At 36.3% G+C, this 70,818-nt stretch overlaps 3 protein-coding genes and 3 pseudogenes across 3 annotated transcripts; 3 read left to right on the top strand and 3 right to left on the bottom strand.

Annotated features, from left to right (window-relative positions):
- Positions 1-16,356: 16,356 nt before the first annotated feature.
- On the top strand, positions 16,357-19,177 carry LOC143564776 (ATP-dependent Clp protease proteolytic subunit 4, chloroplastic-like). The gene is made up of 2 exons (XM_077051954.1): positions 16,357-16,754; positions 18,555-19,177. The coding sequence occupies exons 1-2, from the start codon at positions 16,387-16,389 to the stop codon at positions 19,036-19,038; spliced, it is 852 nt and encodes a 283-aa protein (XP_076908069.1). The 5' UTR covers positions 16,357-16,386; the 3' UTR covers positions 19,039-19,177.
- A 584-nt stretch (positions 19,178-19,761) lies between these two features.
- On the bottom strand, positions 19,762-21,861 carry LOC143564783 (pentatricopeptide repeat-containing protein At2g33760 pseudogene; annotated as a pseudogene).
- Positions 21,862-23,829: 1,968 nt separating this feature from the next.
- Positions 23,830-26,053, bottom strand: LOC143564775 (uncharacterized). Its single transcript, XM_077051952.1, has 4 exons — positions 25,752-26,053; positions 24,681-24,777; positions 24,510-24,569; positions 23,830-24,156 (listed from the first exon to the last, which is right to left on the bottom strand). Exons 1-4 carry the CDS (start codon positions 26,009-26,011, stop codon positions 24,076-24,078), a joined length of 498 nt encoding a protein of 165 aa, XP_076908067.1. The 5' UTR covers positions 26,012-26,053; the 3' UTR covers positions 23,830-24,075.
- A 2,574-nt stretch (positions 26,054-28,627) lies between these two features.
- On the top strand, positions 28,628-30,316 carry LOC143564781 (cytochrome b561 and DOMON domain-containing protein At5g35735-like). The gene is made up of 3 exons (XM_077051957.1): positions 28,628-28,967; positions 29,498-29,718; positions 30,260-30,316. Exons 1-3 carry the CDS (start codon positions 28,628-28,630, stop codon positions 30,314-30,316), a joined length of 618 nt encoding a protein of 205 aa, XP_076908072.1.
- A 10,315-nt stretch (positions 30,317-40,631) lies between these two features.
- Positions 40,632-42,316, top strand: LOC143564774 (berberine bridge enzyme-like 8 pseudogene; annotated as a pseudogene).
- Positions 42,317-50,305: 7,989 nt separating this feature from the next.
- Positions 50,306-56,645, bottom strand: LOC143564780 (berberine bridge enzyme-like 8 pseudogene; annotated as a pseudogene).
- Between the last annotated feature and the right edge of the window lie 14,173 nt (positions 56,646-70,818).

The raw sequence follows: 70,818 nt of genomic DNA, 5'->3' as shown, positions 1-70,818 counted from the left end.
GGTCTAAAATATACATATTATTATTTAAATATTTCTACAATTTTAAATACTTTTGAGCTAGGTTTTATTGGATATTATTCTTATCGGTTCATTTGTGGGTTATTTTAAAGTTCTAAAAGATAATGAGCTAAACTGAATATTTTTACTAAACTTAATACCAATGAGTAAATAATCGACCACTTTTATTATTATTTTGGTTTTTACTCGAGGTAACTCTAATAATCAGGTAGGTCTGGCCGTGAATAAAGAAAAAAAAAGAAACATAAGTGTTAAAAGTCAACTTTAATACTAAAATTTCATGTCTTAGAAATATGATATAGGGAATGTGAAATTCAAAAGTAATTTACTTTCATAATAAACTAAATTATTTGCATGTGGAAATTTGACAGGAAGTAAACGAGGCTTTGAATTATTACACCATGGAATTAGCAATTGGGCCAAGTAAATACAATGGGCTGGCGTTTAGAGTAAGGCGGAAGAAATTAAAAAGAAAGTGCAAGTTTAATATAAAAAGATAAGATAGAAACCCTACGGGGGATTGGAACACGAGAGTAGAGGGGTGCGCCCCTAGCCTGTTGGTGTGGTTGGTTTTCGGAAACAGAAAAGAAAAAATATACACAAGCAAGCTGCCAAGCTCGTCAACAAAGTCTCACAGCCAAGAATTGAAAAAGGGGATTAATAGCAAGCAGGGAAGGCTGCTAAGCTCACAGGCTAGCAACTCAACTATATTTATTTCTTTTTCGATGAACTGCAATAATTATTATATCTTTGTTTCGTCGAAAATTATTATGATTGGCTAAACTGTTATACTGCATGGGTTTGAATGAATACTTGTTAGACTCGTTTTACTTTTGGTTTTGGATTATTATTGATTGGTTCATGTTTTGGTAAAGTCTTTATTTTATTTGGTTGTGATACATATGCGTATTTAGTATTAATTTATTATCAGTTTTTGTTCCATATGCGTCTTTGTGAATGTCTTTCATGTATGGATGCATATTAGGTTGTTTACTGTGTGTTTACAACTAGTTTATGGTATATAGTTAACGTATTCCAAAGGAACGGTAATTGAGAGTTTAGAGACACCTTTTATTCTGCCACTTGAGAGACCGGAGGTAATTAAGTGTCGTCTGTTTTGGTCTTTTGCGGGTTTTGGTAGTGATTGCACGGGAGTGAGTTACCCTAGATTCCTTTAGATTTTTACAGATTCGAATTAAAACCGAATTTAATAAAAATTCCCCTTTACGCCTTAGGGTGTTTTGTGATTAGAGAGACCGGGAGGTGATTTAATCTTTGGGTACCTTAGCATAGTTAGGTAAGGTGAGACCGGGAGGTGATCCGAACCATTTAACCGTTGAGCTTTACATGATATTTAAGGTTCTTAGGTATTGTTGGTGAGACCGAGAGGAGATCTAGCGTACTTTAGTTATTCCTTAAATTTCATATTTTTAGAATACGGTACTATTCATTAATCCATTACCGAGAGTTTACGATTTGACTAGTAGGATTCATTACCTAGGTAGTTGTTTCCCCTATTTGAGTTTTACCCTTATTTATTCGTGTCTAGTTTTCGGTGTCAGTTTTAGTTTAAGTATTATTTAATTTATAGTTGATAAAAAAAACATAAAAATCAATTAAATCTATTTTTATAAGTTATTAGTCAGAGTCTAGTTTAGGTATCGCTAGTGTCCTGTGGGTTCGATATCCGGACTTCGTTAGGCTTTACTACAGTCGATAGGTACACTTGCCTGTCTAGTGGTCTAGCATTAGGAGAGTCTAGATTTATAAATTTAAAAACTAGAGTGTCTAAGTTAGGTTAGGTTTTAATAGACCACGTTTTGCACATCAGCACGCATACGTTGCAAACCCGCATCTCTATCCACAACAAAATGCATATCTCTTTCCAGCTGCATCCGCACCAACGGGATATCCGAACCCGCCAAACTCTGTGATGGACGAGCTGAGGAATGATGTTATGGACAAAAAGAAAACGGGAAGGAAAATAGTTAAGAAATGTGACAAGATGAAGAATCTTGTTAAGAAATGGATTAAGGATTAGATCTTGTATTATGTGTCGTTGTTTGTTATAATGTTCTCCTCATGTAAAATAAATAATGTAATATAAGGTATGTCTTTCCCTAAATTATGTTTTATTCATGTAACAGCATGTCTAAAGCAAACAGTAATCTAAAAATACAAGAAAACAATAAAGGAAAGACAACTGAGGAAATTTTGCAAGAAAAAGTTACTGTGGAAAATATACAAGCTATACCTCAAAATTATGTGCTTGGTATCCGCGACTTAATTAAAGAAGCAGTGAACCCGATTTATGAAATACTGAAAAATGATCCTAGCCGTTCCGCTTCTCAATCTAATAAAAGAGTAAGTAGAAGTGAAGCCGCTACTTCAAAAAGAGAATTCAAGAAAGAATCTAAGGAAGAGTCGGAAAAGAAGGAGAGTAAGAAAAAGGAAACTGAAAGAAAGAAAGAAACGAGTGACGCAAGTTCAACGACTGAAAACAACCTACATGAGAAAACAAAGAAACTTAAAATACATGAAGGTTGTGATTTCAAGGTGTTTAAAGTGTATAACCCCAAGGAATTTCACGGGGATAAAGGAGCAATACATACCCTCCGATGGTTAGAGGAAATGGAATCCATTGTATTGATTAACAAGTGTACGGAGAGTGAGAAGGTGCAATATACTTCCCAAATGTTCAAAGGGGAAGCATTAGAATGGTGGAATACCCTGATTGGAATCAAGGGTAGAGAAAATTTATACAACTTGGATTGGACAACATTCAAAGCCATGATACTAAAGAAGTCCTGCCCGATAAACGAAATGGATCAAATACAAACCAAGTTGTGGAATCACAAAGTTGTGGGAACAATCTCAAGGAATATAACACCAAATTTTTTGAGTATTGTAGAATCGTGCCTCACTTGGTGACTCCTGAAATTAACAAAGTGACGCGATATATTTACGGGTTACCAATTGAAATCCGTGATTTAGTCCGTTCACATATGCCGTCTTCGACGGAATCTGCCATGGAGTTGGCTGGGCATGTGATGGATGGGATGCTAAGGAATCGGGACGAGAAAAAGAAAGATGATGGCAAGTCGCCAGTTGGAGGAAAAGTTAAGAAAAATGAGAAGAAAAGGGAAGGGGCGTTTGTGTATAGTCGCCCTATTTGTAAGTCATGTGGAAGGAGACACTTTGGAAGATGTCTTCGACCAAACAACTCGGTTACTTGTAATTTTGCAAGAGACCAGGTCATGTGGAAGCAAATTGCACAAGGAAAGCAGTGGAATGTTTCGTGTGTGGTGAGAAGGGATATTATAGTAATGAATGTTCGAAGAAGAAGCCGACGGCGGTGACGATTGGTGCAAGTGGCAGCGGTGTGAAAACCGATGCCAAGAAAGGAAACGCTCGTGTCTTTATATTAGACACTCAAAAGGCAGCAGATATACCGGACGTGATCACCGGTACGTTTCCTATAAATAATGTTTATGCTAGAATATTATTTGACTCGGGTGCAAACCAAAGCTTTATAGATTATATATTTTGTAATCTATTAAATGAGCCCTTAGTTAAACTAGATAAAAATTATGAAGTAGAAACTGCTGATGGCAATATAAGTAGAATAACCGAGGCTTTAGATAATGCCACAATTTCTTTAGCCAATCAAGTCATACATGTACGATTGTTACCCATGACATTAGCGGGTTTTTGATGTAGTATTATGTATGGACTGGTTATCGTATAATCAAGCCCGTATCCTATGTAACGATAGAGCCATTGATATCCGAACACCAAATAACAAAACCATTCGAATAACCGGAGATAAGGAAAGAGGAAAAGTAGGAATTATTTCCAGATTAAAGCAAGTCATTGCATAGGAAAGGGATGTCTCGCATTCCTAGCCTATGTAACCAAGGAACCTGAACCAAAAAAGATGGAGGAAGTGTCAATCGTGTCCGAATTTCAAGATGTCTTTCCTAACGAGTTACCAGGAGCCCCGCTTGATAGAGAAGTAGATTTCAAGATCGACCTCATACCAGGAACGTCACCAATTGCCAAATCACCTTATCGCCTAGCACCTACGGAAATAAAGGAATTGAAGAAGCAGTTAGATGAATTATTAGAAAAAGGATTCATACGTCCAAGTTCGTCACCGTGGGGAGCTCCAATTCTGTTTGTAAAGAAGAAGGACGAGTCAATGAGGATGTGTATAGATTACAGAGAGTTAAACAAGGTCACGATCAATAACAGGTATCCACTACCAAGGATCGACGATTTGTTTGATCAACTCCAAGGAGCAAGTTGCTTTTCCAAGATTGACCTAAGATCAGGTTATCACCAATTGAAGGTACAAGAGGAAGATATCCCTAAAACCGCGTTTAGAACCCGATACGGACATTATGAGTTCACTGTTATGCCTTTCGGACTCACTAATGCTCCAGCAGCTTTTATGGACATGATAAAATCGGATTTGCAAGCCATACTTGGACAAGTTTTTTATTCTCTTCATTGATGACATTCTTGTTTACTCAAAATCCAAAGATGATCATCAAGTTCATCTTAAGGTTATACTTGAAACCCTAAGGAACGAGAAATTATACGCCAAGTTCTCCAAGTGTGAATTTTGGTTGTCCGAAGTACAATTTCTTGGTCATGGTCATGTTATAATTGAGAAGGGTATTCAAGTAGATCCAACAAAGATCGAAGCTATAACCAAGTGGAAGAAACCCAATACACCGACTCAAGTCTGAAGTTTTCTAGGCTTAGCTGGTTACTATCGCAAATTCATTCAAGACTTCTCCCGAATAGCTGTCCCATTAACGCCACTCACAAGAAAGTCAATTAAGTTTGAATGGGGACAGAAGCAAGAGGAAGCATTCGAAACACTAAAACAAAAGTTAACCAATGCACCTATCTTGGCTTTGCCAGATGGACTAGAAAACTTTACCATTCACTGTGATGCTTCGCACACGGAATGTGATGTGTTTTGATGCAAGAAAAGAAAGTGATTGCTTATGCTTTGAGACAATTAAAAGTTCATGAAAAGAATTACACCACGCACGACCTTGAATTAGGCGCTATAATCTTCGCTTTGAAATTATGGCGACATTACTTGTATGGTGTAAGGTTCACAGTATACACTGACCACAAAAGCTTGAAGCATATATTCGATCAAAAGGAGTTGAATATGAGGCAAAGGCGTTAGATGGAAACACTTAATGACTACGACTGTGAGATCGTATACCATGAAGGAAAAGCCAACATTGTGGCTGACGCTTTAAGTAGGAAAGAACATGAAAAACCAAAGAGAGTTCGAGCTCTTAGATTGGAACTTAAAGTCGATTTAGCCTGCCAAATTAGAGAAGCTCAGAAGTTGGCACTAGAAGAAGGGAACATTAAGGCCGAAAAAGAGAACGACACAATTGATCAATTGATTAAAGGAAGTGATGAAATACTTAGACTCGGTACAAGGATTTGGGTGCCGATGGTCTGAAATTTAAGGGATAAGATTCTCGAAGAAGCACACAAGTCAAAATACATGATGCATCCGGGAAGTGACAAGATGTATCACGACCTAAAAGACGATTACTGGTGGATCGGGATGAAGAAAGACATTGCTTTATATGTAGCTAAGTGCCTGACGTGTTCAAAAGTGAAAGCTGAACATCAAAAGCCGTTAGGATTACTACAACAACTGGAAATCCCGATATGGAAATGGGATATGATAACCATGGATTTCATCATGAAGTTACCAAAAACTTCACGCCAAAATGATGCAATCTGGGTAATTGTAGATAGACTTACGAAGTCTGCTCATTTCATTCCAATTCAAGAAGCATTTAGTATGGATAAGTTAGCACACTTATATGTCGAAAACATTGTATCCTTACATGGTGTGCCGCTATCCATCATATCCGACAGAGATAGTCGTTTTACTTCAAATTTTTGATCAAGCTTTCAAAAAGCCATGGGGACTCGACTAAATCTAAGTACTGCTTACCATCCCCAAACTGATGGCCAAAGTGAACGTACGATTCAAACATTAGAAGATATGCTTCGTGCCTGCGTCATTGATCTAGGAGGAAGTTGGGACACTCATCTCGCGCTGATGGAATTCTCGTACAACAATAGTTATCATACGAGTATCCAAGAAGCACCATTTGAATCATTGTATGGATTTAAGTGTAGAACACCCGTGTGTTGGTCAGAAACAGGTGATGGTCAGTTGTCAGGACCTGAAATCGTTCAAAGAACCACTGATCAAGTTATACAAATCCGTGAATGATTGAAAACGGCAAGAGATAGACAAAAGAGTTATGCGGACATTCGCCGCAAGCCATTAGAATTCAAAGAAGGCAACAAAGTGTTATTGAAAGTATCGTCTTGGAAAGGTGTAGTAAGATTTGGGAAGAAAGGAAAATTAAGTCCAAGATTCGTTGGACCATTCAAAATACTCGAAAGAGTTGGGCCAGATGCTTATCGGCTAGAATTACCCGAGGAGATGAAGAGTATTCACGATGTGTTTCACGTATCCAATCTGCGCAAGTGTTTAGCCGACGAAACCCTTGCTATGCCATTAAAAGATGTCAAGATCAACGAGAAGCTTAAGTTTGTGGAACAACCTATCCAAATAGAAGATAGCATGATCATTTCTCAAGCACAAACGACTCAAACTCGTAAAAGTCAAATGGGATTCAAGACGAGGACCCGAGTATACGTGGGAACTCGAGTCAGAAATGAAGAAAAAGTATCCCAATCTATTCCAATAAATCTCGAGTACGAGATTATTCAAAAGGTGGAGAGGATGTAACACCGCGTCCTTTACCCTCTTTAATTTAGGCTCAATACACTAACTTAAAAAGTATAGGGACTGAAATTGTAAATTTTGAAAATTTACTCCCATCGCGATACGCGATGGGGTAGCAATCAACCCATCACGTAGCACGATGGGCTTGCTGAGTCAGTAGACACGTGTCCAACAACGTGTCAACACGTGGCACGTTGTGACAGGCCACGTGTCACCACCGCATAAGGCGGCGTAAAAGTGCGGCGTCGCGATACGCGATGGCTCACCAAGACCCTATCGCGTACCGCGATAGGCTTCAAAAACGGCTATAAAAGGGGAGGACGGGTATGAACCTCATTCATCCCAAACTCACCTTCATTTTCACATAGTTAACCTAGGGAGGCGTGCCCAATAGCCGTGACGAGCCGACGTGCCATTTTCTCGTGATTCGTGCAAGGAACGAAGTCATAATCGAGTAGTCAGCATATAATCAAGTAGATCAAGATCCTGCATTTTCTTATTATCAATCTAAGTATCTACGTTAAGGTAGGGGTTACGTTTAAGTTATTTGAATTATAGATTAGATTATCAGTCGAGGCTATGGCCTTTAACCTTGATCGTATTTTACAAATCATTCACAATCATGTTTTCATAAACGTTACTTCATGATGAAGTAATGTTAAACGAAAGATATATTTTACGGGCATGCAGTAACTGTAAGGGGATATCACTAGTAGTAAGTTTCTTGCCTAAGGAAAAGTAATTCGTATAAATCCCAATCAACCGAGGGAACCGTTTACGTTTACTTACCTGGAGAAACTTACCAACGTGATAGAACCTATTAGGCCAAAACATGCTATATCAAACTTCACATAAAACAAGTATTTTCATTCACAATCAATGATAAACGATTTCAAGGTTAATCTTACAATCATAGCTTAACATCATTCAAAACATTCATACGAACCTATTTATGTATAGGTTAATATCATTCACAATCACTCAATCAATCAGTCAAGGTTTTCAACACCGACAGTACAGGTGAATACGTTAACCTCTTTTTATCAGTCAAAAATATTTATACTCAATGAGACGAATGGGTGTTTGTCTTAACAAGTCAATCAATGTTTACATGAGGTCGTATGATCTCTAAAACATTATAATACAAAGTAGAGAATAAAAACAACTCAGACCGAATACGCATGTGTCTGGATCCAAACATAACCGTTCAGCCTAATCATTCAAAGGCTACGTGGCCGCGGGCTAATTGTCATAACTAGTCTCCCAGTAAGGGCTATGTGGCTCGGGAACAATTGTGTGTAGGGCAGTGGTACATAGACCAGAAGTAGAAATGCTTCTGCTGAGCTTGTAGAGAAAACTATATTTGTATTGTAATGTTATTCAAATGTTTATTGAGTTATACGTGTTCATCAGCCTATAGCTGACGTATTTTTTCAACCCATTACAGGTAATTAAGCATTAGTAGCATTAGCAAGGATTGGAGTCTTATAAAGATAGAAGCGCGTACAAGATGGCTCTGTTTTTGATAAGCAAATCCTTGTATTATGAAACATATATTTTGTAAACTATACTTAGGTGTTTAATTCCCAAGAAATTTTCAATGTAAATTAATATTATATTCAACCTAAAGTCTTCCGCTAAAATTAACCTATAAACTCTGATATATTTACAAAACAGGTACCAACTTGTGGTCACACGCCTAGGCCCTAAGTCGGGGTGTGACAGCTAATAAGTGTGAAAAGTTTGGGTTTGGTTGGGTTAGATATGTGTAAAAGATAGAAATTAGTTTTATAATAAAAATTGGATTAAGTTGGTTTGTGAACTGGGATACTCTAAAGCCGCTTAATTGTTGTGCTTAAGTTTAATAGTTATGTTTAAGACCACCCGTACTCGTGGCGCTATGGCCGCATTTTGGACGAAACACCAGGGGAACCCCCTCCCCCCGACGTTTTTGAACAACGTTGAAGTGGCACACATTTTGAAATGCTTCTTGTTTTTTTCTTTTTCTTAAGCCCAAAATTAAGTAAAAATTAGATGAAAATGGGTTCAAACTGAACCAAATCGATAAGCATAACGATTTTTTACCTCCGTTGGAACCATAATCGGACCATAACAGAACAATAATATGGGCTAGATTTCTTCATGGCCATGGTGTGTCTATGCCCTGTTTGAAATCAAGAGAAGACAAAGATGAAGAAAAGGTACAGAAGGGTAGGGGTGGTGGGGTTGATTAATTTGTGTTTGAGAATTTTTCTATTTAACCCCTTTTCTAATCTTAATAATTTAAATTTGGTTCCTAAACATAAAAGAAAGGAATTGGATAACATTTAGTATTACCGAGTATCTTTTAACTTAAGCAACAATTCAACCATGTTATTTTAATATATTACAAAATGTTAATAAAATTAAAAAAATAGTTATATTACAAACTTTTTATTTATTGCCGCCAGTTTCTAAAAATATAAAGTGACATTAAAAAGTCTAAATTTTGTGTGATACAAATGTAGAATGCTAGTATAAATTTGTATTATGGCATACGACGTAAGGTGCAGTTAAATACCTAAATTTTAACACACGAATACTAAATGCCACTCAAAGTGTGTGCCAAACAAATATGGCATACACAAAGTGTCATTAAAACGTGAATTTTAGTGACACAAATACTAAATGCTACTAAAAGTGCGTGCTAGCAAATGTGGCATATGAAAGTGCCACTAAAACCTAATATAGCAGCATAAATACTAAATGTCACTAAAAATATGGCCACTAAATGACAATTTTTTGTAGTGTATGGCACGATTAGTTGCTTATGTTTCTCACAAGAATATGGTCTCAATTATGGCGAGACGTTTAGTCCCGTTACCAAACTAACCACGGTTCGAGTTTTGGTAGCACTCGCGACGAGTCTCGGATAGAGTCTAGAACAAATGGACGTAAATAATGTGTTCTTATTTGGAAATTGAAGTCATACAATTTATATGAAACAACCGATCGAGTTTGAAGAATAGGTTCAGTAAAGTTATGTGTGTAAATATAAAAAGGCACTATACAAACTCAAGCAATCTTCTTGACGCGCAGTACGGTAAAATTGGCGAGTTCCTTGAGCATTGTGGGTATAGAAGTCTGGTTGCGGATGCTAGTTTGTTTTTCAAGCAAAATGTGCCAAATATTGCAGTAGTTTTGGTCTATGTAGATGACTTGATTATATCCGATAATTGGAAATAAGAAACTATAGGTGTAGGGTACGTCAAACCCGGTACAACATTTTATTTATTACATTATGTATTATGTTTATTACATTATTATTGTCTACTAACTAGGCCCATTGGGCTGGGGGTTTGTGAAGGTAACCCCTAACAGGGCCGAGTCCAATAAAGGTTAGGGTTTCATGATGGTAGCCATGAAGTTCCTATATAAGGAGCCTTCATCATTCATTTGAAGGACCTTCTTTTGTACCCTTGGCCTCCAACATATTTTGTGTATGTATACAAGAGGAAACTCTTAGCAATCACCTCTACACCCCCACTTTTATATGGCATATCTCGAGCAACCGGAGAATAAGATCAAGGCGTTGGTTCGTTCATCTCGAAGCCCAGGGAACTTGGACATGGATCCGACCCGCATCCATTCCATGTTTCTTCAGAAACTGACCAGCTGCGAGGTAACCTCATTACTCGTTTTCTTGGGCTAGAAGTTGAATACTCCAAAAGTGGTATGGTGTTGCACCAAAGAAGGTACTTTTCTGAGTCATTTCATAGGTTTGGAATAATGCCAAATTCAAAATTAGCAACAACACTCATGGATGAAAATTTTCGGTTGTATAAAGAGGAAGGAAAGTAGTTAAAAAACCTGACCGAATATTGACAAATTGTAGGTAGTTTAATTTACATAACTTTAACGAGACCAGACGTCACATTTGTGGTAGGCAACTTAAGACGGTTCGTGCAACAACCTCGTCGTTCACACCTGTATGCGGCTCATCGAGTTTTAAGATATGTGAAAAATTCGATCGAGCACGAAGTGAAGTTTAAGAGCGAATCACTTTAATGGTTTCAACAGGTATTTTAGGATAACTGGCCGGTTCAAAGTTCAGTAAACCGATAAAAAAATACCGGACTCAAAACACGGGGCCTTTGTATGAAATCCGGTTCGAACCGGTTTTTATTACACCGAGTTATTACGTGTTTATTAATGATATGAAACCGTTTTGACGCTCAAACTCAAACATCTGTAATGATTTCAATCTCTCATATCAAACCCCAACTCTAAATTTTATTTCACTCGAATCAAACCCTAACTGAACTCACTCAATGTCGAACTCCAATTCCGATTCCACGAGTTCCGACCGCGTGTATGTGATTGCCGTCGTAAATCCAAACTTCGAAGAACCGAATCCAAATTCCGGCGATTCTTCCGACGTGAATGCAAGTTCCGATGAAGCCTCTAGTCCAAACTCAGATTACACCAGCGAACCTTCAACTAACTCAAGTTCGGTCGGATAAAAACTGAATGCACATTCCGGCGAATCGATAGATCTTCTATGTTATAAAAGGATAAACGAATGGTTTACGAACGCCTAACCGAACGGAATTATTCTTGTTCATGTTCAATCATTAAGGGGGAAATGAACTTGTTCGTGAATGGTTCACGTACACAGGTAATGTTTTATTTTATTTGGTTAACCGATAATGATCTAACATAACGGTTCGGCCCGGCTGTCAAGTTTGTGTTGATGTAATTTTTTTAACATTCATATACATATGTTAATTTGCATATAAATTAATCACGTAAGTCTTGCATATACAAAAATTTTTTATAGTGAATAATTTAGCTTAATTCTATATATATATATATATATGATAAGATTAGAAAATTAATTAAAAATATATAAAACTTTAAAGAACAAACATTAACGAGCATAAACGAACACCTTATCTAACATTCACGAACACGAACACCTTATCTAACATTCACGAACATGTTCATTCATTTAGTTAATCAAACAAATTCCTTGTTCATGCTTGTTCATTTATTGAAAGAATGAACGAACAATTCGCCAAGCATTTGGTCATATTACAGCCTTAGTAAGTTGTATTTATCTTCAAATTGTTCAAGGATATAATATGCATAAGTGATTAAAATAAAATAAGTATAAGATATGATATTTACCAACTTTAACTATCAAAGAATATATTAAGATCTTTTTATGAAAGTTTATAAATGTGTTGTATAGTGTGTGAACTATCTTGATTTTCAATTATTAATTAATGAAATAAATTGTTAAGTAAAATCATCAGTAAAGTGAATTATCAATGATTTGGTGATTTTTCAATGATAACAGGCAACATTCCTATTGATGAAAATAGGCTCAAGTATGGTGACTTTATATCCCCTTCAGTGTGACCCGAATTTCGTGCTTTGGAACAATATATCACCGTCCCTCAAGCTCCTGTCCTTTCCACTCCCACCAATGGAGAAAATAATATAGACTATGATACATATGTTTCTAGGTCATTAAATATTCTAAATGACTCATACCGCCAACGGGTTTTGAGTGACAAGGAATTTGCAGAGTATAGATATACATGTGTTCAACCGACATATCAGGTAAATTGATGTAAATAACAATCTCAAAACGTAGACTTTCACTAAAGTTTTGACTATTGTTTACTTGGCTTCTATTAAACAGGTTTACTCTCAACATTCACATGAGTTTAAAATAGAAACTTTGGCTTATGTTGTCACCTATTATGACATGTTTCTTTCTGCAAGTTTTATGCTTGCACTCAAGGTTGTGGAGGGACGAGGACTCTCTTTAGATGATTGGGCATTTTATTAGAAGGTTGAAAAAGAGAAGTTGAATGAATGTGAAGAGAAGTTGGCTGAAACCACAAATTGGGTTTTCTGCAGCCCAACAATCACTGACTACTTTTTTTATCTCAAAAAAAATTGAATCTAAGCTTTGCTAGTGAAGAAGTTGGTGCTGAGGAAGATGCAAATTTTATGGCTGCAGATAGAGAAGTTGGTGCTAAGGAAAATGTAGATTTTAAGGTTGCAACTGAAGAAATTGGTTGCTGAGAAAAGTAGTGCAAACAGGAAAGAGTTAACTGAGGTGGCTGCACTTAAAGCTATGGAACACATAATTCATGGTAAGCAGGTTTTATTTATACATGTTAGTTTAGGACACCAAGGGTGCATTGGACGCATAACCGATCCCGAGTTTGAGTCTTGAGACTAAGGTGACAACAAGTCAAGTTTGAGAAGCATTCCAACACATTTTGTTTGTCTTGGATGCTGAATTAACACAGCTTTCATATATTTTTTAGAGCTTTACATATCTGTCAACAACTTATATAAACATACATAAAAAAAATATTTGCTAAAAGAACGCATCAAGAGTTTAAAGACCGCAAAAATTCTCAATAAGAAAGGTTAGATGGCAAACTACTGCCAAGTACCAACACCCATGGAATGATGGTTGTGTGATCACCGTGTAACTATTTTGATGGGTTTGGGACGTGAACGGTATTATATTATATATGTTTTTTTTAAATGCACTTACTCGCAATGAAACCTAGTATATTATATATATTTCAAATATATAATAACAGTATGTTTAAGTTATAAATTTCAATCAATCAATCAATCAATCATACCCAGTAAAGTCCCACCGACAGCAAAGCTATAAGTAGGGTCTGGGGAGGGTGGGATGTAGGCACACAGTACCTCTATCCAAAGGAATAAAGAGGTGGCTTCCAGAGAGACCCTCGGCTCTAAGTACATGTGTATGAAGCAAAATAAAGGAAATCAAAGTTTAACAGTTATATAAAAACTACTACTAATATTAATAATAAGATCACAGTTTAACAGCTATATAAAAACTAATAATAATTATAAAAATAATAATATATGTAAGAGAAATACCATTATGGTATGTGACCTAAATAAGTTAAGTTTAAGTTATAAATTTGAAATTATAAAACTATAAACTTTTAGAAGCATAATTGAATATGTAAGTTGGTTTAAAAGTGATTTTTTTATTATCTAAGACCACAAACAAACACCCTGGTACCAATTATACCTTCACGTTCCATTAGTAGTAGCCTAATAGGTACCCGACATGTATGAGACCTCATACAAAACACGAGTTTACAACCAAATTTGAGACACATGGACTGCTAAAATGTGTTCATCTTTTAGCTAAGGTAAGAAATAAGTGAGTTAAGAAAACAAATCTTTGTATTATTATACTACTATTTGCGTGCTCGCGCGATGCGGCGGAGTATGCACGCAAACATGACATCAGATGCGTAACCGGTGTTACCGTTTCTGTATGTGTGTGAGTTCTAAATAGTATGCGTGTAACTCGAATATAGTATGCTCGTATTGCGGCATTGGAATCTTAACATGTGTTATTAAGCACGCTACACAACGAATGTACGTGTGCAATCAGGTGTCGGTGCGCACGCAACTCTACATTGAACTCGTCTTGACCTGCAACCTATTCCGCTTGACATTGTTCTAACCCGAAATTTGTTATGACTTGACCCATTTCAACACAAACTCGTCCCGACCCAAACCAAAGTAACCTTTTTTTGTATCTACCCATTCCAACCTTAATCTTTTAGACCCATGACCCGAATGGCCGAACCTGCCCGATTTGTTTGCCGGTCTTTAATGGTAATCACGTAACACGTTAAGTTTTTAAAATGAAAAACTATAACAATACCATATTCAAATTAAAGAGAATAAAATACTCGTTTTTATGGTATAATGTTTTTAAAAAAAATTAGCATGTGAAAAAGTTTTAAGTGTTTAAACATAGTCGGGGTAGTTGGTTTATAAAAAGGGGTATACATGTAACTATTATATAAATTAACAAAATGTGATTAAAGGTAAATAACCAAACTTGTAATTATTTTTGAATAATATAAAAATCAAGAGTAACATGATTTTGCTAAAAGACAAAGTTGTCAAAAGACAATTTTGCCCTCAAAATGTCTTAATTTTATGCATTGTAGTTTGTACTAAAAGCAACAAGTTTGGTACCTTTTAAAAATTAAGAGACCCCTCACTCATGCTTTATATATGGTATGGATATATAAAAGAAAACATAATGTTACAATAGAAAATATAGAGGTCTAAGTGTCTAACATTGGCTTTCATGTGACAGTCACTAAATTTTTTTTAATATTTTGAAATCTATTTTTGTATCTATTGATTTGAAATTAATAATAGTAACAAAAATGTGAGTTGTGATGGTAGTGTTGTGTTGTAGTTTGTAGGACCCCGGTTCAAATCTTCATTTGGTTGGTTTTTAGTGTTTTTTTGGTATTATTTTTAATAAAATTAGATTTTTGTATTTATTGATTTCATACTAAATCAAACAAGCATCTGTTTATGTTTTATGTGTGTTTAGGGGTGAGCAAGATAAGGGTCGAACCCTTGAAACCCGGTTACCCGACTCTTAAAACCTTTAATTAGACCCGAATAAATAATATGGGTTGGGTAAAGGGTATCTAAATTTCACCTTAAAGGGTAAAAGGGTTTCAAGGGTCCGACCCTTTTCAAACCCTTGACCCTTTTACTAGATAGATATACATCAGATTCACGATTAATATAAAATTTATGAGAGGTTTGTATTTCATATATGATTCATCAGAAATTTCCAACTACTATGAAAAATAAAAATAAAGGGTCATACTACTACTGAATGGAAACATATATATGAAAATAACTGAATTGTTCTCTACAAGTAATTTGTGAATGTGAATATTGCTTGCATCAGTTCAAGTGATTGATAAACTTTCGAAGTTAAATTTTACTATGTTATTAAAAGAAAGTATAATTGTTCTATGATTCATATATTAAAGTCATTTATGAGATATGTAACTTGTAAATGCAGAAAAAGGAGATTTGATTATTGTCTTAAAGGGTAAAGGGTTGGACCCTTGAAACCCTTATTTATACCCGACCCTTTTTTTGGTTAGAGGGTAGGGTCTCGGGTCCAAGTTTCTTCCTAAAAGGGTAAAGGGTCCGGATAAGATATTTGGTAAAAGGATCGGGTCTTACCCTTTGAACAGTCCTATGTGTATTTAACCTTTCGACCGACGCAACATTCCACAAGCAACCTGTTCTCAACCTATGGTTACAAACAACTATTAAACTTTCTCACTTTATATCATTTTTTTAATAAAATAAAAGATATTTTAATAATCAAAAAAATATAAATCGGATATGACCGGTAAACACTAACTTTACTAGTGAGAGTTAGGGAGTTCAAATCTCATTATCACCAATTTATATAAGAGATATGAGGGGGTTCGAATACTGATCTCACCCGGTTCTACCGGCTTCTTGCTGTCGTGCGTTTGGCGGGCGTGGAGGTCAATTCCTTAATAGGTGGACCGTCAGGGGCTCCGTCCATCCGGACTCGAGGCGTCTAGCCCGGGCTATATTTAACCAATGGAAGCCGTGTACTGTACGTTACTTAGTTGTTACTTGGTCGTTCAAACACAATACTCTTTCAATAACAGAAGCAACCACCTCTATCAACAATGGAGTTGCTTTCCTTCTCAACCCCTTCATCCATTTATCTCCGGCGGCTTATTCCGGCAAAACCCCTTCAATCTTTCTACATCCGCCGTTCCGTCAAATGCTCATTCCACTCGTCTCCTCAAACCCTACACTTCAAACAACCAAGTTTCAACCTTTCTGCTTCTTCACCGCAGACGCCGGCGACGGCGATGAGAGGCGCGGAGTCGGACGCGATGGGTTTGTTGTTGCGAGAACGGATTGTGTTCTTAGGGACCCAGATTGATGACTTCGTTGCGGATGCGATTATTAGTCAGCTGCTTTTGTTGGATGCTCAGGATCCTACTAAAGATATCAGGCTTTTTATTAATTCCACTGGTGGCTCTTTCAGGTACTCTTTAAGTTTTTACCAGTTTGTTATAGTGTTTGGGTATAGTATAGTTATAACTATTTTTAGGCTTGTAACAAAACTGATATTTATAAGGCTATGTGTAGTACAAAATGGGGCGTTTTGTGCCATGTGGTGCCCAGTCAGCAAGCAAACTGTGGTTTTTTGTTTTAGGGGTGCAGTGGTGTTGTAGCCCTTGTATATGTATATCACTCATTTGAATATAATTCTCCCCCCCCCCCCCACCCCTCCAAAAAAAAACGCCCCTTTGTAGCTTGGGGGCGGTGGTCACCAAAGAATTCGCCCCTTCTCACCCCTCAAATTCGCCCACTACACAAACAGTATATAAGAATTAGGCTTGTAAGCGAACCGAATGAACACGAACGAGGCATGTTCATGTTTGTGCGTTTAGTTATAACCGGACAAAAGATCGAACACAAATTATTGAGCGAGCGTAGTTTTCTTGTTCGTGTTCATTTGCTAAGAAAATGAAGATGTTTGTGTTCGTTTATGTTTGTTTTTGACAGTATAAACGAACGGGTCACGACCGTAAATGAACTTGATTGAGCAAACACCGTTTAAAAGTAAAAGTGGGCATCGATCTATTGGGCCTACGTAACTAATATACTAGGCTACATTGTAATGAGGGATATGTTAAGTTCATAAAGCTAGCTAATTTGTTATTACTTGAGAATTTTCAGTGAATATATAAGCAAACGAACATAAATGAGCATAAACGAAAATAAATGAACGAACTTAACCGAATTAAAAAAAACAATGTTCATGAACAATAATGAATGAACTGGGCATGTGCTGATGTTCGTTTGTTTTAACTAAATGAACAAAAATTGTGTTCGTGTCTCTTCATTTATTTAATAAACGAGCATAAATGAACTTTCCGCTGAATGGTTCACAAAGTGTTAACTGAACGTTCGGTTCGTTTACAAGTCTAATTAGAATGTTTTTTTGGTCATTTTACCTATTAATTCTGTCAATAATAAATGGTATGCAAAATTGGGTCTAGATTTGTCCTATAAGGGGTGTTTGGTAATTGGCATCGATTAATGAGTTTTTAATGGGGTAGATAATATCAGTTTATAGTGTTAGGTTATAGTTAAACTGATTTTGATTATTTGTTTGGATGTCAAATGACCAGTTTAGGAGTAGCTCTGTAGCTGCAACGAAACAGATATCTAGGCCTGTAAACAAATCAGAATGTTCGTGTTCATTAATTAAACTTTAACCGAACAAGCGATCAAACACAAACTAAACGGACTCTGTTTCTTTGTTCATGTTTTTTCATTAAAAAATTAACGTGTTTGTGTTCGTTTCGTTCGTTAACAGTATAAACGAACGGTTCATGAATGGTAAACGAACGAACATAACTGAACATAGATGTAACAAGTCAACAGCATAATTGAGCTAAAACCAAATATATGTACAAGTAAACAACAATGTGTTGGGAGGCCTAAATTTAAAGAATATATTAGCGAAGCGAACGTAAACGAACCAACTTAAAAAACATAAAGTAATGAACATAAATGAATGCAAAGAACGAGCATAAACAAGTTTTTAATGAATGACATTCACGAACATAAATGAACGAAGAACACATGTGCTGATGTTCGTTCGTTCAAGTAAATGAACAAAAATGTTTGTTCATGTTCGTTTGTTTATTAAATAAACAAACATTAACAAACTTCCCGCCGAATGATTCTGTTCATAAAAGGCCTACTGATTTTTAAGGAACCTATTTTATGCCCATTTATTATGAACTAAACATGTTATTAAATGTTCAAACAGCTCTTCGATGGCTATTTATGATGTTCTAAAGCTAGTGAGAGCTGATGTGTCAACAATTGCACTCGGTATATCAGCATCAACCACTTCCATAATTTTAGGCGGTGGAACGAAAGGTAAACGTCTTGCAATGCCTAATGCAAGAATCATGATCCACCAACCACTCGGTGGTGCAAGCGGACAGGCACTAGATGTTGAAATACAAGCACGGGAAATGATGCATAATAAGGAAAACGTGACGAGAATCATAGCAGAGTCAACTGGGAGAACTTATGAACAAGTTCAAAAGGATATTGATAGAGATAGATATATGTCTCCTATTGAAGCGGTTGAATATGGGATAATTGATGGGGTTATAGATCAAGATTCTATTATCCCACTTGAGCCTGTACCAGAACGCGTTAAACCTACGCTTAGTTATGATGCGATTAGCAAAGATCCGGAGAAGTTTTTGAATCCTGATATACCTGATGATGAAATTTACTAGGTGGGAGGTGACTAGTGGGTGAAGACAGTTTTATAGTATATCTTTCTTTGATGACTATAATTTGTTACTTTTGAGATTAGATTTCTTTGTTAAAACTATTGTATTCTTAAGCTAAATAATGACATTTAGACTATTTTCATACCGTGCAAATTTGTTATTCGGATAAAGCCAAAATCCTTTTTGGAAAACTAACCGAACCGAACCATAACAATACATTGCTAACCAGGATATGATAAAACGCAGCCAACGCTGGGCATGTGTCCTTTAGGGTTGTAAATGAGCCGAGCCCAAGCATGACTAGGCTTGAGCTCAGCCCATTTAACTTGCGAGAACTTGAACTCGTCTGGTTTCAAGCGATATTTCTAACTTCGAGATCGACTTGTGCATAGGTTGTTAAGCTTGAACTTGGGTCAGACTCGGCTCTTTCATTGTTTATTAATTAGTTTGTACGCATTTATAATTTAAAGAAATTATTTTTTATTGTTTTAATTATAATTTGTATACATCACATAATATATATTTTATGTTATTTTACAAAAAATTATATTTAATATAATTAATAAAAATTATATAATTAATAGACTCGTGAGCAGCTCGATAAGTGAAGCTCGGGATGGTACGCATTTATTAAATACACTTATTTGCTCGTTTAAGCTAGTTTCGAGCTTTTAGCAGCCCGATTTTGAGTAGCTCAGTAGCGATTTGGCTCATTTGCATTGTGTCCTTCAAGAGAGTTAAAGGTAGAAAATCAATGGAAATTGGATTCGAACCTGGGATATTTGTTAGAGGTGTTCAAGCACTTTCAACCTTGAAAAGGCAAAATCTTGAATAATTGTTACAAAGGCAAAATCTTGAATAATTGTTACAACAATAGCCAATGTTTCTTTCTTTTATAACTCAAAAGAATCAAAGATGATCTACATAAACATATGCCGAACGGGCGTTTGCCATTCTTCGGTCACAAACCCTTTACGTTTGAGTTATGACCTTTTGAAGTTGACCCCTTTTCTAACCCGTATGCCCTAACATTTACATAAACGCGTTCCAATCCGATCCACGTCAAACCCATCACCAGTAATCCAAACACGAGCAAGATCCATCTTCAAAATGATGAAAACGAAGCTTATCACGAACAATAATCTTTCGTCTAGTCACAACAGAAATAAACTTAATTGCCAAGTGACAATCTTCACACACCCGAAGGTTCTTCACGATCCTTATAACTGTCCCCTCTCCTGTTTTCAAAAGCCCAAACGCTAACGCAAGCTTCTCACTATGATATCTAAGTGCATGCACTCTTTCTTCATCTTCCACCTCATGCATAACCGACTCAAATGCTGGTGTATAACCTACTTCCCGACATCTCTCCATTAACTCGTCTAAATACCTGTAAATTGTGTCGGTTTCAGGGTGTGACACATCAGCCATACTAAACATATACGTCTTGTTATCAACTTCAATGGTGGAATATCCAACTTGTTTCTTTAAACCCTTTTCAATCATCACATTCCTAACCATCTCAACTCGGTCCATCTGGCCCGCCATCGCATATACATTGGATATCAACACAAAATGGCCCGGATGATGAGGCTCAATAGCTAAAAGATTCTCAGCTGCTTTAACACCAAGAGTTACATTTTTATGCATCTTACAGGCTCCAAGCAATGCAGTCCAAACAGCTGCATTAGGTTTGATATCATTCATACTTTGAATATGTTGATACGCTTCGTTTAACAGCCCTGCGCATCCTAGCATATCAACCATGGAAACATGGTGCTCGATTCTAGGGGCAATTTGGTAATTTTGTATCATGCTAGCATAAGCAAGCTGACCTTCTGATACTAGTCCAGCATGAGCACAAGCTGATAAAACAGCAATAAATGTAACGGAATTCGGAGGTGGGCTGTGTTGTTTCATAAGATGGAAGATCTTCATTGCTTCGTTACCGTAACCATGCATACCATAAGCTGATATCATGGCTGTCCAAGTAATAACATTTTGTTGATTTAACGAATCAAACACTTCTCCTGCTTTTATCACATCTCCACATCTACCATACATGTTAATCAATGAAGTCCCAATCGTAGTATTCACACGTAAACCGTTAACCTTAATATACTCATGAACCCACCGACCCAACCCGAGATCACCCAACTGAGAACACGCAGACAACACACTCACCATCGTCACCGAATCAAACTTAACACCCACGTCACGCATACAATTAAACAACCCAATAGCCTCCTCAGCAAGCCCATTCTGCTCGTACCCAGAAATCATCGCGTTCCACGCAACCAAACTTCTCTCAGGCATTTCATCGAACACCTGGCGGGCAACCCCCAACTCATTACATTTCGCGTAAAAACTAACCAAAGCAGCCTGAACAAACAAATCCAGCCCATACCCAGAAACAATCACATGACAATGAACAGTTTTACCAATTCCCAGCGCAGACAAATTAGCACAAGCTTTTAACACAGCTGTTAATGCGTGATTTGAACACTCTGTTTTGCAAGCTAACATGTGTTGGTAGAAGATGAGTGAGTGGTTGTATAAACTGTGGTGGGTTGAGGTTTTGATAAGGGAACTGAAGAGGAATGAGTCTGGGTTTGGGGTTGAGTGTAGGATTTGGTGGGTGTATTGGATTGATTGTGAGGTGCAGGTGGATGTGATGAGTTTGGTGATAAGTGGGAGTGAGGTGGTTTTGCCGGAGATGATGATTTGGGCGTGGAGTTGTTGCAGGGGTTTGATACGGCGGCCGGCGAGGAGGAGGAGGTGGTAGAGATAACCGGCGGTGGTGATGGTGGTGGTAATGGTGATGAATCATTTGCATCATATTCAAATTTGAAATGTTATATAGTTTATAACATGGAAGAGGTATGCTATAATTACGTCATCCCGTCTGATTTAACGTCATACGGCTGTTTATAAAATGTTTGATCGTCTTGATAAAAAAAGGGGTCAAGTTTTAAAACTTATTGATTAGAAGGATCATTTGATCGATATCTGGAAGGTAATTCCGACCATAGATAGTCAAACTTTAAAAAAATTTGGTTCAAACGGTTGTCTGATCTTTATTCGAGCAAGCATTTGAAACAGTTTAGAATACGATGCTAGATAATATGTATATAGATGCTCCCCGTCGGGTTTCGGGTTTTGGGTCTCTTATCGGGTTTTGATAAAATATCTGTCGGGTATACTCGACTCATAACCCGCTAGGTTTGTACCGGGTTTTGACAAAATATAAGTAATCGATTACAAAGATGGTTACCATAAAAATAAAATATCACAAATAATTGACATAAACAAGTTTTAACAAATAATATATTTGGAATATAGTATATATATATATAATATAATAAGCTATATCGGGTACATCGGGTATATAATCGGGTAAATGGGTTTATGTTATCAGGTAATCGGGTATATTAGAAATCCCAAACCCGTCCCAAACCCGCGAAAAATTTCAAAACTAATCCTAAACCCTAATGGTTCGGATATTACCCGTCCCATTTAAGTCGGGTTTCGGGTTTTCCCATCGGGTTCGGGTTTCATTGTCATCCCTAGTATGAGTAGAGAGATGTATTAGTGAAGTGATCTATGGAGATTCAAAGAGACAACACTAAGGCCATGAGTGATGGAAAAGTGACCGGGCGCGAGCCACAACCACGGTGGCAAAGCGGGTGTGACACCACCAAACACCAACCTAAACCCCTAAAGGAGAGCCCGAAGGAAAGGGCATGGTCTCTGGAGCAGGCGTGAGGTTGTTTTTTTAATTGTTAGTTAATTTTTAAACCAATCATTTATCTTACCTCACCCCACAAGTAACTATAACCACGTTTCATATTTCACCTTATCATAGCGCATCCAACTTTGTGTGAAATGTGAAAGCCTCACTGTCTACGTATCACCTACGTGACTCCTATGTGGCCAATTCATATTTCACCTCAAAGCTCTCCTATTACTAAAATCTAATCCCTTCAAGAGTCAATTTCTTACTTATATAATCTGCTCGAACATCACAGGTCTATCAAAATCAAGATCACACACCTCTTCATCTCAAGCAAAACTCTAAACTTTAGATCTTGGGACGTTCGATTGCAACCTCATGATCATTCTGTATTTGCTTATGCAGAAGAGCATGAATGATTCAGGAGATAGAGAACAAGACATTGATGAACAAATCCAATATATATACAATCTACCTTCATACCCACAACAAAAACTACATAGAGGCTTCTATTTGAACCCGTAAGCAACTAGTGACCAGATATAGTTTTTGTTAAATTAAATGAGCTCCAGCCAACTGAGTTTAGGGGCGTAAACGAACAAAGCCACTGGTTATCAAATCGCTAAAAGCTCAAACTCATAATAAACAAGCCCCTACAAGCCCAAGCTTCACATATCGGCCTTGACTAGATTTGGGAAACTAAATGAGCTTAAACAAGCTTATTATTTATATAAATTATAAGAGATTTATATCAACATAGTAATTATTGTATATAAAATTATGATTAAAATGATTAAATAGCATATATTATGTTATTTATAAAATTTATAATAAGAAATATAAATGCAGATAATTATAAATCTATACAATAAAATTAGTTAAATAAAACAAGTCAAGCCTGAGCTTTAGAAAAAGTTCTAGCAATCAGAGTTTAAGCTCTCCTAAGTTAAACAAGCCAAACTCGGTTTGTTTACACCCCGGTTTGAGTTTTAGACCTCCCATTTTTCTGTTCCCCACATGAGCAAATAAAAATTTACCTCATTCACTTGATGTGTTTAAAATTGCAAAGACAACAAACTCAAATTTAGCATCACAAATGTCATTTCCAGCAACTCATCATTGAACCAACAGAACAAAAGAAACATAGTCACACGGAAGCAAACAAACAGCGAAATACACCTAGGAAGCAATTCGATTTGGTACCAAAATAAGGGTTTGTCGTTTTCCTAAGAAACATTGATCAAAATAGATGCACGCCTGCCTACTTCAACAAATCATTTAGGCTAAATACATGGTGACTGGTTAGATCATTTGATCTGGTCAATGATGTCAGATATGACAGCATCCATGTCCAATGCCTTCATAGGTGCAAATGGTCGTTTCATATCCTGTGCATAACAAAATAATATCAGGTTCCGGTTGACCAACTTGCATGCTTTGTCCAGTGTTCATTTTTTAAAATTTTAGTAAACTAACAACACGCTAGTTATGAATGCAAATAAACATATTATCATAATAACAATATTATATCATCAAATGCAGAGATCTAAGAGGTTGTGTGCCCCTTAGCTAACTTTTTTGTTCAATACGTTTAATGACAAAACACAAACCAAATCAACCCATTCATAATTAAACAGGTCAAACACTTATAACATATAAAAAAATGGATCTATTCCTATAAGTGAAGAATAAACATAGAGCAAGAGAAATGCATATAAACAAAGATCAGTGATGAGATTACCAGAAGACTGATAAACGTCTTGCCGCCTTCTTCTCGCACTTCAAAACATCCCCTTCTTGGCTGCAATGAAAGGAATCTAATTATATAAAACGTCACAAGCATAACGGCCCATCCTGGCCATAACTGGAATAAATTCATGGAAAAACAAAACAGGTTTAACAAAAATGATACCTTTACTGGGTTGACAAGCACATTAATGCCAGATATAGCATTCTCCAAACCAAGCTTAACCTTAACAGCCCTTACTTTGAACTGGTTGCACTGTTTGCTGTCATACAAAAAAAAAGTATGATATTGCCTTCGTAAGTATTCAAATAAAGAGATTTCGAAAAAGATGATAAATATCCCAATATTGATCAACTTTTACTCGCGTTTTTTAGAATTAATAGCTGAACTAGATGTTTGTAGTCATGCTACTTAAAGCCTTTCGTTTATTTCTGGCATAAAAATTAATGTCTGCCTCGAATATGCTTGCAAAGTGTTCATATGAGCTCGTTTTAAGTTAGTAAGTTGTACAGGCGTCCCGCGCTTTGACCCGTTGTTTGATTTCAGTTGACCAAACGAATCCAAATGCAGATTTCTTTTACACAAATCAACTTATTTACCCAAATTTCTTTGACACAAATTAACCCATATTTCTTTGACCCAAAATTACCAATTTACCCAACATCCTTTGACCCAAATTAACCCCTTTACTCAAATTTCTTTGACCGAGTTTAGCCCTTTACCAAATATATTTGGCCCAAATCAACCCCTTTACTCAAATTTCTTTGACCCAAATTAACCCATTTACCCAAATATATTTGACCCGAATCAACTCATTTAACCAAATTTCTTTGACCCATATTAACCCATTTACCAAATTTCTAACCCAAATTAACCCATTTACAAAAAAAATTGACCCAAATTAACCCATTAATCATATTTCTTTGACCCAAATCAATCCATTTATCAAATTTCATGACACAAATCAATCCATTGACAAAATTTCTTTGACCCAAATCAACCCATTTGCCATCAACACCAAAGTCAGTCTCCAAATATCAAGTTTCAAATACTCTAACCTCATTTCACTTCGTTTATTCAAACTAACAACCAAAGTTTCTATCTTGTTTCTTTAAACCACAAAATACAGTACACAATCTTTCACATTTCATTTTCTTTTCTTCATCAAATCTTCTATTCAACTTTCCAAACTCAAAATAAATAGATATAAAATAAAACCCAAAGCAATAAACATACCAGTGTTCAATCACAACAGTCTTGGACCCAGTTTCAACCTTAGAGGACGTCTGCGGCGGCGCGGCTTCAGTTGTTGTTTCAGCTGCTTTTGACTCCGCCTTCTTCTTGGGACTCACTTTAGCCTTCTTCGTCTTCGGCTTCGGCTCAACGGCCACCACCGGCGGCTTGGCTTGAGTGGCTAGGCGCGGTGACTTGCGGGTGACTCTGGTTGTGTTGTTATCATCGGAAGGTTTTTCGGCGGTTTTTCGCTTCGGTGCCATTGATGCTGAAAGTGAAAACCTAAGCTTTTGTTTTTTTTTTTTTTGGAAATAATAAAAGGTATTATTATTAGCCACTACTTTGTCTTGTTTTGTTTTCCCGCTCTTTTTTTTATTATTTTGTATTTTGTTTTTAGTTGTGTATGACTGTGTATAGATAGGATGTGACCAAAGGACAATTAATAAATTAAAAAAAGAGTACCTCAAACGAGTTGCAAGAACAAATATTCCAAGAAGACAAATTACAAACCAACGGACTAACAACATCAACCAATTTACACGGACAAATTTATAAATTAAATTTGCATCATGTTTCCCGGCCCAAACTTTCTCTTTAACTTATGTTTTTAACCCACGTAAACGAGTAGGCCTTCGTGTCATTCACCAACTTTGAGATCGGGCACTTGTTGTTTTTGAAGATTTTCTGGTTTCTTGTTTTCAAAGTCTGCCAAAGAGACACCAGCAATATTGCTTGTATAGTCTTTTCTCTCTCCTTTGATACCTTAAGGATGTATTGTACCGAGTCACGTTAGTTGTTTGTTGGAAGTTTTACCCATTCAAGAATGAGTGACCTAATTACACTCGATCGAGTAGCTGCAATGTAATAGTAAATGGGACAATATTTTTTGTTGCCCACAAAGTCCACAACACAAGGCGGATACAATTACCCCTCTTTCTGCAAGAGCAACACGATTGGCGATTCAACCTGGTAACGCTTTCCAATGGAAACATCAATCAGTCATATCCAGTTAAGTCACACCAACAGCAAAGCTATAAGTAGGGTCTGGGGAGGGTGGGATATAGGCACACCGTACCTCTATCCAACGGGATAAAGAGGTGGCTTCCAGAGGGACCCTCAGCTTTGTAATATATATGTATGATGCAACATAAAGTAAATGAAATAATAACAGTAATAATAAAATAATAATAATACTATATGGTGTGTGACCAAAGTAAGGTAAATAGAAGTCTTAAGGTGCTTTTTTCTCTCTAAAAATCTTTAACTTTAATCCTACTTCTCCAAGAATTCCTATCTCCCACCATGTCCTCGGAGAGGTTTAGGTCTATCAAATCACGTCTAATCCTCTCATCCCAAGTCAATTTAGGTCGTCCTCTACCCCTTCTCCCCTCCATAGTCATGTTTTCTACAGATCTAACAGGATTCGTCGAATGTCTTCTCTTCACATGTCCAAACCATCTCAATCTCCACTCTCTTATCTTGTCTGATATATTAGCTATCCCTAGTCTCTCCCGAAACACAATATTTCTTATTCGGTCTAACCTTGTGTGCCCACACATCCATCGTAGCATTCTCATTTCTGCTACCTCTATCTTCCGCGCTTGTGTTTTCTTGATGGCCCAGCAATTTGTTCCATATAGCATTGCAGGTCTAATTGCGACCCTATAAAATGTTCCCTTTAGTTTAGTTGGGAAAGTCTTGACGCAAAATATACATGTGGCTGCTTTCCATCTGCACCATCCTACCTAGACACGATGGGTCACATCACTGTCTAATTCCCCATCGCTCTGAACAAATGATCCTAGATACTTGAACTTCGTTACCAGCGGTACCACCTGCCCTTAAATGGTGATATGTGTGTCATCATTGTCATTTACCCCCCCAAAATCACAGTGGAGGTACTCCGTCTTAGAGCGACTAATCCTTAAACCTTTTGTCTCTAAGGTTGATCGCCACTCCTCTAACCTCATGTTTAGATCTTGTTGTGTCTCCGCAAGTAACACAATATCGTCTGCGAATATCATGCACCACGGGAGCGTCCCCTGTATCGACTTTGACAACTCATCCAAGACTACTGCAAAAAGAAACGGACTCAACGTTGACCCCTGGTGAAGTCCTACCTCTATGGGGAAGAACTCAGTATACCCCATGGGCGCACACACACTTGTTGCGCTCCTGGTATACATATCCATAATTATCTCTATATATTTCCTCGGTACTCCTCTACCCTCCAAGCACTCCCAAAGCACCTGTCTTGGCACACTATCGTATGCCTTTTCAAGGTCAATAAACACCATATGCAGGTGACGTTTCCTCTCCCTATACTTTTTCATCAATCTTCTTATAAGGTGTATTGTCTCTGTGGTGGAACGCCCCGGCATGAAGCCAAATTGGTTCACTATAACCTGGGTTTCCCATCTAAGTCTAACATCAATCACTCTTTCCCATAGCTTCATAGTATGACTTAATAATTTGATTTAAATTTGGTGAACTAAAAACATTTCATAACATGGATACGTGACTCACATTTTTTCGATTATTTTTATTTGGTTTGGTAATATCATCACAATGCATAGATCCAAAAACTAGTTATTATTAATATTTATATTATTATTTATTATTATTAATATTAATAATAGCATTAATAAAGTGATGAATCATTTCATTTTCATATGGAAACCAAACAAAACAATGAAATAGTAATAATCTATTTCATTCCATTGTCCATTCCATTTCTTCACTTATTTCATTACTTATTACCATACAGACCCTTATTATTCTTTTACAAACCTTTCATCACATTCATACATCCCAAACAGTCAAACACACAAACCCTGCTTTTACTTCCTTATAGAATCGTTCGATTTTCATTCAAGAACATGTCTAAAATCTTGAATGTGTTTTTATATGTATTGTTATCGTCTTTTTCCGTAATATCATCCGCTCAAAGTTGCAACAATTTCACGTTTTCGAACAACCAAATTTACGCTACATGTGTTTCTTTACCGGTTTTGAATTCGCATCTTCACTGGAACTACCGCGCCAATGGCACCGTCGACGTGGCTTTCCGCCACATTGGAGCAACCACATCTCAATGGGTTTCTTGGGCTCTCAACGTTCATGGCTCGGGTATGATTGGTGCTCAGGCTATTGTTGCTGTTACGAGTTCAACTGGAGCGGTTCGGGTTTATACTTCCGCAATAAATGGTTATGTGACCGGTTTGCAAGAGAGTTCGTTGAGTTTTAATGTGTCAAACATGTCCGCGGAGAGGGTTAATGTCAAAAATGATAAACAGAGAAGAGTAACTACTGATCTTTATTATATGTAACCAACAAAAACACACCAATCCAGTGAAAGATTACAAGATCTTGATTACTTACAAAATCATCAACACAAAGATTTTAATTCCAGACGTTTAAAGATCTAACCAGCTATGATCTCGAACAACTCGTATGATCTCGAACAACTCGAACAGAAATCAAACCCTAGATCTATCTGCTCATCTAACAACTTGAAAGTGAGAATACAAAATACGTCTGGTTAAAATAAATCATGTTTTGAAGTCTTTATATAAACTTGGACAGCAACACTTCAAGCCCAACTGCTTCAGCCCACTTTGGCCCATTAGCTTCCAGCCACTTAAAACAAAGCCAACTTGTATCCAGCCCAATATTATCCAGATTTTACCTCACAAATAAAACATTGAATTGATATTAAAAAACAAGTATAAATTTTATTCTTTCAACAGTTAATGGAGATTTGGTGGTTTATGCAAGTTTGGTGTTGCCTAATGGTCGGACGAGGTTTAATCATGTGTGGCAGGTTGGTCTTGTTAATAATGGTGTCTTGGGGATTCATTCGTTGAGCCGTGATAATCGGAATGCTGTTGGTGAAGTAGATTTTATCACCGGTCTGGTGAAGGTTTCCGGCGGTGGTAATGTTGGTGGTTCACGACAGAGGCAGAAAAATGTAAGTTATCTTTGTTCTATTTTTATTTAAGGGTATTTAACTAGTCGTGTTTGTGGGTTGGCGCGTCTAACCTTAAACATACCAAGACATAATATGCCATGGTATTCTTAATTCGAATACGACATGAATATTCATGAACACGAATATGAAACGTTGAACCCATTTTTTATATTTGATTTTTTCGCATATTAGTATTTTAAATTCAAATTTACAATTTTACAACAATAATGAAAATGTATATAAATCAATTACGCTAGCTCTCTTTCATTATAAACTTAGTTTATGACAATCACATTATTTAAGAAATAAAATAAAAAAAAAACAATTTAAACTGTTCAACCCGTAAACCCGCCTTGTTAACACGAACACAGCAAACTTGTTTGCGGGTTCGACTCGAAACTTGGTGAAATCTCAAACCCACATTAAATAATTGATAAGTTGTGCAAATAAACCAATTTGAATAACATAAAATACTTTGTTCGATACTGATGATGATGAAAAATGTTTGAATGCAGACTCATGGAGTATTGAATGCTTTTAGTTGGGGAGTATTGATGCCGATAGGAGCAATGTCAGCAAGATATCTAAAGGTGTTTAACGTGGCTAATCCAGCTTGGTTTTACATCCATGCCACTACCCAAACATCAGCCTATGTTGTCGGAGTAGCCGGATGGGCCACCGGACTCAAGCTTGGAAGTGAGTCCACCGGAGTCAAATACAATGCTCATAGGAACATTGGAATGATGTTTGCTTTCGGAACACTTACACTTAACACAATGATTCTAGCTAATATCTTTCACAATGTTCACATATTACTTGCATAGTATTAGGAAGCCTGCAAATTTTTAAAAGAATTTTTCTTATATCATACACTTAAAGAAATCAAAATATAATAAATATATATTGGATTTCACCCAAAAGTTTTTTTATTATTCCAGAAATTTAAAAATTGTAATATTTTGGTTTAAACTAACAGTTTGGTTGTAAAATTTGTAGGTCCTTGCTCTACTTTTGAGGCCTAAACCAGACAATAAATACCGATTCTACTGGAACATCTACCACCGCGGTCTTGGATATGTTGTAATCATCTTGAGCATCTACAACGTCTATGAGGGACTTTCAATCTTGGACCCTGAGAAGAAATGGAAGAATGCATACACCAGCATAATTAGTTCTTTGGCGGTTATTACAGTTTTATGTGAAGCTTTAACGTGGTTCATCGTTTTGAAGAGGAATAAAGAAGAGAAACAAGCAGAACGTAATGAAGCAAATGGATATGGCCAGTCGGCAATTGCATAGAAGATGTGTAACATCCTACTTTCGGTTATATTAATAAAATAAAGTTCGTTTATTTTATAGCGGGTCGTTATCGGTTTAGTTGAATAGAATACGAGATGAACTTGTGTTGGGTAAATGAATATGGGTTATGGACTTGGGTTATGGAGGAATGAAGGAAAGACCATGGGCTTAAGCCCATGACCAAAAATATATATACCCTTAATCCTCCATTTAATTCATTTACACATATCTCTTACACCATCCAAAACACACACTTAAGATTCTCTCTCTAGTTCTCTCTCTCTCTAAACCGATATCAAGAAGGAAACCGAGAACCGACCCGAGGTAATGATAGTATTTTATTGTTTGAGCTTAAATCCGTTAGATATAATCATGAAACGACGAGCCGACACCGTTAAACCGTTTAAATCACGAGATCCGGGTGGATTCGGGTATAAACCGAACCTATGATGAGCTTAGGAGTCACCCTAGCTCATATCTGGATTGAACGAGACGAAAAACGGTGAAAAACGAGCTAAACCCATTTTTCCGGCAAAATCGCGTTTTTCCGGCGGCTTTCCGGCAATGACGGCGCCGGAAAGGCGTCGCCGGAAAGCGGTACGAGGTTAAGGGGGAATGTCAGGGAATGTTCTGACATTCCTGACCTAACCCTAGTTCGCTACAGGAATATAGCGAATTAAAGATGATTCGCTAGCTAGTTCGTCCATGTGAACATAGCAAACTGATTACAGTTAGTGTTTAATTGTTAAGGGAAAGGGGTGACGAATCACCCTTGATTCATTATGACCAGTTCGTTAAAGTAAATAACGAATTAGAAGGTCCAATTCGCTACTTGGACTGGTTCGCTACATGGACTGATTCGTTAAGAGTCCAGTTCGTTAAAGGTTCCAATTCGTTACAAGAACCAGTTCGTCATGGTAAGTCAGTTCGTTAAGGATAAGTAACGAATTAGAAGTTTAACAGAATGACAGAATGGTCCCTGGACTTAGAAAAGAATGATTTAATTACAAATAAACCCTTGAACTTTTAAGTAGCATATTATTCAATGATTCAAAATGCTAATGGAAAATGTGATAAGACAATTAATGAAAATAAAATTTTTCCAAGCTGACCTGGTAGCTTAACCCCAGCCAGGGGCTGCCGCCCCTTGGACCCCGCTAGGGGCTGCCGCCCCAAGAACCCCGCTGCCAGGGGCGCTGCCCCCGGACCCTCGTTCGTTGAGGGTAATGATTAAACTAGAAAGACAATATGTGTAGTGATAGTTTACTGAAACGTATAATTATTATACAGTTAGTCGTGCAAAGCTCAAGAAGGGAATAACCGTAAAAGGTGAACGCAACCGCATTGAGGTGAGTTTCTAGCCCCGCTTCCTTGTTATGTTTTCGGGGCTGTGTGCATACTCGATGTGATAGTTAATACACTTATCTTAAGTGGTAAGTGTATGCCTTGTATGATTTATGTATGATGATTGTTTGACGGTGCGTGAACGATCTTCGGATATTGCATGTACTGTCAGGTGGTAGTTAAGATATGATTGATAAGTATGATGAAAGATAGGATGTATGTATGAATATATGATGTATGCATAATGTATGTATGTTATGATGATGGTACGTGAACGCTCTTCGGAGATTGCACGTATTGTCAAGGAAAGTATGTATGAACAGGTACGGTACAGTTACACGAAACAAAGGGACCATACCCTAATAATATCTGTGATGTTAGAGACCAGACCCTAATAATATCTGTGATGTTAGGGACCGGACCTTAATAATATCTGTGATGTTAGGGACCGGACCCTAATAATATCTGTGATGTTAGGGACCAGACCCTAATAATATCTGTGATGTTAGGGACCAGACCCTTATAATATCTGTGATGTTAGGGACTATACCCTTATAATATCTGTGAGGTTATAGGGCGAAAGACTTTTTAAAACGTATGATTATGTATGTAAAGGAAGTATGAAGGTAAGAATGAAAGTATATGCACTTACGTGTGTATGTAAGAAAGTTAAGAGGTTAAGTATGAAATGTAAGAAGATATTGTATGATTATGTGATTAACTAGAACTCACTCAGCGTAGCTGACTTTTAGTATGCACGCAGGTGAGTAGGATGAGGCAGCTCGCTTGAGGAGACACGTGGCACTGAATAAGGGGCTGGCATCGGAAGACTCAAGACGTTTAAGTTTAATGTTTTGTTTATTTTGAAAGACAAGATGTTGTTTTAAGACAAGAAGTGTTTTGTTATGAAATGTTTTATGAAAGCTTTTATATTCCGCGAATGTTTTAATTAACTCTGATATTTAGAACTGCGTTTATGAGTAAATCTAACACGAAAGTAGGACTACCGATAACGGGGCCTTACAGGATGGAGAGATATGGGACTGGTAAATGTTGCATGCATGGCAAAACTCGTGCATTCTTTTTTGAGATTTATGCAATACTTTTAAACTTGGAGACCAAACTGTAGGAGATGTATTTTTATCAACTGTATGATGAACAGTGAGATAATTTTTTAAAGTGTAATCAGATTATGATTATATGATTATTATTTTGCGTAAAGAAATTTAAAATATTATGGCTGAGTCTCAATTACTACCATCATAATTGTGATATTTACGTTTTAAGTGTTTGTGCCTGTAATAAGTCAACCCAAAACAGTAATTTTGGAAAAAAAAAAACTTTTAGTCACATTATTATTGAATCTGACAATCTGAGTATTAAACGTTTGGCCCAAAACTCAGAATTTGGACCCTAATCCAATAACAAAGATTCAAAGAAAAGAAGATTATTGTTCTTTGAATTTTTGTTACGTTTCGATTTGTTTTTGGAGTTTGTTCAGTTTTAGAGCGAGGTATAACTAGAACCAAACCGTAATTTTTGGTTTCCAAAGTAAACAAAAACCCGAACTGATGGTTATTAGTTTGAATTGGTTATTTCACTTTTGTTTCAATTAATATTTGTTCACCAATTACTTCTTTGTCTATGCATTTGACCCAATCCTTAGTTACCGGTTCATATTAGTTTCTAAACGGATCAAAAAAATAATTATATTGCCCGCTATAAATCCGAGTAAACCAAACATTTAAACTAAACTCAACTAACAAACAACTACCAAATGATGAAAATAGCAATAAGATGAATGTCTCCAGCTGACTTAAGCAAACCTTGTATCTTCTACCAACATAATTAGGACCAACAAAAGCAAGTTCATGAAGAATATAACGAAACTTAAAATCCAACTGCTACAATACAGGAACTAGCTACGCACATCAAGTTCAAGTACGCAGTTGTCGGTTGGGTATAAATTAACGGAAGATAACAAGGCCGAAAGAAAGGGTTCAAAGAAGTTAGAAGGATCATTTTCATGATACAAGTATTCCAAGTTTTTAATTTGTTTTTAGAATTTTATATTAAATATAGTATAGAAAAGTATAAATCCATAAGGTTAGAATCTAGTTAAACAAAGTGAAAATCATACGAGTTGAAGCCATGACTAAAGATACGCCAGGCAATCCATGTTAAACATAATTGGATCGAGTAAAATGAACAACACTGGTTCTACATAGGATTATTGTCCCACTATCACAGTTTTATATTGAAGTCAACAAATTACACGATTTGGTCTATTCAAATCAAGATTAATCTTTCAACCAAACATGAGGAAGGACAAAGCCACAAGCGACATATAAATCCAAACAATTTATTCAAAAGAAAAATATATTCTGTTGGGGAAGATCTAGTGACGTGGGTAGAAGTGGGACCCACTTTACTTGCATTTTGATTTTAAATTTTATTAGTATTAGTATTTATTTAAAATTAAAAAAATACCCTTGAGTTAACGTTAATATCTAACGGAGTTAGTGGTTTGGAAGTAGTTGATAAAAAATGGGAAACCTAAAATGTCCAGATGCACAAAAAAGATTTTTTGGACTAAAGTCGCATAATTGACCAAACTTCATGGACGATTTTAGCATTTTACTCTAAATATTAAGATGATAACTTGTTATAGACTGTTAAATAAGTTATCAAATCTGAGGGAAGTTATACACACATTATTAAAAATATATATAAACTAAAAATCAATTTTTTGTTATGAAAACTATACACAATTAAAACAAATTAAGTTTTAATTAAGGTACAAATGTATTAATATTAAAAATATTAAAATCAACATTAACATCAAAATAAATTTGTAAACACTCTAAGCTTAGTTAAAAAATTTGTAACGGGAGTTAGGGGTGTGCATGGTGCGATTCGTTGCGGTTTTTGGTTAAAACCGAAACGAAAACCAAAACTTCGATTTTTGGAGTATTTGAAACCGTTTGATTTCGGTTTCATTTTGGTTTCAGTTCGATTTATCCGGGTTTTACCATTTGATCTTGAAAATATTAGTTCAAAAGAATGTTTTCAAAAATAATTAATTTAGGTATAAATAATTTTGTTAACTGTAAAATAATAGACTATTAAACATTTTACCAAAAATATTTGAGTTACATGTTTATTAAATTCTTATAAATTCCTTATCATAGAATATAAAATAACACAAATTTAGGAATTCAGTTCGGTTCGGTTTTTACATAAACATAAAACCAAACCATAAATTTCTGCTGTGGTTCAGTTTAATCAGTTTGAATTTTCGTTTTTTTCGGTTCTGGATTGATTTTTTCGGTTTCTTGCACACCCCTAACGGGAGTTACCTTAGACATAATATTTAAAACATGAAATAATAACCAGAAGTTCATACCAAATATATATTGGTGATGACCAAAACAACATTGTCTTTATAGTAATGAATGGTTTATAGTTCTCAATATATACACACACACACACACTAGCTTTTTATCCCTCGTATTTACAGGGGTTGTTTTACATTAGTCGTTCATGATATATATATATATATATATATATTGAATTTTAATTTTCTTTATTGTATAAAAGTTAATAATATACTTAGTATTTGATTATGAAAGGGTTTCACCAATAAATGAGATGTTATAACCCGGTTTAAAAGCTATTTGGGTTTGGTAAGATACATGATCTACTTATTTATTTTTACTATAAAATTGTTTTATAATTATAAATAATATATATATTATTTTAAAGAAATCAAATATTAAAATTTAGTATATCCCTATTTTATAAGATTTTCATATCAAATATATGGTGCGATTAATTTTTAATTTAACGAGATGTTATAACCCGTTTAAGGAATATGTGGATTTGGTGAGACTCATACCCATGAATTCGGATGAAATGCATGAGAAGCCTCAATTTACATATAATGCAATCTAGTGGCTTGAGAGAATGTAGGGAGCAGCCAGAGAGTTTTCAAAGGTTTCGTTTATATATATATATATATATATATATATATATATATATAATTAAATCAAATAGGTTAATTTGAAAACTTCAAAAAAATATGGAAATATTTTTAAATGAGTTTAAAATTATGGAGAATATTAAAATCTTTACAAGTTTGTTGAAATATTGGTCAAATTCCGAATTTAAATTGAGTTTAAATATGTTATAAATATTAAGCATAAATTAAGGGTATTATTTAAAAATGAAAATATATAAATATACATTTTCTTATTAATTTTTTTAATTAAACTTTAAAGTTACATTTATTAAATTGAAGGTTAGTGCTCAAGTTTACAAATAATAAAAAATATTAAAACAATAACCTTGTGTTTTATTATTTTTACTAAATAACATATAAATAATTACAAAGGTTAATGACAAATAACAAAAACTAAAATCAAATCGGTTTTACTTTTACTACTTTAATTCTACTAATTTGACTAATTAATTTAGAAATAATTACAAAAACTAAAATCAAATCGGTTAATTTGAAAACTTCAAAAAATTATGGGAAGATTTAAAAATGAGTTTAAAATTAAGGAGAGTATTAAAAACTTTAAAAGTTTGTTGAAAGATCAGTTATAATCCGAGTTTGAAATGAGTTTAAATATGTTATAAATATTAGGCATAAATTAAGGGTGTTATATAAAAATCGAAATATACAAATTTACATTTTTTACTAAAAGTTTTAATTAAACTTTGTAGTTAGATATATTAAATCGAATGCCAGGGTTCGATTTTATGAATAATAAAAATATATCAAAACAATAAACTTGTGTTATATTATTTTTAATAAATAATGTAGAGATACTTACAAAAGTTAATACCAAATCACAAAATTAAAATCAAATCGGTTCTAAGTTTACTAATTAATTCTAGACTTATTAATCTAGAAATAATTACAAAATATTAAAATCAAATTGGTTAATTTGAAAAAAATTAAAGTAGAGATAATTATTTTTACTAAGTAATATACTGATAATTACAAAAGTTAATGCCAAATCATAAAAACTAAAAGCAAATTGGTTCTAATTTTACTAACTAATTATACTAATTTGACTAATTAATTTAGAAATAATTACAAAAATTAAAATCAAATCGGTTAATTTGAACACTTCAAAAATTATGAAAATGTTTGGAAATAGGTTTAAAATTATGGAGAATATTAAAATTTTTAAAAGTTTCTTGAATGTCATTTCAAATTCTGAATTTTAAATGAGTTTAAATATGTTTAAAAATATTAAACATAAATTAAGGGTATTATATAAATACCGAAATATATAATTTACATTTTCCTTTTTTAGATTGTTCAAATTGGTCAAGATTGGACGAATTTTGAATTTGAAATTGGTTTAAAAAATGGTTAAATATAAGATAATGGAAACCTGAATTTTCCACAAATAATGTATTATATGATTATATTTTTTTTTCAAGAATTCAAAATTCAAAAAACCTCTCCTTTTATTTTAAAAAATTCACTAACTAAACAATACATTGTCAAACTTTTTAATTATGCCGAAATTATTTCCAAGACTTTCAATATAAGATTCACACGTGTTAACACATAAAAAATATAGATTACTCATATAAAAATGAATTAATTTACATGAATTGTGTAACCTCCGTAAAATAATAAATAATCATAAATTAATAACTAAAATGTACTAGCAATGACCTAAACAAACACAGTCAACCTATTTTCAATCAAATACTTCATCCATGAGATGATTTGGCTTAAACAGGAAAAAAATTATAAATGTGAATGAGATGATTTGACATTAATAAAAAAAGAAACATGTGACTTGTCAATGATTTTTCATTGAGGTGGACACACTAGAATCATGCTAAATAGAAATTCTAGCATGCTTTGATTATATAACTTGTGTTCTATAAATCCAAACAATTTATTCAAAAGAAAAATATATTAAAACGCTAATAGAATTATTGTGTGATGGCTTCTATCTCCATAGTTTTATATCGTATATTATTATTTTCATTATTATACTAGCAAGATGTCTGCGCGATGCAACGAAATACACGCGAACGCGTCCGTGTTGGTATGCTTGTAACCACCTTTTAAACCAACCCGTTCTGAAGCGAAACCTGTTTCGACCCGACAACATGTTAACCCAAAGCTCGTTTTGGCCTGACCCCTTTCGACCTTATCCCACATCAGCCCAAACTAAATTAGCCCTTTTTGTATTGACATGTTCCGACCTGACCCGTTTCGACACCAGCAGAGCCCGACCCGTTGCCGGTCTTAACCGGTAATCAAGTAGCATGGTTTTTATACTCAAATTAAAGAAAATAAAATGCTCGTTTTTACCGTGTAATTGTTTAAAAAAATATCAATATGTGAAAACGTTATGGTCGTTTAAAAGTCGGGGGGGGGGTAGTTTCCTTAGAATAAGGGGTAAATGTGTAATTATTATTCAAACTAACAAATTTAACCAAAGTTAAAGGATTAAAATTGTAACTATTTTTCAAGAAATTGAAAACGTATGATGTGCATAAAGACAAATTTCCCATAAAATCTTATATTTTTAATGCATTGTGTGTTGTACATTATGCATTGTTTATTGGACCTTTTAAAATTTAAGAGTTTAAGAGGTTCTTGCCATTCTTTTTATATAGACAAAATGACAAAACTCGTCATTTATGTTTGCACGTTTTTTCAATGGTTGTTCTTTAGCAAATTAATGACAAAGAGCATCCTTTAAGTTTCAAATCCCTATCACGTTACGTCTTTTGTCACTAACGGATTTAATTTTTCTCGTTAAATCCAGTCATGTTCAAGACAAATGAGGGTAGTTTATTAAATTTACTTTTTTATTTAATAATTAGAAATATAAAAATAAAAATACATCTCCTTCCTCCCTCTCCAAACAACCACTGCCCACCCCTTCTCTTGTTTCTCTCTCTACTCCACAAAACCCCACCATATGAGCACCAACCAAAAAACCGACGCCACCTCCACAACTTCCGTCACCACACCAGACCAGACCAGACCAACAACTGTCACCGACCTCACCACCGTCTACGGTCTACCCCTGACAAAGATGACGGCACCAAATTAAATTCGCTCGCTGGAAATCGCTATCTGGAAAGTCGATTTTGTTTCTGAAATGGTACTTGGTCAGAGGAGGTTTCAATAAATCAATATTAAGAAAAATTCAAAATTGAAACCTCGAACTGGAACCCAGACGCTTAATTAAACCTTCAAATATATAATATAGATACTCACTTAAGGTTACTCCTAATTAATGTTCACTTTAAAACACGTACCGAGACTAGACCCAACAACTATATATTTTATGATACACCATATTCCATAAGGTTACAAGCCGTCGTATAAAGATTGATTAGTTAATTTTAGTATATACACGTGTAAGCAGAGGCAGACCCATATAGGTCTAATCGAGGTTTCGGGATACCAATGTTTTTTAAAAATGACTTAGAGACGGTATATTAAATTTGTAAGGATTCCATAATAACTAATATTTGGAACCCACACTATTAAGGTTGAATCGGTCTAGTGGAAAGTCCTTTGTTTTTTCTTTAAGAGGTTGCAGGTTTAAGCCTCATCATACTTCGTTTTTGTTTTGTTTTGTTTTTTTCATATCCTAATCAACATTAGTTATTTAGTTAGGGTATATATTTTTTCTTTACTTTCTCCCATATAGCCATTATCATCATGCAACGTATATAACAGCAACATGATTTTTACATATTCTTTTATTATTTATCTTGTATATGTATATTATAATTAATCATTTATTTGTGTTAGAGTTAGTTTTTCATATTTTGGCCCTATATGTAAGACCATATATATAACTTACATTTATGTTTTCCGGGTATGAATAAAAATGAATTAAAAGTCTATGTTCTATCTAATTTCTAATCTAGATTCTTTATACTTGTTTCAGTGACTATGTTTCCGTGTTTTATTATGTTTCTCGTCTCGACCCGACCCGAATAACGACCGACATGAAAATTTGGTAAACTGAAACATTGGGACCTCATTGGCGAAAAATCCTGGGTCCACCACTACGTGTAAGAACATAGGATACAACGAGTACCGATATTTTATGGTTTTACTGTTATATTACAATCATAATTATTTTGAGAATAGTATTTTTAGAATAGTCAAGTGTTTGCTCAAATTGATCTTTTTTTCAACTTTAAATATATCATGTATTATGTTTTAGTGTGACATATTTCATATTTGAAAGATTAAATATACATTACGACTTTTGTTTGTCTATAAATTGCATGAGTCCACAAACCTCAAACCATGCATACCATATTATTACAAACAATGGCAATCATATCTTCAGTTTTAACTCTACTCCTTGTCTTGCTCTCCACCCAATCTTCTGCAACTTTTAGTTCCATTACAGATCGTTTCATTCAATGTCTAAACAACCGTTCGGACCCGTCTTTCCCGATCACCGGACTGATCTACACTCCCAGAAACTCATCATTTCCCTCAGCCTTGCAAACTTACATCAGAAACCTTCGATTCAACGAATCTACAACACCAAAACCCATATTAATCATCACTGCGGAACATGTTTCCCACATTCAAGCAGCTATCATGTGCGGCAAAGAAAGGCGGCTGCTAATGAAAACAAGAAGCGGCGGCCATGATTTTGAAGGTCGTTCCTATGTTACAAACACGAATGAACCTTTTTTCATTGTTGACATGTTCAATTTTCGGTCGATTGACGTGGATATCATACAAGAAACCGCATGGGTCCAAGCCGGTGCGACTCTTGGTGAAGTCTACTTTCGAATCGCTGAGAAAAGTAACACTCATGGTTTTCCCGCAGGGGTTTGTCCTACGGTTGGTGTTGGTGGACATATTAGTGGGGGTGGGTATGGTACCATGATGAGAAAGTATGGTTTGTCAGTTGATAATGTTGTTGATGCGCAAATAATTGATGTGAATAGCAAGCTTCTAAATCGAAAGAGTATGGGTGAAAATTTGTTTTGGGCCATCACCGGGGGTGGTGGTGCGAGTTTTGGGGTGGTTCTAGCCTACAAGCTCAAACTGGTTCGTGTTCCTGAAGCCGTGACGGTCTTTAGGATCGAAAGAACTTCGGAACAAAACCTTAGCACCATTGCGCAACGATGGGCGCAAGTTGCTGATAAGCTAGATTACAATATTTACCTTCGAATGACTTTGGATGCCACAAACAATACGAACGGTGAAAAGATAGTTCGGGGTACGTTTCTAACGTTGTTCCTAGGAAACTCGGTGAATCTTGTTACAATTCTGAATAAAGATTTCCCCGAATTAGGTTTACAAAAATCGGATTGTATTGAAATGAGTTGGATTGAGTCTGTGCTTTACTACACGGGTTTCCCCATCGATACTTTGGCCACCGAGCTTCTAAGCCGCACACCTCAAATACTCAACACTTTCAAGTGCAAATCTGATTACCTGAAAAACCCTATTTCTAAAAAAGGTTTTGAGTTAATATTCGAAAGGATTAAAGAACTTGAAACCATGATGGTGGAATTCAACCCATGTGGTGGAAGAATGAGCGAAATATCAGAATTTGCAAAGCCTTTCCCACATCGATTGGGCAACATAGCAAAGATTCAGTACCTACTAATCTGGGATGAACTCGGAAATGAAGCGGAAAATCAATACTTAAATTATTCAAGGATGATGTATGATTATATGACTCCATTTGTGTCTAAGAACCCAAGAGAAGCACTTTTGAACTATAGGGATTTGGATATTGGTGTCAATAGCCATGGTAGAAATGCTTCTGCTGAGGGTATGATTTATGGGCATAAATATTTTAAAGAGACAAATTACAAGCGGCTAACAAGAGTGAAGGCTAGAGTTGATCCTTACAATTTCTTTAGGAACGAGCAAAGCATTCCAACTTCTTAAGTATGACCTTTGTCCTTTCAGGGTGTCAAAGTTAAAATTTACATATTATGATATAACTTTGATTTGTATTTTATACAATCAAAATTATATGATTATCTAAATTTTAGCTTTCACTTCTGAAAGATATATATATATATATATTATGGATTTTGATTATTTCAAGTACCATCTTGAACATTTGAACAAGGAATAAGTTTATTTGCTTGGTTTGGTTAGGGCAATACTTCATAATTACTTGTAATATTTGTATTAAATAATATATTTCGAATTCATGTGATACTAGTTACTAGGCACAATGTTTTTTCTCAATAGTGTAAATTTATCCGCTATTTTTTATACGTAGTGTAGAACATCTTCTACTCTCACGTTTTCGTTCAAGCTTCGTCATTGTGTAACATTCCAGTTTTTTGATTTGTCAATATAGAAGCTTATATGAGAATTTTATAGACTTGAAGCTTCTCTATAAAGCGATATGTGTAAGTATAGAATATTTATGTATGTGGCAACGCGTCATAACTTGAAGTTTTGGTATGAAAGGTTTAGACCTTGGTGTAAAAATATATAAAATGAAACTTCAGGGTTTCTCTGCCATTAGTTGAAAGTTAAATTAAGGATAGCCACATAAATTTTTTTGAAAAGAAAAATAAAAACATTAAAAAAAAGGTAAGCTAATTCATTTGGGTTTAATTCAGAAATGTGTACGGTCTTAAACTTTTGTTGTTTATGGAATATTGGGTCTATATATTAAAATTTAAAACTTCACGTCAGGTTTGGTTAGAAATGACCTACATTCATACTAAATCATGTAAGAAGCATCCGACACAATTGTTGAACTTAAGCTTTGTTTGTATGCTTGGAGGCTTTTTATAATTAGGTAGTCTTTGTAACGAAATCTTTTTGAGTATTGGTAGTTAATAGTGGTATAATCAAGTGGGTAACCAAATTAGAACTCACAAAACTCCATTGTATAATGAGAACCCTACGTGCATGACCTTTTCCTTTTTTTTTTTTTTTGGGGGGGGGGGGGGGTGTCTTAGACTAGTATCAACAATCATAGAATATGGGTGAGTTATGTCAATACTATGCATATTATGTGTCTTAATTAACATGTCTAGAAATACTGAATTTGGTTTGTGAACAAAAATATGGGTGAATAAACGAGGTTAGGTTTAAAACTGAGAGAGAAAACTGCATAAGCGATCCATGTGGTTAGAACTCACAAAACTCCATTGTATATGATGAACCCTACTTGCATGATTTGGAGAGGTTTATGTATAAACTATCATAAATGGGTACATGTCAATACTTTGCATATTGTGTGCCTAACACGTTTAGAAATACTAAATTTGGTTTGTAAACAAAATATGGGTGAAAATTAGGTTAGGTTCAAAACCAATAGAAGAAATGAGAAAAATTGCATTAGTGTTCCATGTGGTTAGAACACACAAAACTCCATTGTAGATGATGAACGTTTTGGGAGGTTTTGTGTTAGACTAGTATAAACCATCATAAATGGGTGGGTAATCTCAATACTTTGCATGTTATGTGTCTTAACATGTCTAGAAATACAAATTTTGGTTGTGAACAAAATATGGGTGAATAAATGAGGTTATGTTCAAAATCAATAGAAGAAACACGAGAAAATAGCTTAAGTACGCGGTTCACATGTTTTGACCATTTTGCAAATTTGATTTTCAAATTTTAGAAACTACAAATTTTGTCCAAACATTTACATAACTGTTTTTACTAGTATCGCAAGATAACAACGACCCATACTATTTCGGTTTGTTTGATGATGCATTACAATATTTTTTTGTAGGATTTCGTTCTCTTATATGAACATATATACCCAGATATGTCGTCGGTTAATTCACCCTCCATTCAATCTATGAAAAATCTTAGCAAGAGTACTTTATAAACTATCTTATCATGTCTCTAATGGTGGATTAGCGACTAACGTCAGAAATAGTTCCCACTAAAAGAATGACAAAACCTGTAAGTTCCTGCAACAGATCTCCATCGGTCTGTGTTGGTTTGGACCGGGTAAACGATTTTGTCATCACTAATATATCAGTATGTGTCGTTTTGACCCTGCTAAACATTCCTGACAATAGTAAGTCATTATTTACTGGATAATTACCAAGCGTAACAATTTATTTACGTTTTCAACTTTTTAAGATCTTACAGGTTTTTGTGAAATTTCGTCAAAAGCTTGTTGATCACATTCACTTTCTAGCATTGACTTTTCATTATAAAATTATGTCTGATCAATTTCAATTGTTGGTGCCACAAATGACGAACCACGCTTAAATTGGTCCTCATGGTGGCTTGTGATGAGGTCACGCGACTTACATTTTTTTATTTTAAAATATATTTTTTTAAAAAGATAAGTTATTTTATTCTTAAAAAATATATTTGTTAGGTTACTAATTTATGTTTACGAGCTATTGTTGATACCTTCGGCACCGACCGACTTGCGTTGGTTCGTTGCTGTAATGCGAGGATTATTTTTTGTTTTAAACATGTTAAATTTTTATCTTTTGGCATTGACGAATTTATATTTTGTTTGGTTCTGACGTCGTAACCGGATACTAACCAAATGCGTGTCGAGTTAAAGTCACACTGGGTGGGTTTTACCAATCAGCTACACGTCGTTTTATATGTGTTTTATTTATCATAAGCTACACAAGTGTCACTGCCAATGCTATTTTGGACGTTTAATAATGTGTATTTTGGGTCTTCTGTTGTTACCGTGACGACCCTAACCGACATCAATTGAATGAATTCACGTCGTGATGTTGTCACTACGCGGTGAATTTTGTTCCCTAGTTATATATATATGTATGCGTGTGTTTGTTTTTGTGTGTGCACGCGCGTGTATATAAAAAAGTTATGTTGGTGGCAGTTACAAATAAAACTGTTCATCAGTTGTCTAACTAATATTAAATTGAGTACATCCACTTTATGCTCGATGTCAGTATACTATGTGTCCTATCCTAACAATACTTTATTCATCAAAGTACAGAATCAATCTTTTGTCTTTAATTTGAGTCACCACCGTCTCCTTCCTTCCTCTTTGACCACCATCGTCGTCTATTTCGTTTCGATAGTAGATTTGATACGGTGGATGTTGCATTTGAAGATGAGTATGAGAGTGATTTGCTGGCAAAGGCTATTCATTGTTGTCCATCCCCGATGATGGCGGCTTCACGTCCATATAATAATCTTTGCCGGATGTTGGTTTCGTCTATGTCTTTGGTTGACCGGAGTAGAAGTTGGTTGCTGATGTGGGCTCAAGTATTGAATACCGGGCTATTATGTGTATGACAAATGTTTTAATTAACTTTATATTTTAAAATTAAAAATTGTATACTCAAGTAAAATAAAAACCGAAAATTTAAATATAACAAAAATGATTTGTTTGTTTCATATGAATGTAATTGTCAGGAAAATGAAAAATACATACTAACATTAAAACCATGTTCAAATAATAGTGATTATTCTGAGTTAGAAGAATATTATAAGATTTAAAGTTGCATAAAGTGAATGTAGTGATTCTAATATATAATCGTTGAAAGTAGGGCTGTCACTTTTACCGATAACATGAAACCCAACCCAAGAAACCCGTACCTGAACCCAAACTAACCCGACCCGAGAAACTCGAACCCAAGAAAATACTAACCAGAACCCGAACAGAAGTAATTCGGGTTGGTTCTTGGGTCCGAATTCTAGGTTTCGCGTCAACCTGAAAACTTTTAGTTTTAAAATCATATGTATTTTTAGGTATTAAAGGCTAAGCCTTAGCCGCTGAGGTTATCAGGATTTAGTCCAAGTTGATTGTTCTCATTCCACATATTATGAATGGAATGTTTATTGTTTATTATTTTTAATATAAACCATAATAAACACTAATGACTAATCGTCTCTTGTCAATCCATATGGAGAATACTTATTATATCTAGTAACAATTTAGTTGGAATAAACCTATAATTTTAATGTCATATATTGAAATGACTTAAAAGATAAGGACCATATATGAAAATTGGTTGAAAAAAGATGAGGAGGGCTATGATATTGACAAATGACAAAAGTGGTAGGCTTTTATTAAAAGAGATAGATTGTGTGTATTTAAACGAGTTATAAACACAATCAACTTTCGAAATATTTATTGTTTGTTACTCTGTTTTCGATGGAATGACACAATCTGATTACAACTCCACCTTTATTATTATATTAATTCCATTCATATGCACATATTATCTTATTTATTACTTATAGGTTGATTAGATAAGATTTATTTTATATATCACTGTCGGTTACTCGATATTATTATTTGATCGGTTAGACTAGTTATCAACTCGTTTAAAATTCGACTAATTAATTGGTATTTATATATTTTTGGTTTTCGATTTTCGTATATTACACTTTCAAAATTGAAAAAAAAATGAACAGAATATTGCTGATGATAATTCCTCACAAAATGAGCCCCTATCTAAAGAGACAACTAGGCCATAATCGGTCTTAGAAATAACGATCGATGGTCCACAAAATGAAGCCCAAATAATTGAAGAGCCCTCTCCACATGGCTCAATGGTAGAAAAACTTGGAGACATACCAAACCAGTCTGAACGGCTAAGAGAAACCTAAGTAAACCAACCTACTTAAAAATTACTCTTGATATATATTGACCATCTCGGTTGTCACAACCATCTTGATCCTCTTCCTCTCGGTCTTGACATTCGGTTTCCCTGCCTCTTCCACGTCTTTGAGAACTTGGCCAACCCTAAACTTAGCTGCCAGACTGATAATTCGATTTGCCTTTTTAATTACTTTACGATTGACTGATAAATAACCGAGTTTGCGAAATTGAAGCACACTCTCTCCCTCGTAAACATTTCTCAAACGCCTTAAGTCTTTTAACAGCATCTTCAAACATCATACTATCGAGATTAACACTTTGCTCGATTAAGGCTACGAGTTGGAAGTGTTTATCTGGAACAGCATTCAGTAACTTCTTCACCAAGGCATCTTGATCGAATACGTGACCAAGATTCGTTGCCTTTGAAACCACATTTGTTATTTTTCTCACAATTTCCGCCATCTTGAGTTTCCCAAATTCACTTTTCAACGTTAGCAATCGAGCCTCTTGAACTCGCTCGGCCCCAACATACTGTGCTTTCAAAGCCGTCTTTACAAAAAAAAAAATAGGAGAAAGTTATGTCACGTTCACTAAAAAAATATTATTAGTTATTAGACGAGATTTACAAAAAGTGGAGAGAACAAATCCTTTTTACATCCCTGGCGTTTTTGTATTGAGCAATCTGAAGAAGAATATCACTATCCACCACTTGAAACAAAAACGATCTTGCCGTTTTATTTTTCTTCACATCAATAACTACACCCTCTTCTGGTTGAACGACCTCCCATAGCCCTTAATCATCCAAAATCACTTCCACCATAATCGCCTATGTGATGTAATTTGTAACGGTTAGCTTTGGAACCTGCAGTGATATCCCCCGATCATTTTGGGTTGAATAATCGGTCTTTCTTCGTCACCTGCCATTGATGTCGAACCCCCTTGCTCCACTTCATTTGAACACATGCAAACCAAAGATTCCCAAAATACTTTTCATAATTGAACACATTTGCTCATAAAGTAAAATAAATCAAACCTTGGTTAAAACCTAACGCATTCAACCCGTATAAAAAAAAACTTTGAATCGAACCAGTTGTCCAACCTGAATAAATATCCAACGATGGTCAACAATTGCATATCATCTTCTTCATAATCCCTAATTTGGTTGCCATATTTAATGTCAAATCAACTTAGCTAACAAGAAACCTAATAACCCTAACTTGGTCATTAAACAACCCATTAACAATACATTTTAATTCTTGGATTGGACCACACACTCGGGTCAAACAACAATTGAACCAACACTAAGAACTTTGTTTTGTTTTAATTTACTTAATACAAGTTCTTGAAGATGTTTGCGATTTCTAAAGTCTATTAGGTTAGTCAAAAAAGGGTTTAGATTTGTTCTTATTTTGTATTCATTTCACTATTTTGTATTTGACTTCTTTATTCATATATGAAGTCATAGTTACATATTATGATTACTATATTTTTGAATACATCCTATATTTTAATATTTTATTTTACATTTAGGATGTATTATTAATCTAACTATGTTGTAATTTGTATGTGAACTAGTTAGGTCACCCGTCGGCGTTGCGTCGGGGTGAGTGTAAGTTACATGTTTTCCTATGCTTATGAAGGTTAGCAAGAGATTTTTTGTTGGCTGATATAAAGCAGTTAGTCTAGACATTTCACATAATGCCCATTTGTGTTTGTGGGCTGCATAATTAACATTAGTCATAGATATGCCTAATTAGCATTTTAGATGGTGTCGATTAAATTACAATACAAAAATATATATATGCAGGTTTGCTAAGACCCAAAGCTTAGGAAACCATCACATGTTTAAATAATCAACGGGTTACACGCTAATTAACCCTTTAAACCCAAATGTTGTCTTTACCCATTCAAGCTATCAATAAAAGTTCAGGAAACCATCATGGTTTGAAATAATGGTAAAATAAGCAAATCCCAAACACCCCCTAAAACCCTTAAACTATAATTAAAGGAATCTATGTACAACCATACACAATTTAATGAGGACGATTTCAAGCTAAATTGCAACAAATGATATCTCCTAGGTTCAACTATAGGTCAAGTACCCAACGTTTGATTCAAAAATCAGAGGAACAATTGTTAGTTGTTACTGATCTAAATTCAATAAACATCAGACATAAACAATCAAAAAAGAATCATTATGTTTTAAATTACATGCCTCAAATGGCCCATCAGTTTAAGCTTGTAACAATACATAGACGTCCGGTACCGCCGTGGGCGGCCGAAAAGAGAGAAACCAACACCAACATCAACGACTTACAAACAGAGATAAGAGATAAGGGCATACTGAAACCGGAAACAGTGTAAATCGGAGCCATGGACTTCGGCAGCGCCTTAAACAATCGTTGTCGCTTACTGGTCCTAAACAGAACCCAACGATATTGTTGTCACATACCAGCAGCCGATATTGAGAGATGAGTGATGACAGTAGTGAATGAGCTAGGGGTGATGCATAAAAGAGAGAGAGAGAGAGAGAGAGAGAGTGGGTGGAAATTATGGTCCAATGGTGTGGTATGTGGATTTGTTAAAAAGTAATAACACGAATGGAAGAGGATGTATAAAATCAGAAGCATGTTGTAGAACTACTTTAGCCTACCGACCCCTGAATATATATATATATATATATATATATATATATATATATATATATATGAGCTTAATTCAACTGGCACTCGGGGGGAAGTGAAAATTTGGTTTGAAGATTATAAGGTCTTAAATTCGAATATACATTCCAACTGAAATTTACAATAGTAGGTTTTTCGGATTCTGGGTTTTCCTCGAAAAAGAAGATGGTGGTTTCGGTTACCCAGAAGTGTCTATGATGGGTTACCCTGATAGTCGGGTTTTATTCGTTGAGCGTATGGGATCGTCTTTTACTATTGGGTTGCCCCAATTGCCGGATTTATTCATTGGTCGTTCAAAAAATAAATTTGTATATAGATAAAATTTATTTCACATATTTTTGGTTGAATACGAATTAAACTGAACTCAAATTTATAAATTCCAAGTTTGATGGATACCAAAAACTCAATATAAACAAATATTATCATTTTATTCTATTAATATATATAGCACAAATTAAAAATGCATACATGTTTTAATACAAATACAAAAAGTTTATAAAGTTTTATTGTAACCAAATTAGTAAATAAACTTATTAAAAATGGTGCTTGAATAATCTAAATCCATATTATATATGTCTTTCAGAAGTGAAAATTAAAAGTAAGATGATCATATAATTTTGAATGTATAAAATACTAGTCAAAATTATATCAGTGTTATCTTAATTTTAACTTTGATGCCATCAAAGGTCATACTTAAGAAGTTGGAATGCTTTGTTCATTCTTAAAGAAATTATGAGGATCAACTTTAGCCTTCACTCTTGCAAGTCTCTTGTAATTTGTCTCTTTAAAATATTTGTGCCCATAAACCATACCTTCAATAGAAGCATTCTTACCATGGTTGTTGACACCAATATCCAAATCCCTATAGTTCAAAAACGCTTCTCTTGGATTCTTAGACACAAATGGAGTCATATAAGCATACATCATTCTTGAATAATTTATCTATTTTGCGCTTCAATTCCAAGTTCTTCCCAGATTACCAGGTATTGAAGCTTAGCTATGTTACCCGATCGATGTGGGAAAGGCTTTGCAAATTCAGATATCTCACTCATTCTTCCACCATACGGGTTGAAATCCATCATTAGGTTTTCGAGTTCTTTCATCCTTTCAAATATGTACTCAAAACCTTGTTTAGAAATAAGTTTTTTCAAGTAATCGGATTTGTTCTTGAATGGGCCGAGACTAGTTCGAGGTGTGCGGCTTAAAAGCACTGTGGTAGGAGTACCGAGAGGGATGTCCGTGTAATAAACCACAGACTCGATCCAACTCATTTCAATACAATCCGACCTTTGTAACCCTAATTCGGGGAAATCATTGTTCACGAGTGTAACAAGGTTCGCTAAGTTTCCTAGGTACAATGTTAGAAATGTACCTCGAACTATATTTTCACCGTTTGTATTGTTTGTGACATCCAAAGTCATTCGAAGGTAAATATTGTTATCTAGCTTATCAGCAACTTGTGTCCACCGTTGGGCGATGGTACTGAGGTTTTGTTCGGATGTTCTTTGGATCCTAAAGACTGTCACGACTTCAAGAACACGAACTAGTTTAAGCTTGTAGGCTAGAACCACCCCAAAACTAACACCACCACCACCGGTACAAAACAAATCTTCACCCATACTCTTTCGATTCAAAAGCTTGCCATTCACATCAATTATTTGCGCATCAACAACATTATCAACAGACAAACCGTATTTTCTCATCATGGTACAATACCCACCACCACTAATATGTCCACCTACACCAACCGTCGGACAAATCCCCTCGGTAAACCAAGAGTATTGCTTTTCTCAGCGATTCGATAGTAGATTTCACCAAGAGTTGCCCCAGCTTGGACCCATGCGGTTTTTTGTTCAATATCCACGTCTATCGACCAAAAATTGAACATGTCAATAGTGAAGAAAGGTTCGTTCGTGTTTGTAACATAGGAACGACCTTCTAAATCATGGCCACCACTTCTAGTTTTCATTAGCAACCGGCTTTCTTTTCCGCACGTGATAGCTGCCTGAATGTGGGAGACATGTTTGGCAGTGATGATTAAAATGGGTTTTGGTGTCGTAGATTCATTGAACCGAAGTTTTCTAATGTAACAACCGTATCACTCAATCAAATCAACAAACTCAACAAAGTCAATAGTCTCCACCTTTCTCTCCTAAAGTTACTCTAGTCAATATTAAAATTGAATAGTCTAGTTTGTTGTAACTGTCCATTATTCTCTCCTTTGTTTTATTATTTATAGTATTGTAAATCATAATGTAAATTAATAGAGATTATCCTTCTTTCATGGTATCATCCTTACGATTCCTTTCCCTGTGATTATCATCATGACTACCACCACCAACGCTTCTTCTTCTTCCTCCACCACCATCGAAACCAAGCTCCCAGTGGCCACTATTCTCCATATGCCTACCATAAAACTCTCTTCCACAAACTACCTCTATTGGCAAAATCAACTTCTACTTCTTCTAGCCAACCAAGAACTACTCGGCCATGTCGATGGCTCTATTCCTTCACCACCGAAGTCAATTATCGTCGCTTCTGTTGAGCAGCCTAACTCGGAGTTTACGGCTTGGTCGATCTCCGATCAACAGACCATCATTATTCTTAACTCCTCGCTCACAGAAGAAGCAGTTGCTGAAATCTTTGACTTAACCACCTCGCCAAATCTGGACCGCCCTTGAAGCGGCCTACAGCAACACTTCCCTTGAACGGATGCATCTGCTCCGTGACAATCTTCGACGTTTGACGAAGGGATCCTCAACCGTATCAGATTACGGTCGTCGATTCAAAGCCATCTGTGATCAACTATCCGCCATTGGCCATCCTGTTAAAGACACTGATAAGACTCATTGGTTTCTTTGTGGTCTTGGTTCCACCTTTGAAAGTTGGTCCACCGCTATTCGCACCAACCGCGACCCGCTTCCCTTCCGTGATTTACTCACAAAAGCAGAAAGCCAGGAACAATTCCTCTTGGCTATTAACCTCCCAACCAATCCTCCCGTAGCCTTTGTTGCTCAAAATACTCCGACCCGATCTACCGGTTATTCCCAAAATCGTAACCAGAAGCGTGGCTCATCACCTGGGTCCTACACTCGTGGCCAGTCATCGGGCTCCTCCTCTAATGGAACCCATCGACCTCCTCATTGCCAATTGTGCCGCACCAATGGACACTATGCGAACAAGTGTCCCAAACTTTCATCCTTCGTGGCTTCGACTTCCGGAAACGAAGACATTGCTCGTGCTTTTCACGCTCAATGTCATGTTCAAAACGAGGATGCTCCAGATTGGGCCGCCGACACTGGAGCAGACCGTCACATGATCGATAACACCGGTAATCTAACTTCCTTTTCTCCTTACAAAGTAGGGTCCTCGGTCATCTTTGGTAATGGTCAATCCTTACCCATTACTCACAAGGGTCATGTTTCATTAACCAAACATGTTAAATTAAATGAAGTCTTGGTTGTTCCTTCCTTAACTCGAAACCTTCTTTCTATTAGCAAGTTGACAAATGATTTTCCCGTTGATGTTCTTTTTTCTAACTCTTTTTTTGTGATCCAGGACCGGAAAACAAGCCAACCTCTCGCTCAAGGTCGGTGTGAAAACGGTCTTTACGTGCTTCGGGACAAGTCTTTTGCTTTTGTTGCTTATGTTTCGTCTAATAAAGCCTCATTTCAGTTGTGGCACAATCGTTTGGGTCATGTTGCTTTTGACATTATTAATGTATTAAAAAGACTTGGTTATTTATCTTTTACATCTATTTTACTGAAGCCTACTTTATGTTCCCCTTGTCAACTTGCTAAATCACATAAATTGCCATTTACTATTAATGAAAAACGTGCTTCTTTTCCTCTAGATCTTGTTCATTGTGATCTATGGGGACCATCACCAATAACTAGTAAAGATGGTTTTAAATACTATGTTGTGTTTGTGGATGACTTCTCTAGATTTTCTTGGTTGTATCCTCTTAAGCACAAAACCGATTTTTATTCGGTTCTTCAAACTTTTTTGCATTTTGTTCAAAACCAACTTTCACGAAAAGTAAAGGTTTTCCAAAGTGATGGTGGCACGGAATTCGTCAACCAAAATACGTGCGAAATTTTTTTGATGAAAATGGCACATTTCATCTTTTTTCGTGCCCGTATACCGCTCCTCAAAACGGTCGTGCCGAAAGGAAGCATCGACACATAGTAGAAACCGGGCTTGCTATGCTCTTCCATGCGAGTGTTCCTATCACTCATTGGATTGATGCTTTTAGCTCCGCCACTTACATTATCAATCGCTTGCCAACAAAAATTTTAAATGACAATTCACCATTTGAAACTCTATTCTCTACAACTCCAAATTACTCAAACTTCCGTGTATTTGGGTGTCGTGTCTATCCATACTTACGTGACTATGCTCCGCATAAGCTTGCACCTAGAAGCATTCCTTGTATTTTTTTAGGATATGCTCCTCAATACAAAGGATACAAATGTTTTGATCCCGTATCCTCACGTATGTATGTCACCCGACAAGCTCAATTTGATGAAAATTCCTTTCCATATGTAGCTAACTCCTCACAATCTAATATTGCTTCCCTTTTCTTATCCACCTTTGACGAATTCACTCCTGTTACTCAACCCTTGGCTCACACCACCAAGGATGAGCCCATCATCTCGGCCCAATCCCAACCTATTCAAGAAACCCCAACTATCCTCACCACTCAATCCTCAACCTCCTCCGCTTCCTCGGTCCAATCATCACCAAATCAACAAATTCAAACTAACTCCACCACCCAATTCTCAACTTGTTCTCTCTGTGACTCACAACCTATTACTCCCTCAATCAATATACCACCACCGGTCCATTCTCAACCCTTACTAGATCCCCACTCTCCACCCCTATCACCACCACCGCTCACACCTCCCCTGTCCACCACCACCCCCCTCCTCTTATCTCACCCGTACCCTCCCCAACCCCCTCACCCATCGCCCCATCTCACCCCATGACCACTCGTTCTAAAGTGGGCACCTTCAAACCCAATCCAAAACACACAACCTACCTTGCTAATGTAATGCACTCTTGCCTTCATGCGGCGCTTCTTACACACAGTGTCCCTAAAGGTTTCAAGAGTGCTTCGAAACACTCTCATTGGATGCGTGCAATGCAAGCCGAACTTTCGGCTCTTCACCGTAATCGAACCTGGTCCCTTGTGCCTCGCCCTCCTTCTACAAATGTTGTAGGATCTAAATGGGTATTCCGAACAAAATACCACTCGGATGGGACACTTGATCGGCACAAAGCTTCACTCAAATACCGGGACTTGATTTTAATCACACGTTTAGCCCGGTTGTGAAAGCCTCCACCATTCGCATTGTTCTTTCCTTAGCTGTCATTAATCGTTGGTCTCTCCGCCAACTAGATGTAAACAATGCATTTTTAAATGGTCATCTTTTGGAAACCGTTTACATGGAGCAAGCTCCCAGGTTCATCGACCCCAACTTTCCAAATCATGTGTGCAAACTCAATAAAGCACTTTATGGCTTGAAACAAGCTCCTAGAGCTTGGTTCCAAAGGTTGAGCTCATTCCTTCTATCCTTTGGTTTCACATGTAGTCGTGCCGATCCATCGCTTTTCATCTATTGTCAAGGAGACTCCATCTTGTATCTCCTTGTATATGTAGACGATCTAATCCTCACGGGAAACAAATCTTCCCTGATCACCTCTTTCACAGCCCGTCTACATAAGGAATTTGCCATCAAAGACCTTGGCTCGCTAAGCTACTTTCTTGGACTTGAAGTAGTTCATGATGGAAATGGTCTTTTCCTTACCCAAACCAAATATGCCAACGATATTCTAACGCAAGCCGGCCTGACCGAAGCCAAAACGGCTCCAACCCCACTTGCCTCGACCGACTCTTTCACCAAAGAAAGCAATTCCTTTTCCAATCCCACCCTTTATCGCTCTCTCGTTGGTGCTCTTCAGTACCTCACCATCACCCGTCCTGACCTCTTCTACGCCGTCAATCAAGCCTGCTAATACCTTCACTCCCCAACCAATCACCACTTTCAATTGGTTAAACGTATTCTTCGATATGTCAAAGGGACAATCTCTCATGGTTTAGTTTTCACACAACCAACTACGTCTTCAATTTTAGGGTACTCGGATGCGGATTGGGCTAGGTGCATTGAAACAAGAAGGTCAACTTGTGGTTACTTAAATTTTTTGGGTGGGAACTTAGTCTCATGGAGTGCAAAGAAACAACCAACGGTATCACGTTCAAGCTGTGAATCGGAATATCGAGCAATGGCGAATGCTGCAGCTGAAATTGTTTGGATCACTCATTTGCTACAGGAATTACACGCTCTTCCTAAAACTCGGCCGACTCTCTTACGTGACAACAAAAGTGCTTTGTTCATGAGCCAAAATCCTGTTTCTCACAAAAGCGCGAAACACATTGACTTGGACTATCACTTTGTTCGGGAACTAGTTATGTCAGGAAAGCTACACACTAAGTTTGTTCCTACCAAGCTTCAACTTGCGGATATCTTTACAAAGAGCTTGCCTAGACCTCTCTTTGAACATTTTCGAGACTTACTTCGCGTACGTCCGCCGCCGTTTCGCTTGCCGGGGGGTAACAACCGTATCACTCAATCAAATCAACAAACTCAACAAAGTCAATAGTCTCCACCTTTCTCTCCTAAAGTTACTCTAGTCAATATTAAAATTGAATAGTCTAGTTTGTTGTAACTGTCCATTATTCTCTCCTTTGTTTTATTATTTATAGTATTGTAAATCATAATGTAAATTAATAGAGATTTTCCTTCTTTCATAATGTAAGTTTGCAACACGGAGGAAAATGTTGAGTTTTCGGGAGTGTAGATCAGTCCGTTTATCGGAAAAGAAGGGTTCGACCGGTTGCTTAGACATTGAATGAAGCGATCTGTGTTGGAACTGAAAATGGCAGAAGATTGGGTAGATAGGAAGACAAGAATTGAAGAAGAGTAAAGACCGAAATTTGCCTGTTGAAAGAAGATATGGTTGCCATTTTTGTAATATGGTTTGAGGTTGACATGTTACATGTATGTTATTTATAGACAATGCAGTCATAGTTTATGTTTGATCTTCAAAATTGTCATACTAAAACATAAATACATAATATTCCAAAGTTCAAATATCAATTTGATTTAAAACACTTGTAATTCAAGAAATATTATTTCAGAATTATGGCGATTGACAAATATGTTTTTGTATTTAAATCCAAAAATATTTATCGTATCCTTCGTGACGTCTTAATTACTTCTCAACGTAGATTTATTAAATTATATTTACAAAACTATAAACACTTAATTATAAAAATATTAATATATGTTCTTGTACGTAACTTGTAATTAATAAATATAGTATAAGTTTATAGTAAAATAAATCTGTCGAGATAAAACAAGTATCTTACTACTCTAATAAAAGGATACTACCTTTTGCCACTTGTCAAGCTCTCATCACTCCTCACATTTCTTAACCCATATTTAATAAAATGATATTTATTTCGGGTCAACCCGCCCAAATAATGTTTTCCTATATTATTCAAGATCCATTTTTTTTCCGTTCAACACACAACCCTCCACAATAATTAATCCTAGGTTGCAGACCTGATTACTCGCTGCTTTCTCCTTTCTATGATTAAACATACGAGACTTAGATACCCAACGCTGCTATTAGTCGATGCCTTCTCCCTTATCTGATTAAACTTACGAGACCGTACATCCCCACCACTGCTATCGTTCATCCCCACCGTTGTTATCGATCCAGACTGTTCATCATGATTATTTATTCTGGTCAATCTTTTTCTTACCAACGCAAATCCAAATCGTCTCATGTTTTCCACTGTTGGTTTTTATTAGGTAACTTTACAATTCCCTACTTTAGATCCATCAATTTTCAGTTTTCTTAACTGATTTGACCAATAGTTGATTTGTGTTTCAATGCTGAAGTTTTATTTTTTTTACCTTATCTTAGGTAAGGTGCATCCTTTGGCATTTTGTGGTTTAAAGTTCTATGTTTTTTATGAATTCTTTAACCGATTCTGGATGTGTGATATTATAGACCGTGTCAATAATATCACCTATAATTTCATATCATATAGTAACAAAATTATAATTCAGATTATATAGTAACAAAAATTTCAACTATTTTTATATTTTAATATTTTTCAACAAGTCTTAGGATTTAATTACTAACATATATATTATGTTTATATATAACTTATATATATAATCCTTTTGTTTAATAATTAAAGTGTTTATTATGGTGCATAGAATGTGTATTATTTCATATAAATTAGACAGTTAATAAAATATTATGATATAGTAGATAGTTTTCAACGCATTAGGTATATGGTTTTTATGATATTTTTCCGTATTTGCATGCGTATATATTATACAGTTAATAGTATAATATATTCTATGATGCTTTAACACTTTCGAATTTAACCCTAAAAACATATTTAATTAAATATGACTTTACTAAAACTATTCAAGATAACTATGAAAGCTATAATCAAGGATTATTAATTGTTTAAATACTTATATACTAAATCATTTTAATTTAAAACTGTAACAACTCATTAAAATATTGACTAACACAAAAATATAAATACATAATACTAATATTTGACCGGTTGATAAAAAAATTATTAATCATAAAATTTCAACTTTATATATATATATATATATTTTCGACAAATTTTAGGAATTAAATCTCAAATATCGTTGATATAATATTACTTTTCAATTGATAATATTATACACTTAAATCAATTTGAATCACACTAAATCAATTTGAATCACAATTCCTAACAGAGAATGCATACTTGATTCATAATTCCTAATAGAATATGATGTCTAGATGAGGTTGACTAATCAACAATTTTAGAGTATCTCTAAAAAATGAAGATTAACTTTATAAGGATATAATATTACTTTTCCGGTGTTGCTTATTATTAAAATATTAGATATTGATAACTATAATAACATATAATTAACAAAATATTATATTCCATGATATTTTGACAGTTTCGAATAAAGTTGTGAAAAAACATATTTAAAAAAATGATTTTACCATAATTATTCAAAATAACTATGGAAAACTACAATCAAGAATTATTAGTTTAAATACTTATTCAGTAAATCATTTTTTTAAATTGTAACAATTTACTAAAATTTCGACCAATCACACGGAATTATAATTCAAATTTTAAACATTCCATATCTAATATTGACTATTACATATAATACACCATGTTCGTAGAATTATTCACTGCCACTTCTGGTATCTTAGGAACTCAGAGTTAATCACTACTACTCTAAGCAATTACAAGCATGTTAGTATGTGTTTTTTGTGTTCCTAGCAATTACATTAATATGTTATTAAACAAATCATTCTACATTCTCTAATTTGACGGTTTTATATTTTGCTTGCTAATAAACAGATCGGTTGGTGACAACAAATTTATAATGCTCAATCAACTTCCAAATTCTATGGACTCGAACGATGACTCTATCATCAAAGTTCATGTAATCCGGTTTTGGGATAATCATTTTGGGATAAACTTGAGCAAGTAATCTCAAAGAATATGATATTTTATTATCAAGAGGTATGATATGTTATGTGTGCTTAATATATTAGTTTCATTTCATCATCATTTATATAGCCTTTTTTTAAACATTTTTATTTTTTTTATATGCTAGGGAAACATGGTTCATGGGAGCATATTACAAAAATATACATACATTTTTGAGAAAGATATATATGAAAATACGTATTACATTATAAAGAATGTTTCTGTTAATAACTACAGTCTACAGTACTACAACAAATATGTGGATAAGAACAAAAAAAATGAATCTCTTTCTAAAGTCAAATGTTACACCCTATAAGGATTTTGGTGGTGATTTACACTGATTCAAGTTTCACAACATTGATGCAGATATTGACAAAATTACTAAAATAAACACCATTCTTGGTAAGTATTATGTTACATCAAAAATAAAATTACTTGACTGGTTGATAAAAATATTTATCAATCACATAATTTCAACTATATATATATATATATATTCAACAACTTTTAGGATTTAAATACTAAAATATTGAGATTTAAAGTATACAATTTTATTAAAATTCAATAACAAAATAAAATATAATATATCTTTTTATGATATAAGTAAAAGTATCTAATTCAATAAAAAAAATAACCAACTTACATGTTTATATATTGTTGCAGTGTACATTCTTTATACATTTTTGAAGCACGATTACTATTCGGGTCCAAATCCAAAAATTCGGATATCCAAGATTCGGATATCCAGATTTTCGGATGATTTGGATTTTGGATCGATTCAAATTCATATTATTTGAACACCCCTACACATGGCGCCTCTTTCTTTTCGATCTTCACACCTATGAGATTCAATGAACCCGAACTAATCTATTAGTTAAAAGTTACAACTTACAATTATAACGTAAGGGAAAATATATGAATCTGATATGTATTAGTTACAAGTTATAACTTACAAGAGTTACAAGCAGGTGTGGGCTAAAAATTCTGATTCTTGATAAACAAGGTAATCTGACCAATACAATCACAAATGTAGTGTAAAAGAAAATTTTTTCTTATTTGTAAAATACTTGCGTAATGTTTCTTTTGTAATTCTTGTAATTTTAATATAAGTTGTAGTTATATTAACAATATATAATAATTGTGTTATTGATTGCAATTTGCTTAATGTTTAAATATTATAATTTTTATTAATTGCCCGTGTAATACACGAGACTCAAACTAGTACAGATATATAATCAAGAGGTTGACAAATGAGCACATTGGACCAACCTCATTAGTCACCGCACAATGCACAATAACGTTTTATCATTATTTGACCCAAATTTACGGGTATAGGTCTCACCAAACCCTGATAGCTTTTAAACGAGTTATAACATCTCATTAAATTAAAAATTAATCTCACCAAATATTTGATATGAAAATCCTATAAAATATGAATATACTAAAAACTAATTTATAAAAAATATTATTTGTAATTAAGAAACTACTTTATAGTAAAAAAATAAGCGGGTCATGGCCTCATGGGTCTCACCAAACCCAGATAGATTTTAAATGAGTTAAAGCATCTCATTTATTTGTGAAACTTTTTTATTATCAAACCCTAAGTATGTTATTAACTCCCTTATAATAAATAAAATTAAAATGAAAAAATATATAAGTATTAGAACGAAAAATGAAAACCATCCCCGTAGGGCTGTAAGAGGACCGGACGTCCGGCAGACATCCGGTCGGCAAAAAGTTCGTTTATGTTTGTCCGTTTAATAAACGAACCGTACGTGGACAAAAAAATGCATGAGAAGCCTCCATTTAAAAATCAAGCAAATCTGGTGACTCCAAAAAAAAGGGGAAGCGACCACATCGCGACACCTAAGATTTTTGGGTTTTCGTTTATATATATTATATAGATATTAAGTGTTAAGTATATTTGGATGTTATATGGTGTAATTTCAAATTTGTAGCTAAAGTTGTTTAGATTTATGTTTGGTATTAATATGTAACCGTTTATATTTGTCAATTAGTGTTCGCTGTCCATTAATGTTCACATGTTCGTTTGTCCATTAGTGTCCGTTTGTCCATTATTTTCGGTTAACGTCCGTTTTCAATATTAACGGACGGACACGAACAAACTCAATTTCTTAATGGACGGATACGGACATCGTTAGAGTGTTCGTTAACCGTCCGTTTGTTCGTCAAAAGCCTAATAGAAGGACACAGACATGCTATCGTCCGGTCCAGTTCGGTCCGTGTACATGCTCAAAATGGAGCATGTGTCATACATGTGAGAGCATAAAGGTGAATTTCATCCCTTAACTAAATTACACTTTAATAAAAAAAATATAATTAAAATTTTAATATATATTATGAGACCCACCTGTTTTTAATATAAAAAAACATTAAATAAAAACCTTAGAGAGATGCATGTCTAGCAAATCCTCTCTAATACTTTCCTCCCAAGTCTATTTTCGTATACCTCAACTCCTCCCTATACGCCACAACTATCTCAATATACCATTCCTAATCTTATCATATATACTAGTTCTTTAGATAAAAACCTTATTTTTTTTAACCGGTTCAAACTCTTGCGCCCTCATAAATTAATATTGTAAAATCCCGTCGGTATTTGCTGTCTTCATCAAAGACATCTTGAAACATCACAGTTTCTTGAAGACAATCTTTTTAGTTTTCATCGAGTGAAAAATAGATTAAAAGGATAATTTTTATTATTATCTTTGTATATTTAAGCATTATAAATATGACTTTCAAGTTTACGTTTGGCATACAAAATCCGAACGAACTCAACTACAAATAAATATTATACTATATATAAAAGGAAATGTGCGGTGTACTTTAGCAATCTACAGTGATGACGGGGGTAGCCCAAGGAAATAATGAAATGGCTGGAACACATTAATGCTAAAAAGGTTAAAAGCTTTGTTTCCCGCCCAAACTTATGTAAACAAGTACCCACGTGCTACAGTACGATGTCAATCACTGTTCACATCCTTGTCCTCTCTAAGCAAGGGACATGCTCAGATAAAGTATTATTATTTTAATCATGGACCAGCGGTCCAAAGCTTCCCGCCCATAAAGGTCATCTCTCTATGCAAACTGGAGGGAACTAGTTTAGTTACAACTGGATGAAAGACTTAAGTCTCTTCTCCTATATAAGAGAGACTTGGCCACAAACAAGAATACAACAGATCTGGGCAGATAACACCATCTCCCTAATCTTCTCTTCTTCATTAAGAAATATGCTCTTAGCTTATTTCTTTCTTACTTCAATAACTTCATAGCTTCACTAAGAACATCATCCTAAAACCGATTCCAAACATCACGGTTCTTGATCTTCGGTGAGCTATAACAACAAACAACTAACAAGTGAACCTCCTTCTACGTTTTGCAAACGTAGAGGGACACCACGACCTGCGTTAGGTTAACCTGAACCCTTGAAGCTTGTTAGCCTAACCAGTCCATACACTATCATTGGTCTTATCTTTGTTGTAACAACAAGTTGGCGCCCACCGTGGGGCTACGCCGCTTACTTTATCATAAAGACTAGTAGTGTAGCTCCATCACCATGTTAGAAGGTGGATCACCCGGTGAAGTCAACAAAGTTTCAAGAACACCGACACCAAGTGCCGGCCAAGAAACTCTGGCGACAACCTCGATTTTTTCCGCTCCGGGAGGAACTTCAACGGGACCTTTGTTCCTCGAGTTTTCACCTTTTCGAACTCCAACCCCTTCACGATCCGGAGTTCCTTCTCCTCATGCAGGAGACACGAACACCCCGTAACATGTTGACTTGACGATGGAAGGGGTATCACGGCATTTCTTGCAACTAAGACATCTTCTTAACCAACACGTGAGCCAAGAAAGAGAAAAAGGGATAAGAATAACGCTAGACTATGATGAATCAGAGTCCTCATTGTCACTCAGACGTCCACCTTCCCCCCTAACCAGCTCACGACCAGCTGCTTCTCTTTTTGAAGCTGGTCCAAGTGTAACCTGTCAACCCTTTAACCCGTCTCCCTACACCTATGGGAGACCAAGCCCAACGGCTTTCCCTTTGTTCACTTCACAACCCCTTGGTCACGAGACCACTCTCGACCAAATATAGCAGTCACCAGCTTCAAGTGTTCCTCCTACAGCCACCACATGGGAGCAGGCCTTGTCGGTCTTACCCTTGGCTTGAAGTGCTACAATGAGCGCTCCCATGGGAACAAGTCAAAAAGCAACCCCTGAAAGCTTTCAAGGCTTTAACCTAATGCCACATATGATGGCACATTTCCCTTGGACCCAGCTCATCAACCAAGCACTGGGTACTCACCCAGGAACAACAAGTCATAATCCTACTGTAAGTCTAGATGAAGATTTGGCAAAACCTTACAAGCCCGGTAACCTATCTTGTTTCTCTCAACAAATCGCCGATTATGACTTTCAAACAAAAATCAAGATGCCACCCCACATAAGAACGTATGATGGGACTGAAGATCCCGAAGACCACCTCCAGGTCTTCACTAGGGCGGCCAGAATTGAAAAATGGTCCCATGCTGAATGTTGTTTGATGTTCATGCAAACGTTAGTTGGGTCTGCTAGGATATGGTTCAATGGCCTTCCTGCTCAAAGCGTTCGAAGCTTCGACGATCTGAGCAAGGGATTCTTGGCCCACTTCTCACAACAAAGAAGGTACGTCAAGGACGCCACTGTCATTTTTCAGATAAAACAAAAAGATGATGAGAGCCTTTGAGACTTCATCGAAAGGTACAAGAAAGAAGGGTTACAGTATGTGGGGGCTGACGAAAAAATGAGGGTGGCAGGCTTCATGAACGCCATCACCTCCAAATACCTCACAAGGGACTTTAACAAGTGTCTACCTAAAACCCTTGAAGAATCTCTCGAATGAGCTGAAACTCATATCCGAGGCGAGGGGGCCGTTGATTTCAAAGAGTAAAGAATGAGAGCTCCCAGTTGGCGAGGCAACAGCCCCAACCGAAAGAAGGGAAACCACAATCCGTATGACAAATACCCCAGGAGCTCAGATTAACGAAGGCCTGAAGGCCGGAACCCTCCAAGCAGGGAGAAGACTGTGAACTTCACAGCCTTAACCAAAGCCCCTCAGGAGATCCTTGCCACTGAAGAAGTGAAACACAACTTCCGACCTCCTCGACCCTTGCCCAAAAGCAAGAATAACGAAAGCTCCACCCAGTTCTGCGAGTTCCACGAAGAAAAAGGTCACCACACCAACGATTGCTTTCAACTCAAGAGAAGAATTGAGGAAGCCGTCAAGTCTGGAGAATTGGCTCATTTGGTGAAAGGGTTCAAAGACAAGATGGCTGAAAGAAAAAGCAAAGAAGTGAATATGGTGAATATAGACCAATGTGTTCCCCACAAACGACAACGCTTGGAGGCTTGGGAGCTTCAATGCATCTGCTTCCCACCGCCTCAAGTTGACTTACTCTCCAACCCTCTAATGGTGGAAGCAAACGTGGGAACACTTAAGACAAACAGAGCCTACATTGACACAGGAGCGGCCACAGAGATCATGTATGAAGGATTCTTCAACCGGCTGAGCAAGGAAGAGCGTTCAAGGCTTCAACCCTCCGAGTCATCTATAAAAGGTATCGCCGACGTACCCTTGAAGCCTTTAGACCAACTAACCCTTGATGTCTGTTTTAGTGAAGGCAAGATGAAAAAAACCAAACCTCTCACTTTCGTGGTTATCAACACACCTTCCAACTATGATGTGATCATAGGAAGGCCAGGGAAATGTGTGTTCAACATGGCTATCTTGGTTAGTCAAGGTGCAGTGAAGTTTCCTACTGACAAGGGAATTGCAACCCTTCAACCTACCCAAGAGGTTTACACGGTTGAAGGGGAAAGCTCAAAAAGCAAAGACGAAGAGCAAGGCTTAATCATAAACCCTAAGTACCCTGAACAAAAGGTACGGGTAAACACAAGCCTTTCCAAAGAAACACTTTCACACCTTGAAGAGCTGTTGATAAACTATAGCGATATCTTTGCTTGGTGCCCGGAAGACATGTCAGGCATCCCTCGAAGCATTGCAGAGCATGAACTCAAAATACCTCCTGATGTTAAGCCTGTTGTCCAAAAGAAACGGAGCCTGGCTCCTGAAAGAAGCTTGGCAACATGTCAAGAGGTCGAAAAGCTTTTACAAGCTGGGATCCTACGAGAGGTCAAGTATCAATCTTGGGTGGCTAATCTAGTCATGGTTCGAAAGCCTGACAAGTCTTGGAGGATGTGCATCGACTTCAAAGACTTAAACAAAGCATGTCCAAAGGATTGCTATCCCCTACCCGAGATGGACCTCAAGGTTGACTCTTTGACCGGCCATTCCTTTAAGTGTTTTCTCGACACTTACAAGGGTTACCATCAAATTCTCATGAAAGTGGAAGATGAAGAAAAAACTGCTTTCCATACGGATAAGGATATTTTCTGTATCAAAAGATGCCCTTTGGCCTACGAAATGCCGGGGCAACCTACCAACGCTTGGTCGACAAGGCATTTGCTAGCCAAATTAGCAGAAACCTGGAAGCTTATTTTGATGATCTGGTAAACAAAAGCAAAACCGAGCATCAAATGCTTGAATACATACAAGAAACCTTCCAAAACTTAAGAAAGATCAACATGAAGCTTAACCCTGAAAATGTTCATTCGGGTTCGAAGAAGGCAAGTTCTTGGGGCACATCGTGGGAAAACAGAGCATAAAAGCTAATCCCAACAAAGTCAGGGCTGTTCTTGAAACCAAATCCCCATAAAGCAAAAAATAAGTGGAAAGTCCGAATGGAAGGCTTGCAGCCTTGAAGCGTTTTACCTCCAAGCTTGCTGAGAAGTCCCTACCCTTTTTCAAAACACTAAAGGGTTGCACCAATAAGAAAGACTTCAGGTGGATGGAAGAAGCAGAAGAAGCCTTCAACCAAATGAAGCAACACTTGGCTTCGCTTCCAACTATTGCAGCCCCTGAAACGGGAGAATTGATCTCTGACTATCTCTCAGTTGCTGAAGAAGCATTAAGCGCGGTTCTAACCATCGAACGAGACAAAGTTCAGATACCCGTTTATTTCTTTAGTAAAACACTAAAACTGGCAGAGGTAAAATACCCTCCTTTGGAAAAACTTGTCTTGGCCTTAATTCAAACGGCCAGAAGGCTTCGAAGGTACTTTCAAGCACACCCTATACAAGTGGTCACTGACCAACCCATCAACAGTGTGCTTGAAAAACCATAAAATTCAGGCCGATTGGCCAAATGGGCTGTGGAACTAGGTGAACATAACATCACCTATGTCCCAAGAAAAGCTATCAAAGCCCAAGTCTTGGCGGACTTCATTGTAGAAATCCCAAAACAAGTCATTCCTGAAATACACACAACTGCCACTGAACCTTCTGACCCTGAAGCCTGGAAGCTTTTTACCGATGGAGCTTCCAGCATCGAAAGGTCAGGAGCTGGGCTCGTTTTAATCAACCCTGAAGGGTTAGAATTTACATATGCTCTTCGACTTGAATTTCAGACCACCAACAACGAAGCTGAGTACGAAGCATTGATCGCTGGTCTGAAGATTGCCAAAGAAATGAAGATCCAAAAGCTACAAGTCTTCACAGACTCGTTGCTTGTTTCAAGTCAAGTCAATGACAGCTATGTATCCAAAGAGCCCAACATGAAGAAGTACCGTGAAAAGGCAAAAGGGTTGATGACCACGTTTCAAGAATGCACCATCAAACAAGTCCCAATATCACAAAACAAGAGAGCCGATGCCCTGAGCAAACTAGCATCCCTCACATTTGCACACCTCACCAAGAAAGTATTGGTGGAAGTGTTGAAAACTCATTCAATTCAAGAATTGGAGGTTCAAGATGTAATCACTAAAGAAGGTCCCAATTGGATGACTCCCATAGAAAAGTTCCTCAAAAATGGTGAGTTACCTTTGGACCAGACAGAGCCTGAAAGGGTTCGAATCAAATCCAGACAGTATGTGTTGCAAGGAGAAATCCTTTATAAAAAGGGCTACCTTGCACCACTACTGAGATGTGTAGGCCCTGAACAAAGTCAATATCTGATCAAAGAGGTTCACGAAGGGATATGTGGAGCTCATTTTGGGCCAAGAACAGTGGTTGCAAAATTGATGAACCTCGGATACTTCTGGTCCACCATGCACCGAGAAGCAACGGAACAACTCAAGAAATGTGAAGCTTGTCAAATTCATGCACCGGTTCCCAAAAGCCCTAAACACGATCTAGTCCCCATCTCCTCAGCTTGGCCTTTTCTCAAATGGGGAATGGATATTGTTGGTCCATTCCCACCAGCCAAGGGTGGGGTAAAATTTTTGTTAGTAGCCGTGTTCTACTTCACCAAGTGGCCTGAAGTCAAACCACTTGCAAAAATAACGGGCAAACAAGTCATTGACTTCGTATGGGAAACCATCATTTTCCGTTATGGACTTCCAGGAGTGCTGGTCACGGATAATGGGAAACAATTTGTTGAGAAGCCTTTTAGCACATGGTGCAAATAATTCAGAATCACTCAAGTGTTCAGCTCAGTCGCATACCCACAATCCAATGGCCAAGTTGAAAGAACAAACAGAACCATCGTTGAAGGAATCAAAACAAGGTTGGGAAGGCACAACAACAATTGGCTTGAAGAACTCCCAAACGTTCTATGGGTAATAAGAACAATCGAGAAGACAAGCCACAAACGAACGCCTTACAGCCTAGTGTTCGAATCGGAAGCTGTAATCCCAGACGAAGTCGGAGTTGTGACTCAAAGAACGCTCAAAATGGACCTCGAATCAAACAACGATGAGACCATGTTGAATTTGCAACTCCTTGAAGAAATTCGTGATCAAGCCACAATTCAAGAGGCTAAATACAAGCAAAAAATGGAAGCTTATTACAATGCTAGAGTGAAGCATGAACGTTTCAAGCCTGGGGACCTTGTACTCCGAAACAACGAGGCCAGCAAGAAAGAAAATCAAGGAAAACTTGGCCCAAAGTGGGAAGGACCATACACAATCCTCGAAGCCCACAAGGGTGGATCCTACAAGCTGGCCGACGCAGAAGGCAAAAGGCTTCACGGAAAAACCCTTAAAAGGTTCTATGCCTAGTCAAAATCTAAATATGTATTTCAAGAGATGTATAATTCTCCTTTTTGTGAGCAACAACCTCTTGAATGAATGATAAACTTTTTGTCATAACTTGTCTTTACTATCCTATAATCAGGTTGAGAACCTAGCAAGAAACTCCATGGCAAGGGCCATGTAAGGGGATGAGCTCCCAGGCCACATCGCTCAATAGGTTCAAGGGTTAAATGGACCTATATAAGGGGTGAGTACCTATATCAATTCAACTCCATGAGACTTAGAAAATTTTTCAACTAAAACTTGTCTCATAGACAGGTCTGAACAGCCTACACCAATTCGTTCCTTAAACTTCAAAAAGTTTACGAAAACAAAAAACATACACTAAGTAGTGATATAAAGGATAGCCAACATGTGCTTTTTACCTAATGAAGCCTTGAAGCTAAAGTGATCGCAGCACTAAAACTTCTTAAGGAAAGTTAGCTAAAATCACATCAAACTAACAAGACAAGCAACCAACAGACAAATACATAGAACATCATAGTTCATAAACAAGGCCATTCCAAGGCCATAACTACAACATGCATAATAAGCCAATTAAGGTTAAACAAGGAAATCATGAAGATTCCCATAAAAGTGTTTAAACGGCCAACAAGGCCAACGACAACCATAAGGCAGAAACTTTAAGAGTTTCATGCCCAACCTAAATTATTCAAAGTACATAATATTGTTTACGGTGCTAAGAAAGCTACGAATCAAGTATTCAAACATCAGGAACAGGCTTTGAGGTACTAGCCTTACCACCCTTAGCCTTCTTGGACTTCTTGACTTGCGGGACAACATCAGCAACAGTCGAGCCTTCGACGCTTGCCACATGAGATCCGTCGCTTCCCCCAGATAAAGTCTCCTCACTATCACCGGAACGGGAACGTTTTTTTGACAAGGACTCAAGCACCTCTTTAGCAACCTTCTCATCAAGGCCGGCTGATTTCAAGCCCTGCAAAACTGAAAGAGGCTTACCATAGCATGATGAAACTCCACCCACATAAGGGTAAGTGAGCCTCTCCATGACATGAACCGAATCCATAAAAAGCTTGTAAGCTTCGCGGTTGAACAGGGGAGATTTCTCAATAGGCTGGCCAGACTCGTGAGGATGGAAGCCTGCAATGAAACCCAAATGCTTCCCGTGGCCTAGCAGCTTCGTGTAAACATCGCCCAGCACCGAGTTAAACTCTTTAGAATGAAGCAAGTAAGATACAACCTGCTGAAACCCATGCTCAATCAACCACTTGTTGTCATCAGAAGTCTGGGTAACCGAAGCCTTCAAGCCTTCCTTCTCAATCTCGAAGGCTCTCCTCTGCACCTCAAAGGCTTCACGGTCAGCATCCAACCTAGCCCTGTCAGCTTCCACAGCTTTCTTCAACCCTGCCATCTCAATCTCATGGCCACGAGACAACTCTTCAATCTTTTTCATATACACTTTCTCCTTCTCTGAATAACCTTCAACTTCTTTCTTCATGGTCGTCATAGAGGCCTTCATCTTTTCCTTCGTCTTCATAAATCCCTCATACTCCTCCATCCCTTTTCGAAAGCGAGTAACACCTTCTGCCAAAAGGGCAGAAACGTTACAAGAGTTCAAAATCAACCTGGATAACAGGGAATCACCCTCCATGTTGGAGATAGTATCACGAACCCCCGGAGGAGCAAAATGGGCTAACGCATCAGCGCAAACTTCGGGATCTTTGAAACTATCCCCAACCTTGACATTCCACTCTAGCACATAAACTGCATTCCCATCCAACCCTTAAACGACCGACATCACAACCTTCTTGCCAACCGATTTCCTCTTCTTGGAAACCACCAACCCCTGCTCCTTCTCACCCTCCACAATCGGACCTTGGTCTTCAGAAACCTGGATATCATCACTAACCTCAACCGGTTCATGAGAGGATGAGGTGCCAACAGACTTCAGCAAACGTCGTGTGGAACGACGAGTAGAAGACTTTGGAACAGCAGTTTTGGTGAACCCTTTAACGTATGGTACTCCTACATAATCACTACTCTCAAAACGACCCTCCTTCCCTCGAACAACCGAATCCTCCCTAACAACAGCCGCAACATCAGTGAACCCAACATTCGAGGTGTCATCACTTTTCAAAATGTCTAAGGCAGACATAACTGCAAAACACAAAGAAAAATCATTAGCAAACGTATCAACAAAACAAAGCAAATATGGGACAAAAAAATGCGTACCCTTATTATCCCTCATAAGCACGGGACCCCGATTAGGCTTATCCCACAATTTGCTTATTCTTAATAACACAAGAAGGTGTTCGGGAAGAGGGTGGAGACGTGACAGACATTTTCTAATTGATTTCAAAAAGGCTTCATTTAACTCAGACTCGGCTGGCTCTGGTTCATTAAGAACAGCCTCAGGTTGTCTCCAAACGGGTTTAAATGGAAGGATAGAATCAGAAACAAAGAAAAAACGGTCATTCCAAGAACCGAGGGTTGTAATC

The sequence above is a fragment of the Bidens hawaiensis genome, unplaced genomic scaffold (assembly GCF_021521415.1).
Source record: "Bidens hawaiensis isolate Kalapana, Puna unplaced genomic scaffold, B.hawaiensis_p1.1 tig00022158_1, whole genome shotgun sequence".
Lineage (NCBI taxonomy): Eukaryota > Viridiplantae > Streptophyta > Magnoliopsida > Asterales > Asteraceae > Bidens > Bidens hawaiensis.
Note: the sequence above shows the minus strand (reverse complement) of the source record. Positions and strands in the feature narration are given on the sequence as shown.

Excerpts from the sequence above, each read along its gene's own strand:
- LOC143564776 (XM_077051954.1), top strand. The coding sequence starts at position 16,387 with ATGGAGTTGCTTTCCTTCTCAACCCCTTCATCCATTTATCTCCGGCGG. Across the intron at positions 16,755-18,554 it reads TCCACTGGTGGCTCTTTCAG|CTCTTCGATGGCTATTTATG; the intron begins GTACTCTTTAAG and ends ATGTTCAAACAG.
- LOC143564775 (XM_077051952.1), bottom strand. The coding sequence starts at position 26,011 with ATGGCACCGAAGCGAAAAACCGCCGAAAAACCTTCCGATGATAACAAC. Across the intron at positions 24,778-25,751 it reads ACTGTTGTGATTGAACACTG|CAAACAGTGCAACCAGTTCA; the intron begins GTATGTTTATTG and ends TTTGTATGACAG. Across the intron at positions 24,570-24,680 it reads TGCTTGTCAACCCAGTAAAG|CCAAGAAGGGGATGTTTTGA; the intron begins GTATCATTTTTG and ends CTTTCATTGCAG.
- LOC143564781 (XM_077051957.1), top strand. The coding sequence starts at position 28,628 with ATGTCTAAAATCTTGAATGTGTTTTTATATGTATTGTTATCGTCTTTT. Across the intron at positions 28,968-29,497 it reads AATAAATGGTTATGTGACCG|TTAATGGAGATTTGGTGGTT; the intron begins GTTTGCAAGAGA and ends TTCTTTCAACAG. Across the intron at positions 29,719-30,259 it reads CACGACAGAGGCAGAAAAAT|TTGGGGAGTATTGATGCCGA; the intron begins GTAAGTTATCTT and ends GAATGCTTTTAG.